Source organism: Pinus tabuliformis, chromosome 4_2 (genome assembly GCF_031772625.1).
Source record: "Pinus tabuliformis cultivar Carrire ecotype Pingquan chromosome 4_2, CPIR1, whole genome shotgun sequence".
Taxonomy (NCBI): Eukaryota; Viridiplantae; Streptophyta; class Pinopsida; order Pinales; family Pinaceae; genus Pinus; species Pinus tabuliformis.
Window position 1 is genome coordinate 1,127,290,078 of NC_142304.1, and position 72,089 is coordinate 1,127,362,166.

At 39.5% G+C, this 72,089-nt stretch overlaps 1 protein-coding gene across 1 annotated transcript; it reads right to left on the minus strand.

The window, feature by feature from the left end:
* Positions 1-21,930: 21,930 nt before the first annotated feature.
* LOC149173625 (subtilisin-like protease SBT5.4) lies at positions 21,931-58,180 on the minus strand. The gene is made up of 4 exons (XM_089426763.1): positions 58,127-58,180; positions 57,825-58,038; positions 55,909-56,438; positions 21,931-22,038 (listed from the first exon to the last, which is right to left on the minus strand). Exons 1-4 carry the CDS (start codon positions 58,178-58,180, stop codon positions 21,931-21,933), a joined length of 906 nt encoding a protein of 301 aa, XP_089282889.1.
* Positions 58,181-72,089: the final 13,909 nt, after the last annotated feature.

Sequence of the window (72,089 nt, forward strand, 5' to 3'; positions counted from 1 at the left end):
AAAATAGGCCGTTACATGACCTCGACAACATGAAAGAGATACCACAAAAGAGATATATGACATAGAGACGAAAGACCAAGATTTATGAAAAGTCATCAGCAGCATCTGATAATCACTATTCAGATCAGCAACCAATTTCGCCTTTGTTCCACTTGAAACCAACAACAAATGTGAACTAGAACCAAAAGCTTTAAGATAATGCCAACAATGCATCATTGGAAGATTATCTGCTCCCCCTGAATCTGTGCCAGATGATCTCTGTCGGACCCATATCAGACTTTCTGCAACCAACATCTGTCCCTGCTGATTTCCTTCAAAACTCCATATACGCGTATTCATCCATATAAATAAGCGTATATACGCGGATAGGCCTTATGAAACTCGCGTACAACCATTTTCATATCAGCAACCTGTAAATGTCCTGTAGCAAGGTATGTCTGAACATAGATGTCAACTCCTCCTTTTAAACATCATCATGAAATCATTCACATTACATGTGAAACCACCATAGCCATTTCATCAACGTCAAGATCTACATGATTCAAGACCTATCATCATATAGACACGAAATCATCATCATGTCTCCAACAAAGTGACTTTGAGGAGTCATCCATGTATCAGCACTATGTATCTTGAGCTCAAACTCTTTTGACAAAGCTTCTTGATATCATCATCAGCAACAATCCTTATCCACATGAGTGCCTGCATCATAACTATATGATCTTTATGCATATGACAACAACAGTATATAAGTGACTCATCATCAAGTGAGGAAGATGTGTATTCAAGCTTTGTACTTCTCCTTGTCCTTATGAAGATCACCATGTAAGCACCATATATGCATCATCAAAGAATCAACCATAAATCTGATCTGAACATCTTCTATGTAACTTCAAGAATCATATGAGAGTTTATCATAGACAAATCACAACATCATATCATAGCAAGATATATCATTTAGCCATATAAGAATCATCACCAAGGATTATTAACCATAATGCCAACAATGAATTACTAAAGGCATATGCTCCCCCTCAACCAGTGCCATCTGTTAGATCTGATCATGCATATATCAGCAATAAGCATCAAAACATCATCATCTTCAAGTTAGGATCAAAACACTTCTAGACATCATACAAGTAACAGAACATTTCCACACATCCTCAGCAGACTGTAACCAATAGAGCAAATAATAGACTGAATCATATCAGATCCTTTTTCTGATCCTGTCCCCACTGCTTTTCCTCAAACTGACATATACGCGACTTTGCAGTGTCTAACTCGCGTATGTACGCGACTTCCCTTTAAGGAAATTGCGTATGAGATTCAGAACGCTGAAGTTTTACACTTTCAGCTCCCCCTGAGTCTGATATGTCTGTGCTGTGTTGTGTCTCAGTACATTGTGCTGACTGTACTTCCTTCTTCCTCCATATCTTCAAGTGTGATGAGGTTTTCTCCTTTTGGTGTGATGTCCATCCTTTGTTCCTGCATTCCTTTGCTATATGTCCAAGCTTGTTACATGCATAACATCTTACATGTTTCATATTCCTCCTGTAGCAATCAGCAGCTTTGTGACCAAACATATTGCAAGCAAAGCAATATCCATTAAAGTACCTTGAGTGTGATGATCTTTCTGCATGATGGTCTTGAACCCTTCTTCTTCTACATCTAGCTGCAACATGTCCAAGATTATGACATACATAACATTCAACATTATTCATAGGAGGAGTAAAAGATTTTCTTTGAAGAATCTCTTTCCTTGGTTGATGATGAGATGGATCTTTCATTTCTTCACTGATCACTTTAGATTTCTCTTTAGAGTTCCTTCCCTCACCTTGTGAACTAGATTCACCTTCAATAGATTCATGGAAACCAAGACCAGTCTTTATAGCAGGAGACCTTTGACTACTAAGAATATCATCCAAGACTTTAGAACTATCTTGAAATCGTAAAAGCTTATCCTTTTCTTCTAGTTTACCTTTCAAGATATTTACCTCAACCTGAAGCTGTTCTTCCTTTTCAAGAGATTTCTTTTTCAAATCTTCTTCACTTTTCCTTCCTTCTTCCATTTGTTCCCTTAGTTTGAGAATCTCCTTTTCTTGTTCTTCATTCAGATCCTGCTGCATTTGACGAACTCGGAAGGCACATTCTAGTTGAGATTTTAAGCTGGTGGCTTCGTTTTCTTGTTTTGCAATAGCTTGGAGTAGATCTGTATTCTGCTTCTTTGATTCTTCAAGATCTCCTTTTAGTGAGAGGATTGTAGCTTCAAGATTTTCATATTAGTTGGATCTATCTTTGAGTTTCTTGATGGTTGTGCTTCTTTCGTTGACTTCTTTTCTTAATGATGTCACTTCATGCTGCAATTTTTGACATTGGTCTTCCTTGTCCTTGAGTAGCTTTCTTACCTTGTTTCCTTCTTCTAGTTGGGCCTTTAGTTTGGTAACTTCTTCTTTGAAAGCACATTCCCTTTTGTTCAATAGATCTTGTTGATCTTTAACTTTGTCTGTAAGCCTTCTAAATACTGCCTCTATTTGATACTTTTCTTGCTCACCCATAAAAGCATGTTCAGTAGTTTCACTATCACTTCCATCACTTTCACAAGGAAATATAGCAGGAACATCAGAGGATAACACATTCATACCTGATAATGATTCTGAATCTGATTCTGAATCTGAAGAACTTCTTATACCTAATCCCCAATCGACTCTCCCACTGTCATAGTCCTTCTGAGATGTCTTCTTCTTCTTATGAGCCTTCTTCTTAAGCTTCTTTCCCATTGTTCCACGGATCTCCTTCAAGCGATCAAGCTTCTACCAAAGGACCTGCTCTGATACCAATTGTTGGAAATAATACTGAGAGGGGGGGGGTGAATCAGTATTATCAGATCAATAAAACTTTTTCAATGCTCAAAAACATATACGCTACTTCAGTTAAGTGAACCCGCATGTACACGCTGCTGTGTCTAAAGCAACTAGCGTATATCCAGAAATCTTATGATTCAGTTAGCTTATCTTCAGTAAATGCATCAGAACATTATTAACCATATTAACAGTAAACAGGTGCAGTATAACAGAACAGATCATCACACAAAAGCCACACACATGAACACAAAGATATAAGGTGGAAACCCAATGTGGGTGAAAACCACCTGCTGCAAGTCATCTCAATCTTCTTCTTAATAAGAAAATACTTTTACAATATTTGTACTGGTGCAGTCTTATACCAGTACGGGAGCTACAACCCCCTTTGCTTTTGTACTAGCCGATCCATTTACTAGTGCACAGGCTGCTACCTGCTACAATGCTCCAAAGATCTCCCTTAGCTTTTGTACTAGCTTAGATACTAGTACGTAGGTGCTTGCCTACAATCTTCTCTCCTCCAGGTACCACGTTTCATCAATTTTCAGACTGGATACACTGAAGCACAACATATAATCTGAAAGGCCACATTTCATCCAATTTTCATACTGGACCCATAACTATCATTGAAGCTCAAAACAATCATCAAACTTTGAATCACTGAAACCCTGTTAACAACAGTCACCAGAACACAGAGCAGACACAGAACTCTGTAATAACCATCAAATCCATCTGCAACTTCAAATATCAAGCTTTACAATGTATACGCTACTTCGATGAATCAAACCCGCGTGTATACGCGCTTTCTCCAAAGACAACCCACGTACAGATCTAAAAATAATTTCTCATAACTTGCAGCTGTACCAGACATCAATCATACTCATAATACTTATAGAACAATACATGCGTCAGTATGTAGATCTAGAATAAGCATCATAAAGATAGTTCATTTCAAACCATTTGATCCCGATCTCTCCTTAGATCTTGCTCTCCATCAACCGATGAGATCTCTCCTTAGCTCAGATCAAGCAATGCATCATCAACCCATAACCTGCATACTGGATCTAATGCTTCATCAGATATTCAAGACATTTCAGCTACACTTGCCTAATGATTTCCTTCCCTTTATATAGCCTTAGGCCTTGTTCAATACCAAGAGCCAAAACCATAGAAATCCAATACCATCAACTTCAAAACTAGGGATCAACACGTCCGCTGAGACGCCAAGGTCCAAAACCATAGGCACAACTTCCAAGGAATAACCGCCCTGGACCAAAGGTACTTTTCCACATACATGCGCTTTTGCTGAAGCCAACCTGCGTGTACACACGACTTAGGCTTAACGAACCTGCGTGTATGAACTTTCTCTTCTTCTTATAGTCTGATCATCAATTCCTTGCTGCTGACCTTCTGCACTATGATTTGTCATCAGTGTGGTTCGCCATCAAGGACAACACTTATCTCATAATGCCAACAGTTTTGTCATCAGGAGATCCTAGGAACATCAATGAAGACCAAGGCTATAGCGCAGGGGACATTTTCCTAGTTTTTAGGACAAATAAAGGAGAAGTTATTAAAGGCCAACAGGAGGGTTATAGACATTACCAAGGTCAAAGTTAAGGAGGAGAAGCTGTCAAGTATCGAATTTAATTCCTAGATTAGGTTGTTGCTATCATAATAAGGAGTTGTACTCCTAATTGTATTAGGACTCTAAGACAGTCAGTTAACTGTTACTTGTAATTAATAGTCTATTTTAGGTATGAATACATGTCAAGCTAGGAAATTCAAATTCACCTCATGTTGGATCAGGGAATCCAAGATTGTATTGATAACTCTATAAAAGACAAGAGGTGGAATGCCTCAGGGTTGGCAATTTTCAAAAGAAATAAGCCTACTATGTTATTGTAGGAGACTGTATGTTTTTATGTTAATACAGAGATTTTGGCTTCACTACTCAGGATTCAGAGAGGGTTTTAATGTTTGATTTTCTCATGGCTTTCTTGATTTACTTATTTGCAGTGGTATGAATGCATGTTACTTAGAATTCATTGATAATGCTCTAACTTCCTTCATGTGTTTATAAAATGTGTTCCTTGCATTATGTCTTTGCTTTGCTGATATATTAAGACTCTTTATGCCCTGAATTCCATGTTAAGATGATCTTGCTGCTGTACTAAAACATATTCTGACTCCATAAGCCCAATAGATGTTTGTTGATTGTGTTTCAACCATTTATACTTTTTTACTTGATTTTTCCATAGAGTTAGCCATCTAATCTTTAAATTAAAATATTTAACCTAGTGAGAGAGCCCTCTCAGGTTAAGGAGGCTAAGCCTCAGCCAAAAGTTTGGTTTGAAATAGTTACTCAAAGTCCTCCTGATCAGCAGCCTATCAGGGGCTGATTTTGTGATAACAGAAGTTGTGATCATATATGATTCATCTATCCATGGTTGTAGGCGCACTTTTTGGACCGCTTCTTTGTGTCAAGTGGCATCCACCTTGTTATCACTCAAGAAAAAATTTTCAAAGCTGAAATTGTCTAGGTGATTTCATAGCGCATAATTCATATTTTGCACTGGCTGCGCTACGAAATTGGGGAATTGTTCGAATCCATAGCCAATATTTCACAGCTGTCTCCTATGGATTCTGTGGGAATATCTGACTCAACATGTCACAGTGCTGGATCTTATCATCAATATACAAATAATACCGCTGTGTTTCATTCTCAAGATTTTTCCTATAATCCCACTACATTGGCCGAAGTTCTGGTATCCAGTGGAGGTCAATATCCTAGCATGCCTATTGTACATAGTTCTGCTTCCCTCTAGAAATCCGCATCTAGTGAGAATCTCACAGGGGAACATACATCACGTTACCTAAATTTTCCGTCATCAGATTGCCAAAGAAGGAGCTATACATGGTAGTATCTTTGATGAAAATCCAGAATACATCGACATTTGGCAGGGTAGTGAGCTATTGAACTTTAGGAAGGATTAACTTTAGGAAGGATGGGACTCCCCTGATGAATAGGTTCCTCTTGACTCCAATTCATGGTGATGATGGGATCATCACACACATTATAGGAATTCAGCTGTTCACTGAAGCAAATATTGACTTGGGTCCTATGCCATTACCCTTTTACAAAGAGGCATCTACTAGATTTGCAGATCGGTCATTGTCCGATCCTTTCTTATACAGGCCAGCTGTAATTGGACAAGGACATTTCTGCCATGAAATCCATGGGATTTTCCAGCTGAGTGACGAGGTTCTAGTACAAAAAATTTTGTCACGATTGACACCCAGAGATGTTGCATTTGTTGGATCAGCTTGCAAGCGTCTTTATCAGTTGACAAAAAATGAGGATCTGTGGCGAATGGTTTGCCAAATGCATGGGGCAGTAAAACAACACGTGTGTTAGAAACAGTTCCAGGTGCTAAAAGGCTAGGATGGGGTCGCCTTGCCAGGGAGCTATCTACAAAAACCAGTTGTCTTGAAGTGTGTAAAATTCCAGAATGTTCGCAGTTTGAGCATCTTTATAGAGGAAAATCAGGGCGGTGCCAACGTTACACAAATTCAGAAGCTTGTCCCATATCGGATGCACCTATGGAATAGCATTTATGTCTTGGGCACTAGTGTTTTGGTATGCAGGAGTATTCATTAGAAATAGGCAAATTATGGAGATGCCACCAGCAAGTGTTGGCGGATCAGACTTCACTGTTGCCATAAGCAACAGAGGCTTTGATATCCAAAAGGCATTGGAGTCCTCTGGCGCAGTTGTCCTGCAGTTCAAAGATGAGCATTTGAAGGCAGAATGGATGAAGGCGTTTGTTCACGCTATATATAAAATATCTGCCCCTCTGTCCATGAGCATACCTGGAAATCTTAGTGGTGCTGAATCTGAAGATGAAAGCTGTCAACCAGTGGTTGTATCAGAGAAGACAAACTTGTCTGTTGTCGGTACTCTGCTTGAAATGAAGCTTCTGATCTATGGGAAGGAAGATGAGGGAAAGGACAGATTTGGTGAAGAAAGAATGCTTTTGGCACTATTTGCTGGTGGAGGCAAGGTGAACCTTATACAGCAGGAGAATGATTTGACTGTGAGGATGACATTGCATTCCCTGAGGATTGAAGATAAACTTCAAGGTCATGTGTCTACAACATGCAAGTATATTGCTTGTTCTGTGCTGGAAAATGATAGTCAAGATCTAGATGAGGAGATCATTAATAAATGTAGCACGGTGTTAGCAGAAAACATTTCAGAGGAGGATGAGTTTTTAAAGATGCATTGCCAGATTTTAGTTGCAATTCTGATTTTTCTTCCATCCCCTAAAGCATCTTAAGTTCTTTCCCCTCGACGCCAAAACAAAATTCATCACATGACTTTGGAACCCCTCTAACAAGTTCCAAATATGAACTTTTTGATTGGAATTTACCCGTAGGAGGAGAAAAAACCAAAGAGGAAGATGTATCTGATTTTGTGAATGTTACATTTGTTACAAGGCAGCCCAATTCTCCTCACTATGATGGAACAGACACTCAGATGAACATTCGCATGACAAAGCTTGATTTCTTCTGCAACAGATGTACTGTTGTTTCTTTGATTGACTTTGGCATGGAACTGAGGGAATTAATGGAAGTCATATCTGAGAAAGCATCTCCACAGAATGATATGGCAGGTATTACAGTGAGGATGGTCACTGGTGACAATATTAACACAGCGAAAGCAATTGCAGCGGAATGTGGCATTTTAACGAATGATGGTGTGGCAATATGTATCACGTGGCTGGCTATAGGTACTTGTTTTGCAATCATGACAGAAATTTATCGAGGGCATCTCCTCCTGGTAAGGTCACTACTCTTTCAAAGGGCTCCCTGGCTGCTTTATGCAAGTTGAGAGCAGAAGTTGATTTGGTGAAGAAAAGAGCAGAGAGAGATGATCCTACTCATGAGCATGATTTGGAAGTTTTCATGAGAGCAAAAAACAGTTCATGGAGCATCTGCAGAGTTGATGGAAGAAACGAACTTTATATGGCCTGACAAAAGCATAAAAAGTCAAGTCATAGTTGAGTCTTATGATAAAACCAAGGACTTTGTTGGTGATAGTGTTGAAGCAGAAGATCATAAACCTTCTGAGGCAGTTATCTCTTGTTCAGGGATAAAAACCCAAGACAATGAACTTCGTTTTAGCCTCTTATGTCAGGCAGCTATTGAAGCTCCAAGGATTCTTAATCTCTCAAGCAGTGAACACTTTAGTGGACCTTATGGGGAGGGTTTTGTCTTCATTGCCAATGATTGGCATACATCTCTTCTTCCTTGTTACTTGAAAACTGTCAGATTTTGGGTTGAAGCTGTGTTTTTGAAATTACACAGCAGTTTCGTAGCGCGCTACGAAACTGCTGTAGCTGCATGTTACAATTGAGTTGATCAATTATGATTGACAAAGCGCCAAATCTTTTTGAAAGATTTTGTCATCACACGGGTAAATGAAAACGGTGGCCAGCACATCATGGACATGGCATTCTATTCTATTTGGGCAATAAAAGATAAAAGGCATGCTTATTTGGATTCGAACATTTTGAGGCAAACCGAGGACCGACAAACAGGGGTAGTTTCCTATGTTTCAGGGAAATGGAAAACATGTGATATTGACAGCAACATGAAGCATTAAAGGTCCATCACAGCCACCGCCAGAAAGGAACCAGATGTCAGAGAACGAAAATGATTATAGACCAAGGCTGTTATAGAATTAGAGTCCCATTTGATTTAGATGTCTAGAAGATATAGTAGAATTTGAATCCTAATTGTTTTAGGATTTTAGAGTTGTCAATTTGTAGTCTGCTGTATTTATTAGTTAGTTTCAAATGTTAGCAGGTGTCATCATAGGCAGAATTGGAGTTCCCCTCACGCTGGAGGAGGAACCTCAATTAGGTAGAAGAGCTCTATATATAGCTGAAACAGCAATGTAAAGAGGGGGGGATATTTTATAAAACAGAGGACTGTTTTGGCTTATGAAAAGACAGAATTCAGTAATATAAGTTGGCTGTTTTTCTTCTCAGGATTCATGAGGGATTTCCATGTTTAGAATGTGTGATTTTATTCTTTCCTTAATGTCTTTTACAGTTGCATATATGTATAATCACTCAGAATTCACTGATCGTGCTCTGACTTCCTGTATACATGTATGAACTGTGGTTTTATATGAGTTGTGTTCTGAACATCTAAATGCTAAATGCCCTGACTTCTATGTAAAGGCAGTATCATTATTTACTGAAGTATGATTGACTCCACAGGCCCAATGGAAATTAGTTTAATATTTGTCCAACCTTCATATTTGTCAATGTTATTCCACAAGAGTTAGCCATCTTATTAATAGTCAAAATCAATAACCCTTTTTGAGAGAGCCCTCTCAGGCTAAGGAGGCTAAGCCTTAGTCAAAAGATTGGTTTGAAATAGTTACTTGAAGTCTTCCTGGTTTGCACCCTTCCAGGGCTTGATTTTGAGATAACACACCTGTTCATTAAGCGCCTTTGCCTCCTACATCCATGCGATCCTTTGTGTAAGGGTGACCATCTGCGCAGTCCCTTGACCTCATCATATTTTTGTTGTAGCTCATGTGCCTCTGTCTCCAAGCGCTCTACATTCGGGTCCTCCTGAAACGTGGTTAGGACCTTGAATGCCTGTTCAAAAAGTTGCGTGCAGTCTGCTACTACACTGTCGACCGCCACTATTGTTGTTGTAACATTGGTAGTACATTGTTCCCTGACTTCCGGTGGAGTTGAAGGTTGAGCCCTCAGTTGCAATTCTGTGATCTGCAGGTTTAGCTCTAGCTAAACCTGGGCCATCTCTATCCGAGCATCACGCACCCTTATGGCCCACTTACGGACGCGCGCCTCAACCCGTTCTTCTGCCTGAATGTCCAATTCCAGTACCTTTTGGTAGGATTCCTCCACTACCTGCATGATCTGCTTGTTCTGTTCTACTGCCTCCTTGCACTACAGGCCCAACTGCTCAATGTTGATGCGCTGCTCGCTCATCACCTATAGAGCGCAACTCTCCCAGGCCCTAACTTCCATGGTGACTCCATCCTGTAAGAGGTAAAGCGTCTCTTGAGGGAGCGTGACCATATTCAGTCCCACCCCTTTCAGAATGCTAACCATGGTCCTGTCAGTCTAATTTTCTGTAGTGAGTGTTAGTGTCAGTCTTTCCAGCCTTCCTCCAGTGATCAAATATGCTCTTACAAAGTGGTCTCAGAGTGTCAAGGTCAAATTTTGTCATTTCAGTGAGTCTTCAAGCAAAATTTGGTCCCTAGGCATTAGGTCTAGGGTTTGCTTTCACTCTTTTCAAAATTGCCCAAATGCCAATCCATGCCATCATTCAACTAAGTCTATCATCATTCATAGTATTTTCCTCATCATGTCATGTTCCATTGGGTCATTTTACACCTTGTTCATGCTTCAGTTGCGCCTAGGCAAGGTCATTTCCCTCTCCTAGGGTTTTGAAGGCAATTTCTCTTGGATGGTCAAATCATTGGCAAAACTTGTATCCTGATGTTCATACACCTTCCCCTATCCTTAAAGTACCTTATCAAATGCTTCCCATCACTGAGATCCCCCAAATTCCTCATTTTCGCACAAACCCTAGTTTCTTGCCACAACTTGGCAATTTTCTAGGTGAGGCCTGTGTTTTGCCCTTTTGGACCCCTTTCCCTCACTCGATCTCTGCGATTCCACTTTCCCCTGGTTCCTAACGTCCCTCCCTACTTCCCAAAATTTCCCCAAGAATTTACAAGCCCCTCATCCCCTTCATTTCGCTTCATTTCCACAAAATTCCTTGTTTCACACATCGGGATAAGTTTCACTCAAAAGATGTTTCAGAGCAATCAAAAATGAATTTGGGAAAACTGAGAGAGGTTTTTGTCCAAAAAATTCCAAGGAGGAAAAACATCCTTCACGTTTTACACAGGTGTCATGTTTTTAGAGAAATGTCAAAAATACCGTTGCCTCAGGAGAAATGAATGCACCTCTGAAGGGACCTTGGGAAAATAAATTTTTCTCCTAGCTTGGTTGGTAAAATGACTTTCTTGATGAGTCAAATGATAACTAGACACAAATATCTTTCCAATGAGCTATCATGAGCTCAATTTGGAGTTGAGGAAGGCATTCAAAAGTTGACTGCAACAACACTCGTCCTTGAGGCAGCCTCATTTGGCACATTTTGAGTAGTCTTGGGAGATTTGACTTTTGGAGGGGCAAATGGGCACCCAATTGAAAAATTCCACTTGGGTTGGAAAGTAGACATCCAGACCTTTCCAAAACGCCCACCGGAGCCTCATTTGGATGCCGGGAAGTGCCCCAAAAGTGGGCTGAAATGCGTGCTACGCGTTGAGAAATGGCGCGCTACGCATCAGGATATTTTCTCAATTTTTCACCTTCAGCTCAGGAAAACGCAGCATTTGACTAGTTTTGACTTTTTGGTGGGATTTTTCATCCTCTTTTATGTAATTGATGTAATTTCATGTTGAAATGACACTTTTTTACCTATTCTAGAAGATTCATTCATAAAATGGCAAAAAATTAATGAATGAATTGGTTTCCTAGCTTATAGAGGCAAGTTGTTTTGATTGCCTGGATTGTAGTGCTCAGTTTAGAATTGGTTGAAACAGCTCCTAAAATGATGAGCTTGACCCCTAGAGACAACGGAATTTGTTAGCTTGCCTATATTATGTATTTTCTCAATCATTTTCAGGGGTTGGAGAGGTTGGACTCTTGAGGGATAAGCTTAGACTGTATTACTCTTTGTATCTCTGCAATTTTTGGCAAAGGAAAGACCAGGGTTTTGCAGCACTATTTGGGATTCCTGTGGTGATTTGTGTTGATGGTGTGTTTCTCTCATGTACTTGTAAGTTTTTTATGTGTATCATTTTCCTACTCTTCTCTTCTACAAGTTAAGTAAATGAAGTGTTAATGTAGAATTCATGGTTTCTATGCTCTGCCTTTAAGTTTGCTTAATATCTATGTTTTCATCTGTTTAAGGAGAAATCCTGATGGTTTCTTGCTCTCCTTAGCTCCTCACCGGTCATATCTATCCATTCACTTACTTCAAAGGAATCAAGACAATCTCCTACCTCGCCCCAAAAAGACCTCTGCAAAAACTGTGTCTCATCCCCGCACCCAAAATTGCCGTGCTCAGTTTTCCAACAAAACCCTAAAAATTTGAAATCAAACTTTCCCTATCAGTTTACTAGCCTAAAATCAGTGTTCTTTATTGGTCATCTCAGCCCTTTGAAGACCTTTTGCCGAGATAGACCCAGAGAGAGCCCTCTCCTGTGCTCGTAGGGCTAGCTACGAGGCTAAGTGGTTTGATGTTGCGTTGGATTTTGTCTTCTTCAGCCTGAGGCCAAATTCGAGCGCTAACATATTGGCGACCATACTGGGGAAGAAAAAATGGTTTGCTTGTTGATGTCATTTGTTTTATAAGCTACAGACGGAGCCTAAAGTTATGCCAGGTAGCCTTCGAAACACTTTTGCTTTGCATTAGCGAAAGTAGATAAACGATGCTTCAGTCAATCTCCGGTCTAGCTTGTAAACGTGACATTTAACTTGTTAATTACCCCAGTACATGTATCAAGTTCAGATCTGATGGTTGATGGTGGACAATGATCAGACACTGGCAAGGCTGAAATCATTCACTTGGTGACTCTAAATCATTTTCGAGATTAGATCCAAAGACTCCACTGGAGGATGATCCTGACCAGCAGAAACATGAAAGGACAATATGGACAAATCAGGTACTCAAGTTGGAATTTCATCCAAGACATTTTGTTCTTTGTCATAAATTATTTCTTCTCTTTTCCCAAGAATGTCAAGAAGGCTTTGCAAAGTATACTATGCTTGAGAAAGATCCTCGGCCTACAGTTGATTCTTTCCCTTTGAAGATTGTGAATACCAAAGATTTGCATACCTTTGGGCTTGATCAAGACCTTTCTTCTAAATTTTGTGAAGACCATCTTCAAATTGATGAACCTCAAAAGACCAAGACTGATTCTATACTTGTTGTACATACCCCTACACCTTGTAAAATTCCAGATCGGTATAAACCTCTTGTTTTACCTTCTGTTCTCCATGCTTTCCCCAAAAACTATGATCTATACTTGCCGAGGTTTGATGGTGAAAGTAAGAATGTCAATGCTGAGCAACATGTGCAGAATGTTGAGAATTTTCTAGATCTTTTTGAAGTTGATAGCGAAGATGTTAGTATAAGGCTTTTTGCTCTTTCTTTGCAAGCCAAAGTGAAGAGTTGGTTCAAAGCCCTGCCTGATGCAAGCATTTCAGATTTCCAACAGTTTGTCAAAGTTTTTCTCGACAGGTGGATGATCGGGCAGAACCTTTTCTTGATTGTAGAAGAGTATAACCAGCTGAAAACATTGCCAAGGGAGACAGTACAATAGCTTTCATCCAGATTTAACCAAGTTTATTATTCGATGCCAGTTGATATAAGGCCTACTCCTAGATCGGCTCTCTTGCACTATCCGGGTGCCTTTGATCCGGAAATGGAGTTTCAGCTGAGAGAAAGGAATATTGCAACACTTCACGAGATGCAAAATAGTGCAGTAAATGTAGAGGCTCATCTGCTGATCCGAAGGGCAAGGTTGAAAGAAGAAGAGATGAAATACATAGATCCGGCCGAATCAACATCTCTAGAGGTAAAGCTTGACATTTTGGTAAGTGCAGTAGAAGAGATGATGCAAAGAGTCACCGCAAGAAATGCTTATGATGTTCAAGCTCATGGCTCGCTGATTGAAGAAGAACAAATGGCCACTCCAAAACATTTTGTTTCTTATCCTAGTTGTCGTAGATCTGATAATGATTGTTTTGTAGATCACCTTGGCGAAGAAAGAACTGTTGATATGACATGTATGCTTGATGATGTCTTTTATACTGATGATTTGCCTCAGTTTGATCAGTATGATGATGATTATGTTCTCCAAACAGAAGTTACTATTGTAGACGAACCAGCAGCTAGTTTGTGGGAGGAGGAAGTTCACTTACAGCAGCTCGAGTACAATGATCAAATGATGCATATCAGCTATGACATTGACAAGGAAAGTGCATCAAAGTTTGAAGTAAGTGAAGGATCTTTGCCTTTTTGTTTTGATTCATTTCAGTTCATCAGAGATAACTACCATGCAATCAGAAATCAAATGTCAACAAGCCTTGATTTGAAGCATCTTGAGAGCAAAGAAAATTTTGTTCAAGACTTCTCATATTCAGATTTGCAACCCCCGAAAGCCATTGATTGTCAAGTTGCAGCTGAAAACTTGGAAATGGACACACATGATTTAATTTTTCAAGGAGACTCCGTACCATTCTGTTTTGAATCATTTCAGTTTTTGAAGGGTAGATTGCATAGTAAATCTTCAAATGAACAGTCTATAACAAATCAGCAATCTCTCAGTGTTAATGTTGAGGATGAGACAGATAACAAAATTCTTGAGCAACCTGTAGCATCAGATTTGTAGCCACCAAATGAAATTGAAGGGCAGATTACAGATGAAGTTGTGGAAGACGAAATACATGATTTGATGATGCAGGAAGATTTTATACCCTTTTGTTTCGAAGCATTTCAGTTTATAAGGCAGAATCTTTGTAAAATCTCTCAAGAAAAAGATGAACAGCTAGAAGGATGTCATGCATTTTCAATGGATACATTACAACAGTCTTTTCAAGTTTTTCATGATCCAATAGCTGATGTTTTGGATGAGGTTTGCAGTCAAAGTCTTTCTCCATTGACTACATGTGAGCTTGAAACATGTGCTGACATGAACTTGATCCGACAGCCAGTTTCTTTGTCATTTTTAGCAGAGGTCTCATCACAAAGCTCAGATCAAAGTTTGCATTCATGGTATGAGGAAACGAGAAGTAATCCATTAGATGAGCTAGGTTCCAGTGTGCTTGAATTTCAAGATCCTTATGCAGTGTTTTTGGAGGTGGAGAGAGAATTCATATCATTCTATGGATCTGTTTCCAAGTTATCATGGGAGTGTCCTTTGAGTAGTTCTCTCTTGTTGTTCATAAGTTTGCACTTGCGGAGAATACGAACAACAGATGGAATACTTACTTGGTTGCATTGGTTGTTTCATTTCACTTGATCAGGTGATGAATGAAACTGTTAGAGTAGGTTTTGATGAATAAGCTCCACTTTGAGCATCATTTTCAGTTGGTCGATTGTGTTTAAGTATCGAGTCAGTTTTTAGTTGAGTCATGAGTCCTTTGTGAGTCAATTTTCAGCCTTGTTGTTAAGTTAGTTTGTGCCGGTTTTTAGTCATGCATTGTAGTTTGAGTTTTTGACTCCATTGCCCAATGGATAAGGCGTTGGTCTGCTATCCCAAAGATCTGTCGTTCTTGGCACCTCCAAGGAGCTACCATCCCCATTGGAGCCAATGTTAGTGTCAGTCTTTCCAGCCTTCCTCCAGTGATCAAATATGCTCTTACAAAGTGGTCTCAGAGTGTCAAGGTCAAATATTGTCATTTCAGTGAGTCTTCAAGCAAAATTTGGTCCCTAGGCATTAGGTCTAGGGTTTGCTTTCACTCTTTTCAAAATTGCCCGAATTCCAATCCATGTCATCATTCAGCTGAGTCTATCATCATTAATAGGGTTGTCCTCATCATGTCATGTTCCATTGGGTCATTTTACACCTTGTTCATGCTTCAGTTGCACCTAGGCAAGGTCATTTCCCTCTCCTAGGGTTTTGAAGGCAATTTCTCTTGGATGGTCAAATCATCGGAAACACTTGTATCCTGATGTTCATACACCTTCCCCTATCCTTAAAGTACCTTATCAAATGATTCCCATCACTGAGATCCCCCAAATTCCTCATTTTCGCACAAACCCTAGTTTCTTGCCACAACTTGGCAATTTTCTAGGTTAGGCCTGTGTTTTTCCCTTTTGGACCCCTTTCCCTCACTTGATCTCCACGATTCCACTTTCCCCTACTTCCTAACATCCCTCCCTACTTCCCAAAATTTCCCCAAGAATTTACAAGCCCCTCATCCCCTCCATTTCACTTCATTTCCACAAAATTCCTTGTTTCACACATCGGGATAAGTTTCACTCAAAAGATTTTTTAGAGCAATAAAAAATGCATTTGGGAAACCTGAGAGAGGTTTTGTCCACAACATGCCAAGGAGGAAAAACCTCTTTCACTTTTTACACTGGTGTCATTTGTTTAGATAAATGTCAAAAATACCGTTGCCTTAGGAGAATCGAATGCACCTCTGAAGTGACCTTGGGAAAATCACGTTTTCTCCCAGTTTGGTTCTTAAAATGACTTTCTTGATGAGTCCAATGATAACTAGACACAAATATCTTTCCAATGGGCTATCATGAGCTCAATTTGGAGTTGAGTAAGGCATTCAAAAGTTGACTGCAACAGCACTCTGCCTTGAGGCAGCCTCATTTGGCACATTTTGAGCAGTGTTGGGAGATTTGATTTTTGGAGGGGCAAATGGGCACCAAATTGAGAAATTCCACTTGGGTTGGAAAGTAGACATCCAGAAATTTCCAAAACGCCCACCCGAGACTCATTTGGATGCCAGGAAGTGCCCCAAAAGTGGGCTGAAAGGCGCGCTACGCTTTGAGAAATGGCGCGCTATGCATCAGGATATTTTCTCAATTTTTCACCTTCAACTCAGGAAAACGCAGCATTTGACTAGTTTTGACTTTTTGGTGGGATTTTTCATCCTCTTTGATGTAATTGATGTAATTTCATGTTGACATGACACTTTTTTACCTATTCTAGAAGATTCATTCATAAAATGGCAAAAAATTAATGAATGAATTGGTTTCCTAACTTATAGAGGCAAATTGTTTTGATTGCCTAGATTGTAGTGCTCAGTTTAGAATTGGTTGAAACAGCTCCTAAAATGATGAGCTCCACCCCTAGAGGCAAGGGAATGTGTTAGCTTGCCTATATTATGTATTTTCTCAATCATTTTCAGGGGTTGGAGAGGTTGGACTCTTGAGGGATAAGCTTAGACTGTATTACTCTTTGTATCTCTGCAATTTTGGCAAAGGAAAGACCAGGGTTTTGCAGCACTATTTGGGATTCCTGTGGTGAGTTGTGTTGATGGTGTGTTTCTCTCATGTACTTGTAAGTTTGTTATGTGTATCATTTTCCTACTCTTCTCTTCTGCAAAATTAAGTAAATGAAGTGTTAAGGTAGAATTCATGGTTTCTATGCTCTGCCTTTAAGTTTGCTTAATATCTATGTTTTCATCTGTTTAAGGAGAAATCCTGATGGTTTCTTGCTCTCCTTAGCTCCTAACCGGTCATATCTATCCATTCACTTACTTCAAATGCATCAAGTCAATCTCCTACCTCGCCCCAAAAAGACCTCTGCAAAAACTGTGTCTCATCCCCGCACCCAAAATTGCCGTGCTCAGTTTTCCAACAAAACCCTAAAAATTTGAAATCAAACTTTCCCTATCAATATACTAGCCTAAAATCATTGTTCTTTATTGGTCATCTCAGCCCTTTGAAGACCTTTTTCCGAGATAGACCCAGAGAGAGCCCTCTCCTGTCCTCGTAGGGCTAGCTACGAGGCTAAGTGGTTTGATGTTGCCTTGGATTTTGTCTTCTTCAACCTGAGGCCAAATTCGAGCGCTAACAGTGAGTACCCCATCAGGTAGTAGTACCACATTGGTCACCCTTGTGCGCAACATCTCCTCGGAAGCTGAAGTTCCGATCGCGAGGCTAGTGGGCACTATGCCAGCTTGTTGAGTGCGAACCTGCAACTCCTATAGCTCTGTCTGGAGATCCCCCAATACCAACTGCTATTGTTCTACGAACTATTGGAGGGCCTCCGCGATCACATCCCTCACCGTTTCTCCGATGTCATGCAAATCTCCCTCAGTGAGGGTGATTGGGTCCAAGGATGTCTTTGAAGCCTTGGTTTAATTCTGTGATGCTTCCCTCTCTTGCGGGTGTTGATGGCTGAGCTAGGTGGACGTTGTTTGCGAGTCCACATCACCTTGTTCTTTCAACTCCTCTGTTTCTGCCTCAACCCTGAGCGAAGGTGGCTTCTGTCCTTCGCTCGCTTCTCCTCCTCTCTTTTGCTGCTCCACCAATTTCGCGGCATCACGTGCTGCCTGCGCCTTAGCCTTTGATTCCTCCTTTCTGCGCTTCTCAGCCAGCTGCGCCATTTGGAGCTTTGTTTCTTCCTTCTTACGCTATGCGGGTGGACTTGTCCGTTCCCACCACGTAGCCTACTGGAGTGCACCACTCTACCAGCCAAGACTCGAGGACTAAAATCTCACATTATAAATTGCTAGATATGGTAAGTTATGCCATGTCTTCACGGGGTCCTTTCGTGCCCTGATAAAAACATGGTGGAAATCTGCTTTGAATTCTACAACACTCTGCAAACTGGTGTTTACTATGGGTGACAATTGTGCCTTGCTATTAATCCCCATCCGGATACTCATCTCCATCAAGATCCAGAAGATCTTACTTTCTTTTATACACTGCGCGTCCTTGGTCACCCATAGCGAAGCATACTTTGCTGCCTCTAGAAGGTCCGACATGACCGAAGGAAATTAGTTGTCTTCTGGCAACTCCCATTCCACCAGTATAATCTAGAGCAAGAGCCACATGTAGTGAAACGTCTTCCCCTGCTCCTGTGCCTCGCGACAGTTTGCAAGGAACTCACTGCATAGATAATTCACCCAATTGAACTGGAATCCTTCAGCGCATTGTGCTACTAGTGCAACCACAAGTGCGGGCACCTCATCTGCGCGACACTTTCGCATCACTTTCCCTACTAGTATTTGCATCGCTACCTTGACTACAAGGTTGTTAATACTGGAGATGGCATATCCTCGCTTCTTCTCCTCCAACTTGAATTTCTTCTTCATAGCTTCCGCGAGGGCCAACTCACCACCTTTTCCTTCTGATATATTGGTTGGATCCTCCCCTAAGTAAGATAGTCGTGTAATCCGATGGATCAAGTGGTCTGTGATGGAAATGTGCTCCTCCATCCATAAACACCCATCATGCACCAAGCAGAGCAGCTGCCTCATGATGAAGACGGTCACTGGGGCATGGTGGTAATGTGACACCGAGAGTAGGTTGAGTAGCCCAGCCTTCTCTAGACCCTTGAGCCAAGTCTGCGGCTCCAATTCAATTGTTCCAGTAGTTGCATCAATTTGTAGATGCTCAATCACTAAAGAAAGGAATTTCTTGTGATCTATGAGGTCCCAATCTTCGAATTGCAGTACAGGAACTCGCCATAAGTGCAGCCCCTAAGAAACAATGTCATCTGGGAACAACAGAGTTTGCAGGGAGCTATTTCTCTCATCTATGTCCTTCGACACCTTGGCTTTGCCCTTGCGTGGAGGAACATATTCTAGTGACCTAGTCATAGGGTCCACACCTTGTGTTTCAACTTCCATTTCCAAATCCTCCTCATCCACCAGGATTTCTTCAGATTCTTCCTCTTCTTCCTCCAGATTAATGGCCTTCCCCTTTCCCTGCAAGGTGATCTTGGTCCTCTGTGGGTTTCCTGGTGAGACGCACACCGGGATCATAGCCTGCTTATCCTTCTTAGGTCTCGATGTTCTCGGTGATTTAGGGACCTCAACTATCACTCTGGCACGCTCTGGAGCTTCTATTACCGCAATTTCTTGCACGACTTCCTCGAGTGTTGACATCATTCTGGTCAGGAGGTCTTGTGTCTCCTTCGACAATCTCTCAAACACTGAACTTGCTCTCAAAGCCTCAAAATTCGCAAGGTCCCTACATAGCTAATAGCGCAACAACTAAATTGTCAAAATGCCAAGTGTTTGTCACTGGAAAGCCACTTGTAATTTATAATTTATAGGGCCTTTTGAATTCAAATTCGACTATTCCCCCCACATTCAGCCCATTAATGCTAGATTAGAGGCAGATTTCCAAGAATCTAATCCATAAAGTTTTCCTTAAATCCCTGCCGCCCACTCCATTTCACCTCAAACTGACCATCAAATCGTGAATAGTGACTTTAACGGTCACTTTCCAACATACTTGCACGCTAGCACAACTGACTTCGCACTGTCGTGGACCCTGTGACACAGTCATAAAATCACACAGCTCCCCAACCCAGGTAGTTTAGTTTATAGTCCCGTGCCTCCTTTCAGCTGCCTAGAGCGCTAAGACTGTGCTACTTTCATTTAGTCATATGGCTGGATCATTGGTGTATGTCTTCAAGCAATTTCCATTCACCTTTCTTGGGAAGGGTTGTCCATTTAACTTGACAAGATGTGCCGCGCCTCTCTCGGTAATCTCCTTAATAGCATACGTCCCTAACCAGTGCATCTTGAATTTTATAGGGAATTTATCAAACTTACTATCATACAACAAAACCAAATCATTTACCTTGAATGTGTGTAGCTTGATGTCTCAATCGTGCCATGCTTTTCCATGCTGCTTTTGGACCTGTTGGTGAAATCTAGCCAAAAATCATTCTTCTTCGAGCTCATCCAGCTATGCAAGCCTCTCTTCGAGGGCTTCACAATCTGTCGTACCTGTGAGCGCTATTATGCGCAGACTAGGCACGATGTATTCCATAGGCATTACGGCTTCCACACCATAGACAAACCTAAAAGGGGTTTGTCTCGTCAGCTTTTCAGATGTTTTCCGACAAGCCCCCAATATTGCAGGTATACATAGGTCCCAATCACTTCGCTTAGAATTGTAAACCTTGATCAGTGCATTTTCAAGCACTTTCTTGAATGCCTCCATTGTCCCATTAGCTTGTGGGTGATAAGGTGCGCTCTTCTGGTGATACACATGAAATTACTCCGTTAGTGCGTTGATCGTCTCATTTAGGGAGTGCGTACCTTGATCACTCATCAAGATATTTGGACATCCACATTGCATGAGTACATGCTCAAATAGAAACTTTGCGACAGTCACGCCCATGCAATCCTTCACTGGCTGCGCTTCTGCCCAATGAGTCAAGTATTCCGTCATAGTGATAATGTACCTCGCGCTTGTCTTTCCTTGGGGCTGAATGGGTCCTACAAAATCTATTGCCCACTTTTCGAAGGGTTGCAATGTCATTTGTGGATTCAAAGGCATTTCATCCCTTCGTGATGGCCTACCTGTTCTTTGACATACATCACACGCCTTGCAATATGCTTTTGAATCTTGATGAAGGGTTGGCCACCACAACCTGACATGTATAATCTTCTGTGCGGTTTCTCTCCCTGCATAATGTCCTCCTGTGGTGCCCCCATGAGCATTCACGAGGATGCTGCTTCGTTCAAACTCAGGTACATACCTTCACAATATCTCATCAGTTCCCATCTTGTATAAATGCCCAACAATGATAGAGAAATCTGTCGCACGCACCACTAATTCCTTCTTTTGCTAGATAGAGTATTCTTTTGGTGCAGATCCTGTTGTTAGGAAGTGTATTATATCCTCGAAATGACCATCTGTGACACACACTGCAAATAGCTGTGCGTCAGGCAAATCCTTCTTCCAAGTTAGTAGGTTCCTCCCCTATTTCAATGCGCGACAGATGGTCTGGTCCCGCGTTCAAGCGTCCAGGCTTCACAACAACTTCATAATCGTATTCTTGGAACAATAAGAGCTATCTACAAATTCACCCCCCCAATGCAGGCTTATTGACTAGGTACTTCAGCGCGGAGTGGTCTGTATACATCATAAAGTGGCCTCCTAGCAAGTAGTGTTGATACTTCTAGAGCACATACACCATAGCTAGCCCTTCACATTTAGTGGTAGAATAGTTCTTCTCCTTTTTAGATAATCTGTAACTTGCGAATGCGATAGGGTGGTCCAAGCCTTCTCCACCATCCTACGTTAGTATTTCCCCAGCACTATACACGACGCGTCGACATGTACATGAAACTCTTTCTTCCAGTTCGGGAAGACTCGAATTGGCGCGGTGACCATATTTTCTTTCAATATATCCAAGCTTTTCTTACAGTCATCATTCTAGCAGAATGTGACATCCTTCTTCAACAATTTTTCCATCAGCACGGTTATCTGGGCATAGCCTTTGATAAACTTCCTATAATATCCTGTATGTCCCATAGTAACGCGCAGCTGTTTCACACTCCTCAATGCTTCCAAGTTTAGAGTCACCACGATCTTCACGGGCTCTTCCATCAGCCCTTGTCTGCAAACCACATTCCCCAATAGGTTCCCAAAAGGAACGCAAAACAGACACTTCTTGAGATTGAGCGTGATCTAGTATCTTCGACAAGTATCCAGCATCAACCGCAAGCTCGCTACATGGCACTTAACTAGCCCAAATACAGTTCAGTCTCAAAATAGACCTCCAGGAACTTATGAATAAATTCTTTGAATGTCGTGACAACCACGTGTGAAAAGATAACAAGCACACTCTTCAACCCAAACAGCATCACGGTGTATTGAAAGCAACCCCACTCAGTCGCGAAGGTTGTCTTGCTCCTATGTTCCGGTGAAATTTTGATTTCGTGGTACCCATAGAACCCATCAGTGAAGGAGTATGCCTCCTATCCACCTACATTGTCCAACACTTCATCCGTGAATGGAGTTGGGAAAGGATCATGCACACAACTGTCAGTTAATTTTATGAGATTCACGCATATCCTTATCTCATACTTCTGCTTCTTCTCTTGCACCACCATTGGTCTTACCCAATCAGATTCTTCCATAGGCTCAATGATACCTGCTGCTAGCATTTTGTCTAGCTCTAAGCAGACTTTCTCCTTGTATTTCAGATTTAGGCGGTAAGGCCTCTGCTTAACTGGCTTTGCGTCAGGCTTCAACGTGATCTTCATCACTCCTAGAGATCTGATTATTACTCTCAGATCCGTAAGCTTGGTAGGGAATAAGCCCTGGTATTCGTGGAGCAATTCAGTGACCTTATCCACCGTCACATCATCCCAGTAGTCTGCAATCTTCGCAAATTTGGGTTCTGCCTCCGTACCAATGTTCACCTGTTTAGTTTTCAACGGCGCGGTTATATCAGGGTTCTCAATCTGTGGTCCTTAAACCTTACGGTGGCCTTCTATTTTTGGAATGTTAATCTTTTGTGGATCTTCATACTCCTCTTCAATAGTTACATTATAACATTCTAGCACGCGACTCTGCTGTGTAGCCCATTCAGGGTGAATCAGATCTAGAGGATCCTGTGGTGTCCTAAGGATGGTTGCTTTCACCTCTTGTAGCGCTTCATCAATACTGTCAAACCCATCCTCAAAATTGAATGTCATCATGAATCCTTCACACAGGATATCCCATTCACCTGTCCCATGGCAAAGTTCTATTTCTATATACCAATTCATTGGGATAACATCTAGGGTATGACGGAACAGGTGCACCCGCTCAAGTTGTGGATTTTCTCCATAGGCCTATGTCCATTTGGCCAGATTCGAGCATGGATCATCCTATCCATCGTACTTGTCTATCAATCACATCTTAGGCTTCCCAAACCGTGCTCTCATCATCCTCCTACATCTGCGCCAATCATCAAAGCTTCCCTTGTGCGTACCTCACCATCTTGTGGGCGTAGCACACAGCGCCCAGTCCAAGGCTTGGAAGCATTGTTTTTCTGGCACCTCTCTTTCAAATGCATCCAAAAAGGAATCTACCTCATTTATACCATCATAAGTAGGAATATTTCTTACTTTTGACAACACGCAGCACAACGATCGGGTCATCATGTTGCAATTCAACGTAGTTACTTCATGTAACCGATTCTGCTAGCATTCTATTTCTTTGTCGGAGTCTGAAGTGAAGGAACTCTCGCGCTCGCATGCAATCCATCCATCCATGGTAGGATTCACCCAGTGTTGGTCTCGGGCTATTATCTTATAGATGCAGGCTAGATCATCATCACTCTTATAATCGCGGATTGGTTCTGTATAGCACGATCCTTCAGTAAGATCTAGGGGTATTATTACGCGCAGTGATTTATTCTCAAAGATCATCTTTCACTTCTTCAGATTGATTACCCCATTCATATCAGTAGCCTAGTCAATTCCCAAGACCACAGGGTAGGGATTGCTATCATCCACAATCTCTATTACTTCAAAATCTGCCAGCATGCTCGCTCCCTCAATATCGACAGTCACTCCCTGCAGTCACCCCATGGGTATGATTTTCTGCTAATTCACCATCCTTAGCTAAATTGGATACCACTGCAGTTCAGGTCTCCCCATTCGCTCCCAAGTCTATTTCAGCAAAACATTCTCATCTGACCCTAGGTCCAAAATGGCCTGATCCATTTCATACTCTCCTATTTGCGTGGTCAGTCTCATCTCCCATCCCTTCCTTGTCTTATGGTTGCCAATATTTTGTACTACGTGCGGCTCACCTGGCGCAGTGCCAGCGCATCTATTGATGAGTTCTTGTAGCCCTTTTACAACCTTACTGTCGTGCAGCAACTTCATACAGGTTTCTAGGAAATTTGTTAGCATAAAAGGGGCCATCTCTGGCTCAGTCTTATCCTTTCTTCCTGAGGTGGAGGCTTCAATGAAGCTCTTCTTAGCTTCCATGAATGCTTCACGCGTGTGCTCCAAATCAAACTTAGCCTCTTTCATTGGGGCTTTGCGAACCCAGGTATTGTCTTCCGGTTGTTTCCCCTTGGCATCTCCTGTCGTGATTCCACTCCAAAGCACTATATTTATGTTCAAAACTTCCTCACGTGGCTCAAACCTCATCATCTGCAGGTTCTGAGTCAGGGGAGGTGGTAGTGCTCCTTTGTCACATATCCTAGCTATCAACATAGGACAATCTTCTATTTCATGATCAAACAGCGTGCAATACTTGCACGATGGATGCATTGGATTAGTGCAATAGTGGGCAAAGTGTCCCGGTCCTTGGCAATTGTAGCAAATCAATTGTCCTTGACCTCTACTAGGTCCTCCTCCACGTCGGCCTTGTTTGCGCCCCTGAAATCCTGTTCACGCCATCCCTGCATTCTGGTCAAGGGGCCGCATTTTGGCTTGAACCCTGTAGGCAGGAGTTCTGTCCATCATTAATTCATAGCTCTTGCAAGTATGCTCATCATGTCCTATCAACCTACAAAAGTTGCAGAGCAACTATTGCGGTGCTTCACATACTTTTGTAGCAAGTGACAGTAATCCATGGCATGTTTTCTGGCTACCTGACAGATAGCGCACCATAAAGTAGGTGTTGCGCTAGTTCCTACTTGAGCTTCCAGCCTTAAAGGCATTGGTCCTCCTCCTGCAAGTTAATTTGTAAAGACTGGGCAGTGGTCTTTGTCATGACCCTGACTTTTGCATTTCAAACACCATACCTCTTCGTGGACCTCTGGCCGAACCATCCTGTCCTGCTTCAAACTTTGCATCTCAAGGCACAAATTCTTCAGTTGTGCATGGATCTGCTGGACTCCTAGATTAGGATCCTACATCAGAGTCTCATGTAGTCTCATGGAAATCTCCAAGGCCTCTACCTGAGTTTTTATCTTTTGCTGCGATAGTGCACTCCTTAAGTGTGGAAGTAGTGAATCCACAAACCACTCGCTATGCTGCCCATCTGTCAAATTCATGTTGGCTTCACAATCGTACATTTTAGCCTCTGATCCATTTCCCACGGCATCTCACCTGGTTACATCGTGATCTCTTTGAATCCCACTGTTATCACTCAAAACTTTTCCCTATAAGTTCTTAGAAGAAGGAAAGGACCGAGGTAACCACAAACCAATCTTTTAAGTATAGGCTCTAGCCAACCTATGAATCAGAGAGGGCTCTCTCTACATGATTTAGCTTTGTTTGCTAGGATTTTAGGCTAGTTCTAAAGGTTCAGGGGGTTTTGATTTGTATTGAAGGTTGGATGGTGGAATCCTTAAAACAGATGGATAGATAGATGTCTTTGGACCATTGGGCTATGGAGTCAAAGGAGGAAAGCAGAACTGGAATTAACTCCCTAAAGGGAGTGTTCAAAGGGCAAGCTAGCAGAGTAAAGTGTAGGTTTTTGGGTCAAATGGGTGAAATGATCTTAACCAGGGTGAGAGAGCACTTAAGAATTCTCAGATCAAGATTAAAATGAGGAACAAAGGATCATCATGAACAAAGGGCAATTAAGAATCCTTTTCTATAGACCACAGGGAGACTACCTAGACTAAAGAGCAATCGAGAATTCCTTAATTTAGATAATTAGCAGAAAACATTAAAATACATAATAGTTAAAATAGAGTGCAATGAAGAAAATTCTGAGATATCATTCTATATTATGGCATTCAGATTTCAGATACATTAAAGATTGTGGAAAAACTTTTAAAGAAAAATAACAACATAAGAGAAAATACATGTCTGCACTTCGCTCTACACATGAATCCAGTGAAATGTCTTATCTTTATCCATTAATCCATCTTGCTGGTCCAAACAATGATACAATAGCTTACAACCTTTTATCAAAAAGGTCTATAGAAATTTCTAAGAATCCACCCTACATACTTCGAATGGTGAAGTATTTATACAAGAATTATTACAAAATATGTCAAAACAAACTTGATATTTATTCTAGGAAATACAAATATCTTCTTGCAAGAAGATAGAGACAGCTATTCAACTGTTTCATGATGTCCCTTTTATTGTGGTACTATTGGCTTTTATGGTTGGATTTGTAGCCCTTTATGCTGGCTTGCTACTATGGTCTTTTACGCTGGAATCTTCTTCAACTTTTATCTTTCACCAAATACTCTTTGACCCTAATACTCTTTGACCCTATTGTCCTATTTTCATCTATTTACTTAGCTACTCTATTTTTATTGTGCAGTAACTTTTTACTATAAATTTCTTACAGTAAATCAGTGATGCTTTCCCACCATTCTGCATCAAGTAATTTGACATTCATCATCCTTTGGTATACCTCATTAGCCTCAGTATACTTTGTTGTTGGGAAAAGTATCCAATACGGAATGACCCTATCCCACTCTAAGGGTGATAGTACCTCAGCAACAATCAAAGCAAATCTATTCAAGATTACTTCTTTATGAGATGTAAGGGAGAGGAGAAAGAGATACACTAACCGTTATCTTCTGCTAATGATTGATCCAATCTTCCCTCTTTGCTGCTTGCTCCCAGCTCCTTGCTCTTTCACTGGCCCAGCTACACAAAGATCCTGCAAAAGCACAAGAAAGGGAAACTACAAGAAGCATACATCCATAATTGATTCAAGGATTAGAATGAATCAAATATACAAGCATCAATACGCCATTGAGGCACATGCATATAGAAGAACCTCAAATGCTTTATTAATGGAAGAAGTAAAGTTCTGAGAGTGTTACAACCATAAGAGGCCCAATCCAGCAACACCTCCCAGCAGAAAGAAATCTCCTCTTCACCTCCTTCAAGAAAATCACCCAATAGTTCTATACTCAAACCAACAGCACTTCCTTACATTCACAAGATTCCCACCCCCCTAGACCTCATGAGAGAGCTCTATATATAGGAGATTTGGAGAAAGGATGAGTCAGCTTGAGGCTGGCATGAAGCTGACTAGTGTCCTCTCCCACTTCAGTTATTCTTCAGTTCTTGAGTCCACTTGGAGTTTCTTGCTTCCACTTGGAGATCTAGATCCTCTTACTCATCACAAGGCGAATTCCCTGATCCAAGTGTCATTTTGGAAGCTTCCTGGGCATTTGACACCTTGAGGAATGACTGTGCCACTTGGCCAATCTCGCCCAGCGCAGGTAGCCTTCATTGCTTTTGACATTCAGTGCAGGTACAGAGTGGAGCTGTTGACATTCAGCGCAGATGCTCAGTGGAGCAGTTGACATTCAGCGCAGATGCTCAGTGGAGTAGTTGACATGATCCAGAATTAGCTTGTTTTTGAGTGTTTTCAGGTGGAGAACTGATATTTAGTGCTGTGGTTTGTTGACCTTGTTCCTCTAGGGGTAGGAACAACATGTTTAGGGACTTTGGATCCCTTAGATTATTGACATTTCATGCTTCATGCTGTAAGGCACAAAAATGTCTATAACAGTTGCCCCCTAAAGTATGAGGTCGTTTACCGGGTGAAATGCTTTATCAGGAGGATCCGAAGTTCATTCAATCGCTGAGAGGTGACCTGTAATAAAATATAATACAATACATTATTTTTCATTCTGCTTTCATGATCTAGCTGAGGCAGGCATTCCCATGCTCAGCTTTTATAAATTCATTTTAGTACATAGAACAGACGACCGTCTGATGGTAGACTGATAATTCTCTGCTGAAATTATCATCCTTTGAATAGGATGATCATCTGCTGCAATGATGTACATATCAAATATCTTTATTTTTCCTGAATATATATCGCAACCCGGATGGATGAAACTAGACCCGGGGTCTTCAAACTCGTTCGATCTTCACTCTAAGTACAAGTCGATCCATGTGAGAATTGCGCTGAAGTCAAACATGGAAAGACATCGCTTGATTACCGGTCAATAATGTAAACCGTTAACAAGCGCGAGAGGAATCACCGATAATGATAATGACCCTCAAGGTACTGCAGTACAATTCACGTGGTGTGAATATAGGACTTGGCGTCGAACACCGCGCAAAATCTTCTGGTCGAAGGTCATTGATGTATACCTGTCGCCGGAAGTGAGAAACTTGCCATTGAGGCATGCAAGCTTCAAAGTACTGGGGGGTTTGTCCCTAAATCAACTTCTTGGATAATGAGCTGAAGTCGACAAGAAGCGATCCGTCAAAGGAGGGCCTTAATGAATCCCACATCAGTGACACGTAACGGAGCTAATGATTTTAGTGGAGGTGAAAACAATCTGTGAAATATGATTCAGGGTGGCGATCATGGGTGGATGAAGGATAATGTATGGCAGTGGATGGGACACGGTTGACTCTTTCTGAACAACATCTCTTGAACATATAACGACACTGATGTGATGGATCGGTAGCATTACCCCAAATGTGGATGGTTTGGCGAAGATCATGGTGATGAGACCGGTGAATGAAACAACCCAACCCGATGTGATACGGAGGACAAAGTGTCATGTTCAAGAGCGACTTGCTACCATTAAAGCTTTGAGGTTCTCCCAATTTTTCCCCAGTCATTTCTGACCAGTACCTCTTTATTTTTGTCAAGCTTGAGGAGGATAACATATGCTTGTTCTATAACTTGCCCTTCGGGCAAGCCCATCGCTATGTTTTAACGAGCTTAGCGATAGGGAAACTCGTTCTCGTCTAAAGACAAGTTTGTCGCTATTTAATCATTTTAACGAGTCTAACGACAAGGAAAGCTCGGTCCTTTTCATTTTTAGAGAGTCTGAAAATGTACAAAAAGTTAACTCCAAAATTCCTTTTTCGTCATCTAATCCCTTAAGTCCGAAAAAGTATAAAACAATACAGAAGGGATGAGTTTTCGATAACTTTAACGAGCCGAATAAAACAAGCGCTCGACCTTTTTGTGTAATAATCCCTCAGGTCCAAAAAGATTAAAATCTAGAGGAGGGATAGCTCTTCCGGTCACTTTAACGAGCTGGAAGGCCAAAACTCGGCAAACTTTTCATATTTTACGAGTCAGTTGAAAAGAGCTTAAAGAAGACTCGTCTTTTGAGGAACGAGTGCTGAACAGGGATAGCAACTGATTCCAGGTACAGGTTGGAATTTTCCAATCACGGCAGTGTCACAAGGATGGCTAGGTGAAATCACTCTTCGCAGCTGTTCCTCAAAATGGGTAAACAATCATATCGAGGTGAACGATCGGCCAAATGAAAGTGGAGGTGGCAGGTGCAAACACGACCAAGGCTTTTATGGCTGATAAATTTACGATCACAGCGGTTATTTACCGGGATGGGTTCATTTTTTAGTTAAAAATGAGCTTAAACTCTGGAGGAAACATTTCTCACTGCTTATATTTATTTTTTAACGAGCATGAAGACCGCGTTAAAACTGCTCAGATCTTGCGTTTATTTTTTAACGAGCATGAACTTTATGCTAAAACTGCTCGATGATAAGTTTGCATGCCCCCAGCATAACAACGCAAATCGAGGTGCATGCCCCCCAAGCTTCATTGCATTCAACTTGGTGGTTGGAATGAAGGTTTACCTTTGAGATTTGGAAAGGGGATTGTTTTCATTTTTTAATGAGGTTGACATAGTAAATGAACTATCCTCATGACTCCTTGTTTCATTTTTTAACGAGGTTGACACGAGATAAGAACCGTCCTCGGAGCCCACTGTATTTACAGTATTTCTATTAGGGTGATGATCCACGCTGACAAAATGTTTAGGAATCTTCCGAATCCATTAGATATAGAAGATTTCATATTGTAGGTTTCCACTGTGGCCACTTCCGTCAGATTACTTGCAGGCGGTAGGGCAAAAGTACCCATTAAGGCAGGGTCTTTTAGGAGGCCTACTCCAATATTTTGAAGCGAATGATTGCTTCCATGGATCATTGGAATGCTTCCCGCAACTTGTGAACTATCGGGGAGGAAAGTTTGTTGGTCGACGACTGTAATTCCTCCTTGAAAGGGAAATGCAATCTTCCTGAAGTAGGTCGACACAACTGCGGCCATGGCATATATCCAGGGCCTTCCCAGTAGGATGTTGTAATCGAGGTTTCCGTCGATTACTTCAACATCAACTTCTATTGTTTTGCCCCCAAGCTCAACTTGCAAGTTACTTAAAATCCCGTATGGAGTGTATGATCGTCCATCAAATGCTTTTAACATCGTCGACGATTTCGACAAGGGTGGTGAGCCTAAATTTTTCCAGCAACTCATCGACATAATACATGTAGATGCCCCCTCATCAATAATTGTCCGATGAACAGTTTTGTTGAGGGCTTTCACTTGAATAAGGAAAGCTAGTTGAGCTGGTAACTGAGGGTCATATCCTTTATGATCAAAGGCCACGAGATTGGAATCCATTGGGCCAATCCCACCTATTGCTGATAATAAAGCTTGCTCTTGGGAGGGGTAATTTTGCGGTACCTCGAGTGTCGACATAGGGGACGAAGATTGAGCCAGGTCCTCTATTATATTATAATTCCGTGTTATTTTTGCACGAGGATTAAGTGTCGATTTGGGTACTACTCCCTTTGGCGACTTTATCATCTGTTCAGGAATGATGGGTGGCACAACTTTGGTCAAAGTTGTCGTCGAACTACTAGGTTGTTCATCAGCCTTGTTATTCGACCGCTGTGGATTCCCATAATCTTTATTCCTTGTCAAAGCATCATTCTGCTGCTTTGAGGTAGACAAGATAAGCACTTGGGATCGGGAAGTATTTTGATTAGCAACCAGATTTTGACCTCGATTAGGAAACGGATCAGTCAATACTGCTGGGGTTTTTGAACTCTTAAAGAGTTTCTTAACTTCAGCTATATGTGGACAATCTTTCGTCCAATGATCCTCATCGCATATATGACACCCTGCTGGGGGTTTCCTTTTTCTCCCTTTCTTTTTCTTCTTGCCCCCTGGTTGCTTCAGTTGTTTGCCCTTTTCGATCGACATGGCATTTACTTCCGAGGCAAGAAGTTCCTCATTTGCATTTTTACTAGAAATTTGGTGTTGTTTGCCAAACACACCATCGTTGGCGCGAGAGTCATTGTTTGATTTAGGAGGAGGAGGAATTGAGAATTCCGGTCTAGGGGTGTCAGGTATTTTATCATAGAGCGTGCCGGACTGAGTATATACTAAGTCTAGATATTGTGCACGAGCAATAACTTGCTCCTCCGTTACGACTCCCCCCTTGGCCACATCTTCCATTATGGCAGGAAGTAACGACTTTATAGACCATTCAGCTAACAGCTGATCTGGAACGTAAGTCTTTACCATCCTGCGACGACGATGCCACTCATGTATATGATCGGATATATGTGTGGCTGTCGTCTGCTTAAAGTTGGTTAAGATTTTCGTTCCAGTTTCATACCTTATCGGTAATTGAAAATGGGTTAAGAAAGTCGTGGCTAGGGAGCTAAAATTGTCGAACGAGGCTCTAGGTAATTCAATATACCATTTAGCCGCTGGACCTGTCAATGTCCTCTGAAAAAGGCGAAGCCTTATCAAATCATCGTTCAGGGTGTTCGACGAGCACCACAGATGAAAAGTCATCACGTGATTCGACGGGTCTTCACCTGGATTTCCATTGAATTTAGGAATGTCTGATGGAAGTTTATGCGGAATCGCTGGCCACCAAGGGGCATAAGCAATTGGATCATTCGTCAGCCGGTTTAGATCTGGTAATTCTAGAGTTGCTACAAAGGGCAACTGTTGACTCAGGTTAGGCGGAGCATACCCAGGATAAGATGGAATCGCCTGAGCATTAGGTCTTTGCATACCAGCATAATGTATTTGATGCTGGCAACTTTGACAAGTTTGATGGGCACAACCGTTATTATGCGGTTGCCCATTACTTACAAAGACTTGTTGCTCGGGTCCTTGATATGATTGCTGGAATTGCGGTTGTTGGGTTTGAACCAGCTCCGGTTGTTGGACCATTTGCTGTTGTCCAATACTGGATGATTGACCAAGATGAGGAGTCCTAGTACTTGTTTGAGCCTGAGTCGCTCCAGATAAGGAGGCACTAACCGGAGGTTGTGATTGAGTTGTCGAGACAAGAGGCTGTTGTATGGCAACCTGAGAAACTTGGGGTTGACATACAACAGGTAGCGCTTGTACTTGCGACGCAATTAACATACCAGGTATAGTGGCGACATTCGACACAGGGTGGACTGGTTGCATTGAATATGCAACCCTTGGTTGCTGAGGCAATATCGGTACCCATCCCCTGGATGTAATTCCAGTTTGACCTGAACTTTGTTGTAAACTCCCATATGGTTGTTCTCCGAGGGGGAACAATGAAAAGACATACTGCCCCCCATATGGTGGCAATCTAGTGCTTAAAGGGTAGATTGGCCTTTGAAGACACATTGGATCAAGTTGTTGAGTTTCAACATAAGAAATACCAGATGATAATTCGGATGAAGAAATAGGAACTAACCATGTCGTCGAAACAATCTCTGATTGGACTCCAGCTTGTTGTTGACAATTTGCCGGGACAGATGGTATAACGGCGAACATTGTTGGAGTAGCAGCAGGAGGCTCTGCCGCTGCTTTGTCGGATGACACGGTCCTGGATGTCGACGGTTGTTCAGACATATTTAGTCTATCCAAAAGATTTCCTAGCGATTCTACAAGAACTTTGTGATGAAGGTAGACTAAATTCGAGGATCAACGCAGGAATAAAGGGTGATTGTTCCGTTTAAAATAAATTGTTAACGACGCTTTAGACACAACTTGCTTTTTCAGTTTTAAAGAGTCGAGAAAAAGCTAAAGATGACTCTAGTCTCCTTCGATGTTTTAACGAGCCCGAAGTGACAAATGCTCGGATGGACTTTTTCAGTTACAGAGTTTGAAAAAGGCCAAAAGAAACTGCTCTGGAGATCTAGGCAGACGGTGTGCCAAACCTTTCGCAAAACCACAGAATATGTTTTACGGTACGAGTGGTCGATCTTCGTGAATGTTGTGTTCACTGCATTGCGATCAGTAGGGCGGCCGACGCGGCTTCCTAAGGATAAAAGATATATGCCTATAGGGGTCTCCCAATATATACGCGACGGTACGTGGGAGCACAAGTCCGTATTAGTGCCACCGAATCTCAGGAGGAATCACCCACCTTCTTCGAGATCGACAGTCACTACGTTTAACGACGCCGGAACACGTCTCTAGCTTATACCTCTATGTGTTTGCGTTATGTTTCAATGCGTTGTTATGTAAATTCAATTTATTTTAAGGTTGATCTTGTTTAGCAGTTTGCCTTTATGGATCACCACGGGATGTATAGTAACACTCCTAAATGCAGTCTAAGATGATAAGCAAGCTTTTCAATCTTTCAACTTTGAAAATCTTAACTACTGAGGGAAAAGAAAGACATCATCTTTTCACACAGATCATAGAGCACACACTAATGCACTTTTCCCTAAACCAACATGCAATCTGTCAAAATGTACATGCACAATGCAGGTATTTCTTTTCTCTTTCTTAATGTTGGTGTAATACAAAAAGAAAGCTGTCGTATAATTTCGAATTCAATTTCAAGTGAAAGCAAACAAGCTTGTCCAAAATCAAAAGACACCTTAAGATTTACTTGTTTCGACACTAGAAATATATAAATTCAAACCATATGATGAAAGCAAAAGCTCAATCAGCTATGAACAGCAAACAAACTAACTCTTAAGATCAAAACGACACTTATCACAGGTCTAGATCTAAGAGGCCACAGCAAGACTAGTTCACTTTCGTTACGGGAAACTATAAATGATATAAGAAATACAGAAAGAACAAACACAGTTTCTTTATACAACCGAGGCGGAATAGTGGCAAGGAAAGTTGGTTTCAGATAGGTACATTGACTGACAATAGGCTGCAAAAACAAAGATGAAAACAGCGCAATAAACGGCAGGGAACCCCAGTAGCACTAGGCAAGACTGGTCCAGCGCAGGTGGTACACAGGCAGTTTGACCTTCAGCGCAGGTAGCCCCTTTGGGAACTGCGCTGAAATGCAGACAGCCTTCACACAGCCTGCACTGAAGAACGAAACTTTCGTTTCTCTTGGTTTCTGGGTCACAGATTGCTCAAAAATTCACAGTTTTTGGCCAAATCAGAAGCTATCAGTCAAGGACACACTAAGGGATGACAAGGAGGATGAAAAGCTATCACTAAGAGCTTATTAGATTCCTTGTGGATCAGCTCTTCAAATCATAAACTTGCCTAGAAACTGAGCTAGAGTAGCTGCCCTCTACTTTGCATTTGAAAGATCCAAATGCAGTTCGATTCGGTACTCCCTGTGTTTATGAAATGAATAGCAAAAACACAAACAACCAACAAGATACGTTCCCCAGCGGAGTCGCCAATTTGTTGTTGGGAAAAGTATCCAATACGGAATGACCCTATCCCACTCTAAGGGTGATAGTACCTCAACAACAATCAAAGCAAAGCTATTCAAGATTACTTCTTTATGAGATGTAAGGGAGAGGAGAAAGAGATCCACTAACCGTTATCTTCCGCTAATGATTGATCCAATCTTCCCTCTTTGCTGCTTGCTCCCAGCTCCTTGCTCTTTCACTGGCCTAGCTACACAAAGATCCTGCAAAAGCACAAGAAAGGGAAACTACAAGAAGTATACATCCATAATTGATTCAAGGATTAGAATGAATCAAATATACAAGCATCAATACGCCATTGAGACACATGCATATAGAAGAACCTCAAATGCTTTATTAATGGAAGAAGTAAAGTTCTGAGAGTGTTACAACCATAAGAGGCCCAATCCAGCAACACCTCCCAGCAGAAAGAAATCTCCTCTTCACCTCCTTCAAGCAAATCACCCAATAGTTCTATACTCAAACCAATAGAACTTCCTTACATTCACAAGATTCCCGCCCCCCTAGACCTCATGAGAGAGCTATATATATAGGAGATTTGGAGAAAGGATGAGTCAGCTTGAGGCTGGCATGAAGTTGACTAGTGTCCTTTCCCACTTCAGTTATTCTTCAGTTCTTGAGTCCACTTGGAGTTTCTTGCTTCCACTTGGAGATCTAGATCCTCTTACTCATCACAAGGCGAATTCCCTGATCCAAGTGTCATTTTGGAAGCTTCCTGGGCATTTGACACCTTGAGGAATGACTGTGCCACTTGGCCAATCTCGCCCAGTGCAGGTAGCATTCATTGCTTTTGACATTCAGCGCAGGTACAAAGTGGAGCAGTTGACATTCAGCGCAGATGCTTAGTGGAGCAGTTGACATGATCCAGAATTAGCTTGTTTTTGAGTGTTTTCAGGTGGAGAACTGATATTTAGTGCTGTGGTTTGCTGACCTTGTTCCTCTAGGGGTAGGAACAACATGTTTAGGGACTTTGGATCCCTTAGATTATTGACATTTCATGCTTCATGCTGTAAGGCAAAAAAATGTCTATAACATACTTGGAAAAATTAAGCTTGGTGATGAGTAAGTGTTTTACCTCATGTTGGAGGAAAAACAGGTTCTCAAATGTGTTATATAAGACTTTGCCTTTTGGTAGGGCTTTAATAGATGAAGTGCTAGCTTATTCCTTAGCCAACTTCCTAAGTCTATTATCATAGTCCTGTTGTGTCATAAGTCTGTCATTGATGACTAATGGACTGGGCAATCCTTTTTCCCTCAAAATTTGGAATTTGGCCATGAATCTATCAATGGCCACCTGCATGTTCTTGCACTTTTCCTCCAAGTTTAGCATTAGGTTCCTCTTGGAAAGAACCTTTCTTATTTTCCAAATAGTTTTAGTTATATCTTCTATATTTAGCTCCTAAAGTTCATATATGTTTTTGTTGTTAAGGAAATGGATGAGTCTATTAGCATCCTCTGGCATGTCACCTAATTCCTCCTTGACTTTTTGAATAACTACTGTAGCTATCTTTATCAATTATGTCTGTTCAAAAATAACTTGAATAGATGGCCAAACATGCTTGACGGAGTCAATGATATTGGCCCATAATAGTTCCTTGGCCTGTCCAAGGGGTTTCTCTAATGTCAAGTCTTTCTCCATTGCTTTGACTCTTTCACTCATTCTGTTGGCCTTTTGCGCCTCTTCCTTTTGCATAATTTGGGCAAGTTTGTAATCAGTTTCTAAATTTGCCACCTTTTCCTTGAGTCTGATCATTTCTATAGTCTGAATTGATATCTCTTCCATGGCTCTGATTAATTCTGCTGCTTTTTCTCCTGATGTACCTACTGCTGATGTAGACTTTGTTGTGACTGGTAGTGTTGTAGCAGGTGGAGCTGTAGGTGCTAGTGAAGTGGCCAGCGTGGAAGGGATTGTTGTAGACACTATAGGGATGAAGTTTGCAGAAGTTGATGCAATGTCAGTTTGTTTCATTTGGATTAAATTATCCAATTATTTCTCTGTTTCCTTTAGCTGATCATTGAGTTTTAGGACCAAGTCCATCAACTCTTCATCTCTGGTTTGGATCTCCAAAACTTCCAGCTTTTGAGGATGTTGCAGCTGGGGAATTTTCAATTGCTTCTTTAGTGCAACAATATCATCATTCTTCTTCTTTATCAGCTACTCAGTAGCTTTTATATCTTTGGGATCATGTCCCAACTCAATAACCAAGTCTTCCAAAGACTTGATCCTCATATCCTTGGCCTGTAAGGAGGCCTTCTCCAATTAAAACTGTGCTGAGATGTTGTTTACTGAGTTTTGTAGCCGATGGGCAGCTATGGATTTGCTTGTTAGGGTGGAGTATATCATCTCTCCAGCCTGTTTGTGCAGTTCTATTTGGTATATGGGATGAATATGCCTTGCCAACACTTCAAAGTCAACCCTCTTGTAATCTGATGATGTCTTGGGCTGTTGTGTTGTAGGTTTGATAAAGGACATCTGTAACTTTCCCTCCTTGATGTTAAAGGTTAAAATTAGCCTTGTTTGATTTGTGGGAGTGAGCTTTATGTAGTGAGCATAAGTCTAAGCTTTGAGTTTCTCATTCCTCATTTTAATCTCTTTATACCTATCCTTTATTTCTTGGTCTTTGTTAGCAGGCCTACTGAAGGAAGACGCTTCCACACTAAGCTGCCTTTCCAACACTTGAGTCTGCGGTGTGGAAGGCTCTTGTATGTCTTCAGATGGAGTTGTGGGCCTACTTTTGTCTACCTCTGTGTTGGTTACCTATACTGATCCTTCTGTATATTCCTATTCAGAGGTTGGATTTAGCCTTTGCCTCTTGTTGTGACTCGTTTCCTGTTGCAGATTAGAGGTATCGATTCCTGAAGTGGAAGCTCCCTCTTTGTTTCTTTTTGGATTTTTCTCCTCATTCTGAGGACTCTGTGTGACTAGAAGGGTTCTCATGGCTCTTTCTTGATCTTCTGGTACCTGCAGAAAAGAGCTCTGATCAAGCTGCTTTTCCAAATCAATCAAAGCATTTTCTACATCTAGCTTTGTGTTGTCACTATCTACTAAGGTATTTTCCACCCACTCTATCTGATTGGAATATGCTTCTATTTCTGGTATGAGGTGGTGGACAAAAGGTCCTAGCTCGAACTTTTGCCATTTCTTGGTAATGAATTCTAAAGGGTCATATCTCTATACAAAACTCCTTTGGAATTTCAAGCTTTGCAGGATCAGGTCTGCCTCTTTCCTTACCTCTGTGGAATTGCATATGAAGGGACCTAACTAGTATTTGATTTTGAAATTGGCCTTCTTCTTGGCATTGACAAAGTTGACCTCATCTGCATTGATGATCTGTCTATAATATTCTAAGACAAACAACCTCATGGGGAGGTATCTTGGCAACCTATATGGTGCAAGCAGGCAACCATATATTCTGATTTCTTTGTGGTTTTGGTAAAGGTACCAATCTCCCACTTTGGTTTACTTTGAAAGCTCGAGGACTCTTTTTAACTTTGCACTTATCCTAGATGGAGGATTTCCAGTGAGCATAGTCATGATTGGATACACAAAAGAATCTATGAAGTTAGAGTATGTATAAGGCGATCTATACTCATGGAAAAGTGGGGTCCAAAAAATGACATATCTGGGCTGGCCCCTCGCGTCAAGCTTCTAGAGAGTAAAATGAAACTTATCTGACTGATAATACAAAAATAGATGGTACAATACAGAGGAGTATTTGAATACTCTCTCATTGCCCATTCTTGTGAACTGCTCATGCATCCTATCAGCTATGAATTTGGAAAAGTCATATGTGATTGCAGGAGGCTGCCCTGGGGTATAAATGGACATGAAAGCAAGAATAAGTTCATCAATGTATTCACTGGTAGAGTAACCCAAAACACATGATATCATGGTTACAATGTACTGGCCCCATTGAGAGAAAATAGCTGATACATATGGAGGGGAGTCCTTAGGGATGTGTTTTTCCTCTCTAATGAAGGTTTGGAACAACTGGGCCAATCTTGATGGGCTTAGCTTGGGATACTGGTCCAACAGGTCTCCAATTGAGAGTGGGGTTAGGTTTGGCCCTAGTTGGAACTACAACATTTCATTAATTGACTCAACTGTGATAGTGAATAGAACCTTCTGGTCATGAGACATTATGGCTCTATGGCTGGGGACGTAGCATGCATAGCACATATGAACAATTTCTAGAAAGATATGAACTTGGGGGAACTGGTATCTGGGTAAATTGGACTCCTAGAGGCCAATATCATCTGTATGGTTCAGGTATCTATCTTTGCTTAAGCAATGGATTTTTAACAGGAGCTCTCTTGAAGTTGCATCTTTGATTTGGAAATCCCTGTCATCCAGGGGAAGGTGTTCTAGGTCTAAATGTGGAGTAATAATGGGTCTAATGTCCATGGTGATAGGGGCAGCCATAATTCAGTTCTTATGGATTTGAATTAGGCTCTGGGGGGTTCACTCTGAGGTTTTGAACAGAAATTGGAAACTTCAAAAGGTTCTAGCCAGAGGTATTTGTGATTTTAAGTAATTTTTCAATTAATTGGACTTAACGAGAATCTTAAACAGGCTGAATGTTTTCAATTTTGCATAGGGAATGGTATTATATGGTGAAATACCTAGAAATTGGGCAAATTGGCTTCAAATTGATGGTTCTCGGTAGGTGCAAAGCTTTGTATGGTTCTGGTACGGACTGAAAGGTCAGCTGGGTTGTCTACAACGTCTTCTGGAGCGGACTTGGAAGTCTGGTGGTAAATTTGGTGTTTGCAGGGATTGCAATGGTTTACAGAATTTACATAGAGAACGCGTGGAAAAAGGGCGAAAGAGGGCTTCGCAGCCTTTTATAGAAAAAATGATTAATTTTGGCGGGTTCACTTTTGGATGAACAGTTAACAGTTTTTTTAGTTAAGTGGGGGAAGCGGTTTTGGAGGCCCATCGCACCGCTTTTGTGGTGTGGGTGGTATTTGGGAGGGGTCACCCGATGCGATACAACGTTTGACCCATAGCATCCACGATGTCAGGGAAAACCACATTATCGGGTGGTTAACATTCAGCCATCGGGCGCGACTGATATGGTTGTGTGCCGTTGGATGGGGGGGGGTTGATGATCAACGATAGTCAGGCGGAAGAGCTGCACATGGGAAAATAACGGGAGTTGATGGGGGGCCCAGGGATTTAATCACAGTGGTTGGGGATTAGTATAGGGATAAATCCGAGGTTTAAAATGATCGAGCCAGGCTTAATGAAGGATTAGGGAGTTGGGTGAGGTTAATACCGGGACTAACTTAAGTTTAGCGAGATTAGGTAAACTAAGTAAAGTTATATCGGGGTATGGGGAATTTCTATTACTTTTTATGAAAACTAAGGGTTGGGGTATTTTATATAGGGATTTAATTTAATACGGGATAATGGGAACTTCGGGTAATTTATATAATAAAGTTAGTGATTAATATGAAAATGTGATGGCGGAGTAGGTTTTCCTTAGTAGAAGGGTAAAGTTAAACATTCGCGCACTTGGCTTTATACTTAGGGAAAAGGCTTTTTCCGGGTTTTTTGTGCATTTTTTATTGAAAAGGGATTTACATGGGGGTTTCCACCTTTCCTAGGTAAATGGTGTCAACCATAGGAAAGTACGGTTTTATTAGGGAAATGAGGGGAAATGAAGGGAGATGAATTTTTTATTAAGGGGATTCTAGCACTGATGCCCATAAGTCATCATGCCGAGGGTCCATTCCCTCCAAAAGTCAGAGAAATGCTCTGAGCCCCTTTGACTTGTAGGATTTGAGCACTAAGAAGTTATTTGTGGGAAATTAGTAAGTAAAGGGGTGAAATGAATGAGGGGATGTCAAATAAACCAAGTTGTGAACCATTGTCTTTGCTTTGTTTACTGCTTATGAACATTTGAAGAATGCATTTAAACATGACATAAGTGATTTTGTGTAATCACTTGATATTTCTGCAACCTTTCTACTACTTACCCATTTACTCATCCTACCATTTTTTCTTCATTTTATTTGGGTGCATTTAGGCTAGAAAACACTTATCAATCTTTTTCTTTTCTTTTACAAAGTAAACAATCTAATTCTAACCTTATATCATCCAAGGGCTTAGATTAAATTGATGAGCTCCTTTTATTTACTCTACCTATCTAATGATCTACCAAGATTACTCTGTTTGGTCAAATTTTATTACCTAACTATAACCATAAAATTCAAAGCATTGTACAATCAAGATTAAACAGTTTGATTACCATGGATTGTGGCATAGGTAACAAGCTGCACACAATCATTATTATGCATAAAAGTAAATAGCAGTGGAATTTTGACTTGCACACTTTCATGGTCTCTTTTTGTTTTTTGGGGTTCATATATTTTCATTTTTTTGGACATTTTCTTATTCTTTTTTCCTTTGATTATTCTTTTAGGACATACCCTCTTTACATTTTTTAATTTTTTTAATATGGAAAACATTTGCAAAAAGCAAAGGTATGTACAATATTACAAAGCTTAACCTTAGTCATTCAAAATTATGACTCCTATTGGTATAGGAACCTAACACCCACAATCGAGTACGCTTCATATTTAGGCCTGCTAAATTCCCTATTTAGCGATGCTTGGATGTTTGCTACTCTAACATTTGGGTTATCGTTGAAGTACTTAATATACCAGGTTAGTGCGCGATCTTGGAGAGTATTCGTGACCTCAATATGAAGTCATTTTGTTAGAATTCGCGACTCTAACGAATGACAAGTTAAGCATGGAGTTCCAAGAATTTATACGACAAAGATGCCCAAGATGTGAACTATGAAAAGATGGGATAAAGGAGCAGCAACAATGTTTATGGTGGACAACAAAGTAGATGTTTGTTTGAGTTAGTGTGGTCTGTGGAATAGACTCCCTAGCATGTTATAAACAAGTCCAGTTGTTTTAATGGTCATTGTATGTACCCAGAAACTCCAAAATGTGGAATGAAATGTAAGTTTTTAAAGGCATCTGAAAGTTCGTGGTGATCTTAAAACCACTTTGTAATGGTTTATGGTCAGCCTGAAACCATCTTTTGTCATTGTAAAGTGAGGGTTGGTGGTGAGCCAGAAACCATCTATAGAGTCTTTGTGGCTGAAGTGCTTGCCTTTGTGGCAGAATCGCCTCTGTGGCTTGAGGTGCCTTTGTGGCCGGGTGTACACGAGAGCTTTGTGCTCAATTGAGCAGGTGGACTACAGAACACCTGGCACGGACTCAGATGATTTTTAATTTTCTAAGTAGAAGGGGATTGGTGTGCTTTTCACGCTGACAGTCATGCCAGGATGCGCAACTGGCGCGTCTGTTAGGCCATTAATAGTGCCACCGCGCCAAAATACCAGATTGGTGCTGAATTTTACGGAAAGATCACGCCAATTCACCTTCAAGGGGATCCGCGGGAATCCTCATATTCATTTGACGATTTACGAGAGGAGGCAGATCGAAAAAGTTGTGGATTTGTCTGAGGGAGGCAGATTGTGTTTTGGAGGTTTTGTACATGCAATTCGCCTGATGGTGGTGGATTTGACTATCATGAAAAGTAGTCATTAGGGGGGGAGTTAGAAATAATTAATTCCTACTTGTCTATGGTTGTAATTCTCCATTTGAGGAGTTTGTTCCTACATAATAGGAATTTAGTTTCTCCTAGTTTAGTGTGTGGTTGAGAGAATCTCTCAACCACACTACTGTACGTCTAAGATAGAATTCCTATCTTGAGACTATTGATTGTATAAATATGTGTGTAATTTCCTCATTCAATATAACAGAATATATTTTTGAGTGTCTGCAATTTTATCTAGTGGGAAGCAAGAAGATGGACTTTTCAAAAGTCAAGTGTTTTCACTGTCACGAGCATCGACACTATGCCATGAATTTCCCATAGAATAAAGCAACCAAGAAGGAGCCTACAGTGGCTGCAACAAGTGAAGCTCTAGCTTCACAATTCGAACTTGATTTCACTCTCATTTCATGCATGGCCAACATTGTCATGGGAGGTGTGTGGTATCTTGACAACAGTGCCTCGTGCCATATGAAAGGGAACAAAGATCTCTTTAGTGATTTTGAGGAGAAAGACCTCAAGTAGAGCATAGAGTTTGGAGATGGCGGGAGGTATAGAGTTATCGGGATTGATATGGTTACCTTTCAGAGGGAGTCTGGCTCCCTTCTCAGGATCACAGATGTGATGTATGTTCTAGGACTAAAGAAGAATCTAGTTTCAGTCACGGTATTGGAAGACCATGGCTATGATGTGATTTTTAGTAAGGGAAATGTTTTCCTTAGACACATCGCCATGGAACAGGTGAAACAGATCGATGCACGGGTGAAGAACCTGTATGCTCTTGAGGTACAAGATGCATGAAAATCCTTGAGGAGAAAGGAAAAAGTTAAAGACTTGGTAGTTGAGAGGGAGAGTGAATTACCTCTCAAAATGCAACCCTTGAAGTAGCCTCAAAAGCAGTCTCATACAATTGTTGATTAGCCACAATTGGAGAAGAAGAGAGGAGACTGAGTGGAGGCATCCACTCATTCACAGACCTCTAGTAGGGGGAAATTTCGAGCCAAGTGGGCAGAGGGAGCACATGCAACCATACTTCCAGGTGGGAGGTGGGGCAATGTGAAGTGGTAATCCCAAGAGGGATGAAATTGGGCAGGGTCCATTGAGTAGTTTTATCTCATGGATCGTACCTTGCTACGGGAGCCTAAAGTACATAGTAATGGGAGGAATTAGTGGTGATTGATGCAGTCAGAGATCAGAGTGGCAGAGGCTAGAGTAGTCAAATACTGAAGAGCATAGAGAAGGGTTGACAATAATTCATAAAGGAAGATTCAACAGAAGCACGGAGTGTTCATTCGATAGAGACAGTAGCAGTGAGAGAATTTGATGACAGATGCATCATATTGATTCAGGTTGGATGTTTTTTTAGTTGCAGGAGTTGTTGTAGAAACAACACTAGAGAGAAGTGTTGCGTGTAGAACATTCCAAAGGTTGAGGATCAGGATAGAGTTGAATTCCTTTCATGTTGAGAGGGAGTGCTAGAAATAGGAACAAGAAATGTTAAAAATAGAATCCAAAAATTCCAATTTAATTTGTCCTTGAATTAAATTGTGAATTAAAATTGTAATTCTTTTCTCATAGCAACATGTAATAGTTTACTAGGCTAAGTTGAATTAGTTAACCTAGGAATTTCGAGTTGGAAGTCTTTTGGAAGTCATGTAAGTGTTCTCCCTACATTTTAGGGGTCCAGGATGAGTTTAATTGTGAGTTGTAATTAGATAACTTAGTTTACTAATGTAGGAATTTACAGGGTAACTTCCTCAAAAAGAACACCAAAAGGACACCGCTCACAACCAGATCACAGATCGATACACCAGTATTTTTGACGTGGTTAAAAGCCTCAAAGAGGGAAACAGTCCACGGCCTGAGCCAACGCGGCCACTTCAGGAAATTTATTAATCAAAGAATGAAAATTTACATAAGCTTCTCTCATTCACGGATTACCCTACAAATGACCCTCCATGCACTTTAAATAGAATTCATGGACCAATCGGGTGTCAAGCCACGGATCAAGTGTCGGTAATACTGAGGAGAGAGTGAACCGTCGGATCACTACATATCGTGACCGTCGGATTGTAAGTTACAAAATGTACAACGGTAAAGAAACACACTTTACCTAACTCTATACCTAACTCTATACTAGACCAAGTTGTACTTAACTATTTCCTATGTGTCGGAATATCCTAACATCCCCCCTTAAGAACAACTTGGGATAGGATTGAAGGATTTACAAATATGACACAATAGGAGAAGGAAGGAGGCACTAGAGCCTATCCCCCCTTAGTGACAACTTCCTGAACTCCAACCATAAATCGAAGTTTAGTGAACTTCGCCTCTGTGAGAGCCTTTGTGAAGATGTCTGCAACTTGATCATCTGTTGAACAATATTGCACTTCAAGAACATGGTCGTGAATGAGCTTTCTGATGAAGTGCATGTGCAGTTCAATGTGTTTGTTGCGCTGATGTTGAACTGGATCTTTGCATAGCTGAATGGCACTTTGATTATCACACCAAAGTGTAGTCGGATGCTGCTGCTGAAAGCCAAATTTTGACAGGATCTGACGAAGCCACAAGGCTTCCTTACTAGCTTCTACGGCACCACGATACTTTGCTTCTGCTGATGAAAGCGAAATGGCACCCTGTTTCTTGCAAGCCCATGTAATAGGTCCTGAACCAAGGGTGAACACATAACCGGCAGTAGACTTCCGATCATCAGGGTCACCAGCCCAATCAGAATCAGTGAAACCAACCAATAGAGGAGATGCTTTGGCACTGTAATGAATCCCAAACTGAACTGTACCTCGAACATAACGAAGTATTCTTTTAGCTGCTTTCCAATGACTTTCACGGGGTTTTGCATGAACCGAGCAATAAGGCCAACAGCAAAGGAAAGGTCAGGACGAGTATGGGTTAGATACAAAAGTTTTCCTACAAGTTGACGGTATAAGGTAGCATCAACTTCAGGAGAAGTACAAGTGACTGAGAGTTTGACTCCAGACTGAAAGGGAGAAGGGGCTGGCTTACAGTCTTCCATGTGAAAATGACGTAGAATATCACAAGCATACTTGGACTGGGAAAGGGAAATACCCTCCTTGGATTGCAAGACTTGAAGACCGAGAAAATAGTGTAAGTGTCCTAACTCTGGCATTTCAAATTTCCTTTTGAGGCTAGACTTCACATCGTTTATAAGGTTGGGATCACTACCAGTAAGGATAAGATCATCAACATAAAGAACAAGGATGATAAGAGAGTTGCCCACTTTCTTGGTGTAGACAGTATTGTCAGAATGACACCTAGAAAAGCCAGATTCTAAAAGAAAGCTATCCATTTTGGCATACCAAGCCCGAGGAGCTTGCTTGAGACCATAAAGGGATTTCTTAGGTCGACAAACAAGGCTGGAGTCTGTTTGTATGAAGCCAATGGGTTGTTCCATATAGATTTCTTCATGCAAGTCCCCATGCAAGAAGGCAGATTTAACATCCATCTGATGGACTTCCCATTTGAAAGAGGCAGCAAGGGAAAGAACAAGGCAGATAGAGTTCATTTTGGCAACAGGGGAGAAGGTTTCAGTGTAGTCAATGCCTTCAACCTGTGAAAATCCCTTAGCAACAAGACGAGCTTTATGTTTATCAACTTTCCCATCTGGTCCATACTTGGTTCTGTAAACCCATTTGCATCTAACAAGTTTTCGTCCCTTTCGTAAAGGAACAAGATCCCATGTATCATTTGCCAACAATGAATGATATTCTTCATTCATAGTTGCTTCCCAATATGGATGGCCTGAATCTTCTGCAAAGGTGTCAGGATCATAATTTACTGGAGCTTGAGCCAGTAAAGAAGAGGCTCTCTCGAACTGAGAACGTGTGCGTCGCTGATCTGTAGGATCACCGGCAAGATCACCTGTTGCATCTCGAGTAGCACGAACCCATTTTGGAAGATCAGGAGCTGAAGGAGGATCCTGAGATGGTGGGGGAGGATTGCCATCCTCACTTTCATCATCTGAAGAAGAAATGTTTTCAAAGGTAGAAGAGATAGGGAGAGGTGGCACATCCGCCGGACTAGGCTCGCAGGCCGATATATTTTCATCAAATTTTACATCTCTTCTAATGATAACATTTTTGGACTTAAATGGAATAAGTCTATAGCCTTTGACATCTTCAGAATATCCAAAAAAAGTACATTTTTCACTCTTAGATTCTAAAGCTTTATGTTTTTCATCTGGAATATGGACCCACGCTTCACATCCAAAAACACGAAAGTGACTTACATCTGGTTTGATTGAGCTCCATGCCTCTTCTGGAGTGATATTCTTTAAAGCCTTAGTAGGAGTGCGATTTATTATGTAATTTGCACAGTTAATTGCTTCTGCCCAAAAACTAAGACCAAGTCCTTTAGATTGTAGCATACAATTAGCCATTTCCTTTAAGGTGCGATTCTTCCTTTCAGCTACACCATTTTGTTGTGGAGTATATGGAATAGTATGTTGCATTTGAATTCCATTCTCAGTGCAATAGTTGATGAATTTGTTTTTAGCATATTCTCCGCCATTATTAGATCTTAACTTAAGAATTTGATGTCTAGATTATTTTTCAACAAAGGCCTTGAAGGCCAAAAAAGTGTTAAATACTTCACTCTTGAGTTTTAAGAAGTATACCCAAGTGCGTCTAGAGAAATCATCAATGAAAGTTAAGAAATACTTCCAACCAGAGAATGACACAACTGGAAGTGGACCACATAAATCACTATGCACAAGCTGTAAAGGGGCTGAGGCGTGCCAAGAGGCACGTTTTTCAAAACTGTCCCGATGATGTTTTCCGAGTACACATCCGGAACAAACACCATCTCTGCAAGATACCATAGGAAGACCTGTCACCATATTTTCTTTACATAGATGCTGAAGGGAGCGATAGTTTAAGTGACCAAATCGCTCATGCCAAAGTTTGCTCACTTCATCGTTATGAGCAACAAATACTGAGGGAAGATTTGATGACCCAAAGTTGTGAAACTTATACAACCTTGTAGAATCATCAGCAATGCCAGTAGCCAAAATCTGTTTAGGATCTTTTAAGCCCTTGATTACAACATCATGAGGTGAAAATTCAACGATTTTACCTTCACCTGAATGAGTTATCTGATATACAGATAGAAGGTTGCAGGATAAGGTTGGAACACATAATACATCATTGAACTGACCATTGTCTAGATGAACAGTTCCAGTCCCTACAACATTAAGAGATCTATCATCACCAACATATATATTTTTGGTGTTACAATCATTTAAAGAAGAAAACATGGCTTTGTTTTTGGCCATGTGATAAGAAGCTCCAGAATCAATGAGCCACTCATGAGAATGAGAAGAAGAAGATACATTTAATGCATAGCCAGACCGAGATGCTTGACAACCACATGCAGAAAGTGCCATTCCTGAAGATGAAGTTGAAGTTGAAGATTGCCCCAAATGGATGTTATGCTTCTTCATTGCTGCTTCCAAGGCTTCCATCTTCTTAAAGCATTTTGATTCTAAGTGCCCATCTCGATTACAAAAATTGCAATGTCTATCAGTCTTCTTCCCTTTGTTTTTATTTGTCTTATCATTTTGTTGAAATGATTTTTCATTTTGGGGCTGAAATTGCTTAGGACCCTTGTTTGGTTTAGGACCATTCTTTTTAGGATATGACTTTTTAGGATTCTTTGAATTTGGTTGCTGTTAGGTGGCTAACGCTTTCTTGGAAGAGTTTCTAAGATTAAGAAGACCAAGGTGTAAGAGTTTTTCTTGTTCTCTTATTAAAGAATCACAAAAAGAGTCAAAGGAAGGGGGCTTGTAGTCTTTTCCTTGAGAAATGAAGGCTTCTCTTGTAAAATGGAAGGTGGAAACAAATACAGAGTAGGCTGGTCCCAACTTAGTAAGGATGGAATAAATAAGGTTACTATCTTCTTTCTTAACCTTAACACCTTCCAAAAGATATCTAAGGGTCTTGAACTTAGACAAGAAATCTTCAATGCAAGAAAAATTATTAGGGTCCAATGTAAGCAACTCATTTTCAAGTTGATGGGCTCTAATTTCATTTTTAATCCCAAAAACTTTATTGATTTGTTCCATTGCTTCATGAGGAGTTTCAAGTTCTGCAATATGGAATCTAAGATCTGGAAAAATAGACATCTCTATCAAACCACGTGCTTGATCTTGTCTATTTTCCCATTTAGCAGCCTTGTCTTCATCTTTCGGTTTCTTTTCTTGGCCTGTGGCTATTCGGTAGAGACCTTTACTTCTAAGTAAATCCTCCATGTAGGACAACCATTGGAAGTAGTTGGTGCTGTCAAGGGTAACTTGGTATTGACTTTCCATTTCAGCAGAAACTGAAGCTAAAGATGCTGAAAGTAAGTGTTCCAATGGATAGATCTCGAAAAATTAGGCTGGTTTAAAAAAAACGGCTATGAAAAAGGCTTCCGGATGAAGAAGTTATGGCTTTTTGAAAAAAAGTTGTTGAAGTTGCCGACGAAGTGCGGGAATGTGCGGAAATGAAAAAGTCCGCCCCCACAAAATGGAGACTTGAACCCAAGACCTTTACTCTCTTAAAATAGCTTTGAACCAATTGATCTATACAAAAAATTTGAGAGAGAGAGAGAGAGAGAGGGGGGGGGGGCCTTGGGTTGTGTGCTTGCTTTGAGAAAACTCTTTTTCCCTACAAAACAAAAAACACAAAACCCAACACGGACATGCAAAGAAAATGAACCTTATGGCTCGAAGTTAGCTTTACCCAAAAAACTAAATATTTTCAAAAATTGAACCTTGCGGCTCAAAGTTAGCTTTAGCCGAAAAACTAAATATTTTTCTCAATGTTTCTGATTTTCCGAGATCACACTAAGGTGCAGGGAAAAGAGCATACGCATGAGAAAAATCCTTCCTTTCTGTTTCTAATTTGCCCAGATCGCACAGAGTCGCAGGGCAAAGAGCATACGCAGAAATGAAAGGTATAGATCTGGTTAAAAAAAAGCTAAATAAACCGAAACCGAAATAAGCAGAGAGAAAATAACAGTAAACTGCAAATAACACTGTATACCTCCAGATCTTAAAAATGACGCAGCTAGGGCTACCGGAAACCTTTTCGCGTGAAACGAAAGGGGTTCCTCACTGGAACAGATGATCTGAACACAACAGAGCAATCCTCTTGGCCCGAAAGCAGTCAGAAACAGCAGATCTAGGAAACGGCAGTCGGATGCAGTTCTACCGGCTTCAGATTTGGATCACCAACGGACGCGGCCCTCAAACAGCTCTGATACCATGTAGGAATTTACAGGGTAAGTTCCTCAGAAAGAACACCAAAAGGACACCGCTCACAACCAGATCACAGATCAATACACCAGTATTTTTGACGTGGTTAAAACCCTCAAAGAGGGAAACAGTCCACGGCCTGAGCCAACGCGGCCACTTCAGGCAATTTATTAATCAAAGAATGAAAATTTACATAAGCTTCTCTCATGCACGGATTACCCTACAAATGACCCTCCATGCGCTTTAAATAGAATTCATGGACCAATCAGGTGTCAAGCCACGGATCAAGTGTCGGTAATACCGAGGAGAGAATGAACCGCCGGATCACTACATATCGTGACCGTCGGATTGTAAGTTACAAAATGTACAACGGTAAAGAAACACACTTTACCTAACTCTATACTAGACCAAGTTGTACTTAACTATTTCCTATGTGTCGGAATATCCTAACAACTAAGTTATGTTTAGTTAAATTAGTTCCAAACTGTTTGTGGAACTAATAGAGAGTTAACAGTCAGCTGGTGCACTAGTGCATCCACAAGTGTCACTCTAGTTAACTGAAGATTCCCTCATCAGAAACTCATGCATGTCGATTCTAAGAAAGACCTAGTTGAGACTAGAGTGTAGGGACATTGTACTATCAGTTGTATGATTTACTGAGTTGTATAGATCATGCATGCAATCAGGAAGTCAACCTAGATTGGATTGCGCATTTTTGGAAACACTGGATTCCCATTAATATGGGCTATTTAGCCATAGGAATTGCGTAAGGAAATAAGGGCTTGGAGAGCAGAAGAATAGGCTAAGGTTTGGCTTGAACTAGCTTGTGAGCAGAGAGTTGATCATACTTGTGGAGGAATTGTTCTAATAAGAACATGCTTTGTATTTTAACTCAGATTTATGATTAATGCAATATAGATAGTAGGGGTTTTGAGCAGTGGGTTTCCCCGGATAAATATTGTGTTATGTGCCATTGATTTATATTCTTCTTGTTCATATTTATTTCATCGATCTATTGGCTTCTGCTGGTTGAAAGTAGAAGTAGATTCTTGTCCTCTGGTTTAGTACATTGCATGAGCTTGTGAATCTACAAGATTTTCTACATCGGCCTCCCCTTGTAGAGGGAGCACATGCAATCATACCTCCAGGTGTGAGGTGGGGTGATGTGAAATGATAGTCCCAAGAGGGTTGAAATTGGGAAGGGTCCATTGAGAAGTTTTATCTCATGGATCGTACCTTGCTACGAGAGCCCAAAGTACATAGTAGCGAGAGGAATCAATGGTGATTGATGCAGTCGAAGATCGGAGTGGAAGAGGCTAGAGTAACCAAATACTGAAGAGCACAAATAAGGGTTGACAACAATGCAAAAAGGCAGAGTCAACAGAAGCGCAGAGTTTTTAGTCGACAGAGGAAGTAGTAGTAAGAGAATTTGATGATAGATGCATCATACTAGTTTAGGTTGGATGCTTTTTTTTAGTTTTAGGAGTTGTTGTAGAAACAACACTAGAGAGAAGTGTTGCATGAAGAACATTCCAAAGGTTCAGGATTGGGATAGATTTGAATTCCTTTCTTGTTGAGAGGGAGTGTTGGAAATAGCAACAAGAAATGTTAAAAATAGAATCTAGAAATTCCAATTTAATTTGTCCTTGAATTAAATTGTGAATTAAAATTTTAATTCCTTTCTCATAGAAACTTGTAATAGTTAACTGTGTTAAGTTTACTTAGTTAACTTAGGAATTTCGAATTGGAAGTCTTTTGGAAGTCATGTAAGTGTTCTCCCTAAATTTTAGGGGTCTAGGATGAGTTTAATTGTGAGTTGTAATTAGATAACTCAGTTTACCGAGTTATGTTCAGTTAAATTAGTTCAACACTATTTGTGGAACTAATAGAGAGTTAACAGTCAGTTGATGCACTAGTGCATCCACAAGTGTCACTCTAGTTAACTAAAGATTCCCTCATCAGAAACTCATGCATGTCGATTTTGAAAAAATACTAAGTTGAGACTAGAGTATAAGGACAATGTACTATCAATTGTATGATTTACTGAGTTGTATATATCATGCATGCAATCAGGAAGTCGACCTAGATTTGATTGTGCATTTTTGGAAGCACTGGATTCCCATTAATATGGGTTATTCAGCCATAGGAATTGCGCAAGGAAATAGGGGCTTGGAGAGCAGCAGAATAGGCTAAGGTTTGGCTTGAAATAGATTGTGAGCAGAGAGTTGATCATACGTGTGCAGGAATTGTTCTAGTAAGAACAAGATTTGTATTTTCACTCAGATTTCTGATTAATGTAATATAGATAGTAGGGGTTTTGAGCAGTGGCTTTCCCCAGATAAATATTGTGTTAGGTGCCATTGATTTATCTTCTTCTTGTTCATATTGTTTTCATCGATGTATTGGCTTCCGCTAGTTGAAAGTAGAAGTAGATTCTTTTCGTATGCTTTAGTACATTGCATAAGCTTGTGAATCTACAAGATTTTCTACATCGGCCTCTCCCTTGCAGAGGGAGGACATGAAACCATACCTCGAGGTGTGAGGTTGGGTGTTGTGAAGTGATAGTCCCAAGAGGGATGAAATTGGGCAGGGTCCATTGAGAGGTTTTATCTCATGGATCGTACCTTGCTACGTGCGCCCAAAGTACATAGTAATAGGAGGAACCAGTGGCGATTGATGCAGTCAGAGATCAAAGTGGTAGAGGCTAGAGTAGTCATATACTGAAGAATGCATAGAAGGCTTGACAACAATTCAGAAAGGTAGAGTCAGCAAAAGCATATAGTTTTCAATTGACAGAGGCAGTAGCAGTTAGAAAATTTGATGACAGACGCATCATACTGGTTCAGGTTGGATGCTTTTTTTAGTTTCAGGAGTTGCTGTAGAAAAAAAAACTAGAGAGAAGTGTTGCGTGTAGAAAATTCCAAAGGTTTAGGATCGGGATAGAGTTGAATTCCTTTCTTGTTCAGAGGAAGTGTTGGAAATAGCAACAAGAAATGTTAAAAATAGAATCCAGAAATTCCAATTCAATTTGTCCATGAATTAAATTGTGAATTAAAATTGTAATTCTTTTCTCATAGCCACTTGTAATAGTTAATTAAGTTAAGTTGACTTAGTTAACTTAGGAATTTTGAGTTGGAAGTATTTTGGAAGTCATGTAAGTGTTCTACCTAAATTTTAGGGGTCTAGGATGGGTTTATTTTTTAGTTGTAATTAGATAACTCAGTTTACTAAGTTATGTTCAGTTAAATTAGTTCCAAACTATTTGTGGAACTAATAGACAGTTAACAACCAATTGGTGCACTAGTGCATCCACAGGTGGAACTCTAGTTAACTGAAGATTCCCTTATCAGAAACTCGTGCATTTCAATTATGAGAAAGGCCTATTTGAGACTAGAGTGGAGGGACAATGTACTCTCAGTTGTATGATTTACTGAGTTGTATAGATCATGCATGCAATCAGGAAGTCAACCTAGATTGGATTGTGCATTTTTTGAAGCACTGAATTCCCATTAATATGGGCTATTCAGCCATAGGAATTGTGCAAGGAAATAGGGGCTTGCAGAGTAGCATAATAGGCTAAGGTTTGGCTTGAAATAGCTTTTGAGAAGAAATTTGATCATACTTTTGCAGGAATTGTTCTAGTGAAAACAAGCTTTGTATTTTCACTCATATTTCTGATTAATGCAATACAAATAGTAGGGGTTTTGAGCAGTGTCTTTCCTTGGATAAATATTGTTTTATGTGCCATTGATTTATCTCCTTCTTGTTCATATTGTTTTAATTGATCTATTGGCTTCCGTTGGTTGAAAGTAGAAGTAGATTCTTGTCTTGCGCTTTAGTACATTGCATGAGCTTGTGAATCTACAAGATTTCCTACATCGACCTCTCTGAAACTCGACCTCTAGTTCTCCACGACCTCTAGGCTTAAGGCCATGGCACAAATAAATCGTGGCACAAATAATTTGATGGATAGGCTCTTCATCAGTAAGAACAACCTTCAATGCTTACACACACAATCTCCTGATGCCTCCATGGGCTTCACGAGGTGACACTTCACTACACTCTTTTAGAATATTGAATCGGCGGCTTTACAGGTCTTGTAGCAACTCAATACAATACTGACAGCAACCTCATGCAATAGAAACCTTAGCGGAACAATAGCCTTCAGTGACTACCTTTTGCATTTTCATAATTTATATGTTGCCCCCATGCTAGTACTCACAACCAAAAACTCTCACAGCCTATGTTGTGAACGAACAATCAAGGATCGAATTTGGATCAAATTTGGATCGAACATCTATCTCAACAATCTATTTCGATGAGTGTTAACACAAATACATAGACTCCTCTACAAGCAGCCCGACTTACTCTTCACGCTCACAACAAGTAGTCAAAACACAACTTTATCCCCTGATGCTCTGATACCAACTAAAAATAATAGGAATACAAATCGAAATTGAAAATGAAACCCACCACACTTAGGTGAGGAACACCTGAGGCTACCACAATGTTGCGTTCATTAATTGGAGCAATAACATATACACAAATATAATGGTTACATTCTGTTTGGGAGATCACAACAATCTCCTACAAAATAGGATCTAAATCTAAACTTAGAAAACAATCAAAACAACCTTTCTCCATTATTTCTATGTATCAAGTGTGGTTATGTTGGGTGCGGAGCATGATTATCATCCTAATTTAGAGGTCTTTGTTTCACCTGGATGTATACCCCAAGAAGATTGTACACCCCTCTGTGTGGGGGGGTGCGGGGGAGACTTGTCCCCCCTGGGAGGGTTCGAGGGGGGGGGCATCACCCTTGGCTGGGGGGTCTGGGGGCCAGCGGTCCCCCGACGGGGGTTTTGGGGGCAACTCCCCTGAAGCTAAAAATAGTTGTAAAAATTTCCTTGTAAAAGTATAGTAATTTCTAGTCAATTTGGGTCGTTCATTAGGCAGATGATCTGACGGTAGAATTCATGTTTAGTTTAGGGTTTTTTTCCCTAGAAGGCAACCCCTCTCTTTGTATGAGGGTATTGTATTGAGGCTATGGAATATATGTGTATTCTTAGAACGAGAAACAGAGAGGTGAGACTATGAGAGAAAACAAAGGATATTACAGTGGATTTGCTGTAGGTTGTATCTCTTCATTTTGTTGGATAATAGAAAGGAAGGACTGGTTGTTCGGGGTGGACATAGCCCAAACTGGGTGAACCACGTATATTTGTGTCTCTCTGGTTTTATGTGCTTGTGTTTTTCCGCATATTATGTGTCTTGCATTTCTCTGTCATACATAATATTTTTCTAAGTTAAAAGCTCAACATGGATGGTTGTCGATTTATTTTGGCGGATGTGGATCTAGGGAAGGATCCCTCATTTTTTGAAGACCCGAGAGTTGTCTTCTAGTGAAGTTATGCAACAGCTTGGGATGTGTTCAGTAATTGAATTTGGGAGATTCGAGATTTGGGAGTTCAAGAGTGGAACTCGGGAAGCCAACTTGCCAATTGTTCAGTATTTGAATTTGGGAGATCCCAGATTTTGGAGTTCAAGAGTGGAACTCGGGAAGCCAACTTGCCAACTACACCTTTATGAGGCCTAAGAGACAACTTGATGGAGTTAGTAATCTAGAATATTTCGAAATTATTAAGGCAAGTTGATGAAGACATTACTTGATTGAGATCAAGAGAAGTACTTGTTAAGGGAGAGACTTGGATATTAACTCTTACTTGTCTTGTGCATCTTGAGTGATATTCCTCGTCCTTAAATGTTATTGTTGTGTGAGTTGTGTAAGTGTTAATTAGTTAGACTTGAGAAATTTAGTGTTTGGTTGAGATATTTTCGCAACTTATTGATTGTATGGTTAAGATAGAATTTCTATTTTCAACCAATGACTGGTGTATTTATAGCATGATTAATCTAATGTAATATAAATTTTGATGTGCAATCTGTTTTACCAATCTTGGAGAATCTATACTTTTAGGTTTTATTCCATGCAAGAGTAATTAAGAAATGTAATTATCAAAAACTAATGTAATAACCTTTCATAAAAAAAAATTGGAATCAAGAAAGATTTGTAGCATTTACATATTTTAATGACAGTCAATATGACATTGTATACTTCAAAAACAAAAACAAATTTAATTAATATAAATCATGCTTGAAATTTTATTAGGTTGCAGGGCCTACCAATTCTACAAAAGAGAAACATTCAATGACCCTTTTACAAAATTTCCGTCAATAAATGAAAAGCAATAACTTGTCAGTGAGATATTCACTATCTTAATTCACACTGCTTACCTTCACAACAATGGGACTTGCAACCCAATACTTGGCATTTCTCCATGTAAGGTACCCAAAAACGTACTGACCCCTAGAACTCTTCACGGCTTTCGGTGACACATTAAATGTTTCCCTTTCCCCACTGGTAAAAAAGTGAAGCTCTGCAGGCTCAACTAACACTGAAACTCCAACAGGAGACTGCACTTTTGCTTTATAAGTCATCGGTCCCTCTGCTACATTTGTCACAGTTCTTCTCACAGTTGCTGACCCTTTCAGGGCTGAGACAGTGATGGAGGGATAGTTGAGGTTATAGATATTAGGGGGTCGTGCTGGACAAGTGAATGCCCTTCCTGTTATGGCCTTGAGCTGGGTTGAATTATAATGCAAGCTGCAAAAAAGAATGTTGTAGTCTCTAATTGATAGATCATATACTAGGCCAGGATCTCCAGCCTTATTTGGATACACATGACCTGCACCATACTCGAAAGGACCTGTTGTTTGCAGTGAGTCGTCTTTAATTGTCGTTTTGGTGTTGTCCAATTTTTGAGCTGTCATTTAAAAATATTAAAACATATTAAAATGGAAAAAAGGTTAGCAAATATATAGAATATAGCAAAATAAAATATCTTTTATTTAATGGAAAATTTTATAAAACTTATCATGCTAAAATTTATAGTATTTAGATTAAGTATTATTTGTATTTAAGTATCCAAGTTTTAACATTTTCAAAATTATAGTGTGTATAAGGTTTTCTTAAAACATATTAAAATGGAAAGAAGGTTAGCAAATATATAAAATATAGCAAAATAAAACATTTTTTATTTATTGGAAAATTTTATAAAAGTCATCATGTTATAGTATTTAGATTAAGCATTATTGGTATTTGAGTATCCAAGTTTTAACATTTTCAAAATTATACTGTGTACAAGGTTTTTTAAACATCCAGTTTTTAAATTCTCATTAAAAACAAGTTTTAGTTAATTTTAATAGAGGAATAAAATGTCCATTAAAAATAAAAATAAAAACAAAAACAATTATAATTATAATTTTAGTTATTCTTGATTTTGGATATTTATTTGAAAGATTAGAGGTTTTGAAAGAATTTAATTCAAAAAGTGGTCAACTTAATTTCAAAACAATTTAAGTGCATAAGTGAATCATTGATATTATTCTCCAAAATTTTAAAGAGAAATGTAGTTTGAAGTTTAGAAATTTTGGGTATTTTTATGAGTTTTTATTATGTAAATTATAAAATGTTTGATAATATTTTTGTAAAACACTAAATTTAATTTTAATAATTTTATATAATATTTGTAAAATTTTGAAAATTTTAAGTAATAATATGTAGGGAAAATTTTAAGGATAGAAGTTTATCTTGAAGTTTAGAAGTTTTGGTGAATCTTATTAATCCTTAATATACAAAGTGTGAAATGTTTGGTGATATTTTTGTAGAAATATTTAGATTTCCAATGATTTTATATTAATAGATGTAAAATTTTGACAATTTTTAAGATAAAATAATTTTATACTATAAAATTTGAGAAATCGTTTTTAGAAAAAATGGAAACTAGTGTAAAATTAACCCTTTAAAATTTCCCTCATAATTCTTTATAAAATATTTGAAAATACTTTTATAAAAGAAAATCAAATTTCTAAAAAAAAAAATAAAAAAAATTCAAATTTATAAATTTTTTATATGATATTTATAAAAATTTTAATTTTAAAGATATAATAATTTTATAAATTTGGGCAATATAACATAATAATTTTACACTAAAAATCATTTGTTAAAAATAGAGTGCAAATTGGCAAAAAAATATTTATAGAAAACATGAAAAAATAGCACCTCTACCACGGCAGATTGGAATATATGCCGCTCAAAATGAAAAATCTTTCAAAACTTTGTATGTACACGCATAAATAGATACAGATACCTGTAGTCATAATGGCAGACCGAATGGCTGCTGAGCTCCAATCAGGATGTGCACTCTTCAATAAAGCTGCAACACCAGCAATATGCGGGCACGCCATAGACGTGCCAGAATCTAGAGCGAAAGGTACAGCTCTATTATCAAAGTTCAAATCAGTTAATGATGCTGCTTCTGAAAATGCCGCAAGGATGCTCACCCCTGGAGCTGTAATATCAGGCTGCACTGGAGAAACAGTTAACAACTTTCTTTTCAAAATATTAAGGAAGATATCATACCAATGGAGTTGTGGGGATTGAATTATAAACCTTGAGTATGTCTGGAGTAAGAGAATTCGGACCCCGAGAGGAAAAGTTTGCCATAGTCGGAGCTGGCTTTACATCTAATTGAGTTCTTGAATAAAAGGAAGCGACAGGGGACCTGAATGAGCATAATTTGACTGGGCATTAGGGTTTGTCATGCAATAACCAGGTTTTACTACAATTTGAAAATCTTTATATCTAATTGTGTTCTTGAATAAATGGAAGCGACAGGGGACCAGGATGAGCATAATTTAATTGGGCATTAGGGTTTTTCATGCAATAACCAGGTTTTACTACAAGTTGAAAAGTTGCATCGAAATCCTACGCTGTTGATTTGATGTATTGAAAAACTGCCGCTCCATCAGTTGCATTCAAATGTGCAGCAGGAAGAAAATGAAAGTCTTCATCAACGTCAGTGTCGCCTCCGGGTGCATTGGCGAGAATCATGCCTACTCCACCTGCTAATCGAACGGTTAAACCTTTCTCAATTCTTTCACTGATACCACGAAGGCAGGCTACGATTTTTCCTTTAACTTTGCTGGGATCTAATGATCCCGGGAAACAGAGTTGTCTGAAAATATTAGCGATTGAAACTGTTAAAACACAATATGACATAGAAGTCTGACTTTGATGGATTGAAATACTATTCCTGTCCAAGTTTTTTCTTTGGTAATTGTGTAGTAGTATGTATGTAGCATCATACCCAGCTGTCGTATTCACATGTGGGGCTTTCACTCTTGCTGATGATACCAGTGGATACAACTTTCCCTTTGGTAATTGGAACTGGGCTAGGCTTCGTCCCTGCCCTCAAACAAAAAGACACACAGTAACATAATCAACTTTTCTAGCAAACTTCAAGGATCTGATTTATTGATTTCATTGGAAAAACAATTAAATATTAAATTTTCGATTTTATAGACCGAAACAAAGAGAAAATGTCAATATGCTTTATTGCCCTCTTGAAATTTTGTATGAAAAGATACCTCTACAGCACTCGTTATTATCCTGATAATCAAGAAACCGTTAAATCTTACAATGCTTTCCAAAAAACATGCAACATAAACATAATGAAATATGTATAAGCCTCACGGCCTATTTAGCGGTTCCATGTTCCAGGGATTAATGTCCACCATTAAGCCTTACGGTAATACTGGTAAATCGAATTTCATAATATGAATTCAGCGCTCTTCAATACTTAACTAGAGAAGAGGTTAGAGAGCGCCAATAAGCCGGTAGTAGTGTAACTGTTCTACGTTTTGAGGTATTTTTTGGTATATTTTTTGGGTCAAATTTATTGGAAAATTGATAGATATTTGTTGAAGTGACATGATTGAGTTGTGAATTTTTTTTTGAAAAAAATAAGTGTCAGGTTTTTTCCAGGACACTGAATGTTGGGTTTACCTGCAGGTTTTGGTAAATTTTAGAACCCTTATCATTATCTTGAATGAATGATTAGTTTCATGTTCCAGAACATTAAGTATTGGGGTTTATCAGCGGGCTTTAGTAAATTTCTAAACCCTTATTATTACTTTGAGTGAGTGGTTAATCCCATGTTTCAAGGTGATTGTTATTGATGTATTGGGATCACAGATTTATGCTGTGAACTTTGGAAAATATGAGTGTTATAGGGTTTTTCAAAGACGAGCCGGGAATGTTTTCAAGGCAGTTAGTCCCATGGTCCTGGGACAGTCCCACTCTGCCATGACAAGATGGAATCTCACTTTCAGCCAAGGCTATAATATCATGTTGGAGTTTGTCATTAAACCAAAAATTGCAGGTCATAGTAAATTTCCAAACATTTACTTTGAGTGGGCAGTTAATCTCATGTTCCGGAAGTGGCAGTTAATCCACCGCATCAATTCCTAAATATAATACAGTTATTCCAACATTAAATCAATTTTGATAAAGAACAAAAATATATAATCTGAACCCAAAAAAATAATTTAACCATATTTCTAAATATAATACAGTTATTCCAACATTAAATCAATTTTGATAAAGAACAAAAATATATAATCTGAACCCAAAAAAATAATTTAACCATATTAAAAAAATTAAATAAGTAATTGTTAGAAGATGCCAATAAGCCGTACTTACTATATATATATGTTATGTTGTTTCCGAGATGAACACTCGAAGAGTATACTCTGTCGATGCTGCTTGCTCCCACCGTTATGACCCAAGGTGCCACATTTGCAACCGTTGCCGGAAGTGGACCAGAATTTGAGGCGGAACAGACGACAACCCTCCCTCTTTGAACTGCATGGAACGATCCAATTGAAATTGCATCTTGAAAATAATCCCGAAGAGGAGGCTCACCTCCAAGAGAAACTGAGAACACATCAACTCCGTCATGTATCCCTGCATCGAATGCTGCAAGAATATCTGCATCATAGCAACCATGGTACACTAAATCTATAGGCCAGCAAATTTTATAACTTGCAACTCTAGCATGAGGGGCTCCTCCTTTTGCAACCCCTTCCGCATGTCCATATATACTTGCTTTTTTCACGAAATTTCCCCCCGCTGTAGACAGAGTATGAGTTCCATGTCCAACTTTGTCTCAAGCAGAGAGAAATTCCCCTGTTTCAGAGAGATTCAAAGGCTTAAGTTCAGCATCACGCCCCTTGATGAAATACCTTCCTCCAATCAATTTCCTGTTGCAAACAGCAATTTGGAGGGTGAAACTTTGCTTCCATTGTGAACGGCTTGCTCTCCAATCAACTTGTTACTACAAAACACTCCAGAGTGAACCATGATTCCAAGAATTGAATACTAACTGTTCCACTTTTCGGGCAGGGATATCTTACAATGCCGTTGGCTTCTATTATACACCAACAAAGAAAGAAACAAATACAGAGATTGAGCATTCTCCAACAAGCAAGTTCAAAGTGTTTTTCTTCCAAGCAATGTAATGCAAGAAATAATAACTGCAATAGACTGCAAGCATTACAACAATATCAAATAAGAATGCAGGGGCACTTTACAAGCAAACATGTATTATTGCAAGGTAAATATTTAGTATTTCTGACAATTATGATTCAAAATTGTGTTTGTATTAGTAAACTTCCAAATCATTACCATTATTTTAAGTGGGAAATTAATCTCAATTTACCAAGGTGGATACCAGGGTGGCCATTAATCCACGTGATCGATTCTCAATGAAGTGTATGTGAGAATCACTCCAACATCTGGCCAAAGCTCTTATTCCATGTTGAGGTTTTGGGTTACACTAAAATCTCCAAACAATGTTAAGCTACTAAACCCTTACCGTTATCTTAAGTGGGCAATTAATCTCATGTTCCCAAATAGATCTCAGAATCATATGATCTATTCCCAATGAGATGAGTGTGAGAATTACTCCAACATTACTTACCTCAAAAACATGCTTAAACATCAAAGTGCCAGATTACTTTAAATATAGCATATTTACAAAGATCTACCGTTACTGTTCCAGGATTTCTGGCCTAAGAGCTTAAAACTGGCCATCAATAAACACTTACAAACCATACTACTCCAAAAGAATACAAAACTCAAACATACTTCTGGGAAACTATAATGTTTTATAAAGAATTTGAATTACAAAACTCAAACATACTTCTGGGAAACTGTAATCTTTTATAAAGAATTTGAAATTCTTATTGTTCCAGGATTTCTGGCCTAAGTGCTTGAAACTGGCCATCAATAAACACTTACAAACCATGCTAGTCCAAAAGAATACAAAACTCAAACATACTTCTGGAAACTGTAATCTTTTATAAAGAATTTGAAATTCTTCATCTTCTGTGGCCTTGTGTTTAACCTAGAGAGGTCATCCTTATTTAAATGGTAAATGCCAAAATATTCTTGAAATTTGATGTGTTTAACCTAGAGAGGTCATCCTTATTTAAATGGTAAATGCCAAAATATTCTTGAAATTTGATGTACATGAGAAACTGTTTGAATTCATTAATGTCTATCATATTATTGGAGAATCTACAATTTAATTACATAAAAACAAACTTCATGTCTCAGTCTCTAGATGGATATAGATAGAATCCTTTATCACCAACTAGAAAAACTTTGAGCTAAATATCTTAATTGAATGTTATCCGATATGCAAATATCATTTAACAAACTAAAGGCTACTCTAACCCCTCATCAGCACACTTGTTGCAGTGTTTTGAACCAAATTTTGTTCCCTTTTGGCAGAACCCCTTCCATCGAGAAGGAATAGGCCCTATATATGTGTCATCAAAACTTGCAGATTCTAGCCATACCCCTGAATGCAGAAGAAAAATAGTATCAGAATCAAATAACATATAAAATGAACTCACCTAAAGGAACACACAGAAACCTATTTTGAAGGCTACTGAGGTGGCTTGCTACCTGTACTATTAAACTAAGATAATTACTCCTGCACCTGGAGTTGGCTAAACATGGAGAGTCAGTTAATTGAGTGATTGAGTGGTTGAGTGTTTGACTGTTGAGTCGAGTTAAGTGATAGATGACTTTGAGTGGGTGATTGCATGTGGTTGCATGTCAAGATATTTTAGGCAAATAGCTAGTTGGAAAAGGTTTAAATACCTTTCACCGGGTTCATTGTAATCACCAAGTTTCGTGTAATCAATAGAAAAGTAGCAACTCGTGTTTTGTGTGAATTCATGCTTTTTCTCCTCCGCCTTTCCAACAAATTGGTATCAGAGCAAGGTTTAAGACAGAGAGATTCTACGACTGCACCATGCATGTGCAAGTAATAAGATAGTCGGAAGTTTCTCAGCCGTTGTAGCAAAACTCGTTTGGTTTGTAAACAACATAGATAGAGTTTCTTGAAAAAGTAGCCGCTGCTGTCGTGGACACCCGTCGCCTGGGAAATTGATTAGTCAACGAGCAAGCCGCCGTTAGCAGAAAAAATAGCGTTTGCCACAACTCAATACACAGTCAACTTATTTGAAAGTCGAAAGGCATAATGACGTAGGCTTTAAAAGTCACGTGATCTTTTAAAGTGAAGTGGAGAAATTTTTGGAGAAAGATGGCTTTTTCAAATTTCCAGCCCCAGTTCCCATTGTTTACAGGGAAAAATTATGATGTGTGGGCCATTAAAATGGCTACCACGTTGCAGGCACATGATGTTTGGGATTATGTCAAGTTTGGGTTTTCAGAACCTAAGAACAAAGAAGAAGAACAAGCTCTCAGTAATACAGAGAGGGAATAATGGAATAAAGGCAAGAAGAAGAATGCACATGTGTTGCAGCTTATTCAGCAGGGAGTGGGACGAGTAGTGTTCCAGAAGATTATGATCACATCTTCAACAAAAGTAGCATGGGAAACTGTGGTGACAAACTATAAAGGTATGGCCAAAATCAATATTGTTAAGTTGCACAATACTATGAGAGATTTTGAAAGTCTATAGATGAAGGAGACAGAGGACATCGATTCTTTCATGAATCACGTCATAACTGTCGTAAATCAATTAAAGATTTATGGTGAAGATATAAAAGATCAAAGAGTGGTTGAGAAGGTCCTCTGATCTTTGTCTACCAAATTTGATGTTGTGGTAGCAGCCATAGAAGAAGCCAAGGATTTGGCATCATTGACAGTTGATGAGCTAATGGGATCACTTCTATTGCATGAGGCAAGGATAGACAGAAATAAGGATTCCACTTTAGAGACCGCTTTAAAAAGTCAGGTTTTTATTTCAAGACACAGAGGTCGAGACAAAAGTAGATTGAGAGGCACAGGATGAAGTGGAAGATATGGTGGTCAGAAAGATGGCCGAGAAGAGCATGAACGTCCAAGTGGAAGCAACTACAGAAGCTTCAACAAAAATCAAGGAGTTGACAAATCAAAGGTGAGATGCTATTAAAGCAATAAATTTGGTCACTATGCTCGTGATTACAGGAAGAAGATAGTTGATCAAGGGAACCAAAGAGCTAATGTCACTATAGAGAGTTCTAACTCCATGTTCTTAGCTTGCCATACCATGCATGAACCTTCTACTAGTGTGTGGTTGTTAGACAATGGTTGCAGTAACCACATGACAAGCAACAAGGATTTGGTTGCAAATTTCGATCAATCTGTGAAAATAGAGGTAAAGTTGGGGACTGACAAGACTGTGGAAGTAGATGGCAAAGGAGTGGTCAACATTCTAACCAAGCAGGGGGAGCCGAAGACAATCTCAGAGGTATATTATGTTCCTAGTCTCAAACATAATTTGTTAAGTGTTGGTCAATTGACACAGAAAGGATACAGAGTTATCTTTCAAGGTCAAGAATGTGTTATATATGACAAGCCCCCAAGAAAGAAGCTGATAGCAAAGGTGTAGATGACAAGGAACATACTCTTTCCTCTAATTTTGAATTACAATGGTCAGGTGAGTTCTTTTACAGTTGCATGTTCTGATGATTATTGGTTATGGCACTTTCGATTTGGACACTTGCACTTTTCTGGTTTAAGATTGTTGCAGCAGAAATAGATGGTCAGAGGATTACCTCCCATCAAAGAACCTACTAGTACTTGTGAGTGTTGCATCTTGGGAAAACAACACCGTGAAAGTTTTCCAAAGGGAGTTGCATATAGAGCAAAGAAACCTCTTGAGCTAGTGCATACAAACTTGTGTGGACCTATGAGGACACAGTCGATTGGTGGAAGTTGTTACTTCCTCACTTTCATTGATGACTATAGCAGAAAGACTTGGGTTTACTTCTTGAAGCAGAAGTCTGAAAATTTTGCAAAGTTCAAAGAATTCAAAGCCTTAGCAAAGAACCAAAGTGATCGACAAATCAAGGTATTGAGGTCAGATCGTGGTGGAGAATATGACTCAAAGGCATTCCATGATTATTGCAAACAACATGGGATCAGAAGACAATTTACAACCAGGTACACACCATAGCAGAATGGTGTAGCAAAGAGAAAGAACAGGACAATTATGAACATGGTAAGAAGCATGTTGAAAGGAAGAAACTTGTCTAATGAGTATTGGGCAAAAGCAGTTGCATGTGCTATTTATGTGATCAACATATCTCCTACAAAGAGTGTGATGAACAGAGTACCAGAACAAGCATGGTCAGGTATGTATTGCAGCGTATCTCATCTTAGAGTATTTGGATGTGTAGCTTATGCACATGTGCCTAAGGAGCGAAGAGGCAAATTGGATGATAAAAGTGAAAAATTCATATTCACTGGTTATAGTGAGAAATCAAAAGCTTACAAATTGTATAACCCTGTCACAAAGAAGACCATAATTAGCAGAGATGTTGTGTTCAAGGAACAAGAGTCATGGAATGGAACTGTAGACAAAACAGTTGATGCACAAGTGCCACTGATGGAAGAAGATGATGTAGCAGAAAAGGAGCAACAAGAATCACAGGTGAAGACACCAAACAGAGACACACCAACAAGGACTCCAAGATTTTCAGAGAAGCATGGATCCTCAAGCAGATCAACAAATCAAGATTTTCCTAGCAAGCAATCAGGTGATGAATCAAGCAATGGTAAGAGAAAGATGAGAAGTTTGAAAGATATTTATGATGATTTGGATGTTAGTTCAAATTTTTCATTATTGTCATTCCAACCTTCTTCTTTTGAAGAAGAAATCAAAGATGAAAACTGGGTGCAAGCCATGGATTAAGAAATTGAAGCTATTGAAAAGAATGACACATGGGATTTAGTTGATTTGCGAAAGGACAAAAATCTAATTGGTGTGAAGTGGGTGTACAAGACAAAGTTGAATGAGAAAGTTGAAATTGATAGATTCAAAGCTAGACTTGTAGCAAAAAGATTCTCGTAGCAACCAGGAATAGACTTTGGAGAAAAATTTTCTCCAGTAGCCAGATTGGATACTGTAAGAGTAGTGCTAGCCACAACAACTCAAAACAAGTGGAAAGTATATCAGATGATGTGAAATCAGTCTTCTTCTAGAAGAATAAATTTATGTGCAGTAGCTTCCAGGATATGAAGTTGAAAGTAATGAAGAGAAAGTTTACAAGTTGAAGAAAGCGCTCTATGGACTAAAGCAAGCGCCTAGAGCTTGGTATAGCAGAATTAACAGCTACATGATCAAGAATGGATTTTGCAGAAGCAACATTGAGCCTACCTTGTACACAAATGTAAATGAGCATGGACAAATTTTGATTGTTTTCTTATATGTTGATGACATGATTTTGTAGGTGATTTTGAGATAGGTGAATTTAAAGTAGCCATGATGAAAGAATTTGAGATGACAGATCTTGGTCTCATGAAATATTTTCTTGGCATAGAAGTTGAGCAATCTGAAAAAAGGAATTTTTATTTGTCAAAATAAATATTCCAGAGATTTGTTGAAAAGATTCAGGATGGAAAATTGCAAACATGTCCCTACACCAGTTGCAATAGGTACAAAGTTAAGCAAGGCTGATGAAGGATCAGATGTCAATCCAACTTTATTCAAAAGATTGGTTGGTAGCCTCATGTATCTCTCAGCTACAAAACCGGATATCATGCAAGGAGTGAGTTTGATTTCCATATTTATGGTGACTCCAAAAGACACACATTGGAGTATAGGAAAAATAATTCTGAGATACATAGCACGAACTAGAGATTGTGGCATTATGTATGTAAGCATAGAAAAGAAGGATTTGATTGAATACACAGATAGCGATTTTGTAGGCAAATTGGATGATAGGAAGAGCACTTCTGGTTTTGTGTTTCACCTTGGTTCAGTTGCAGGGAAAATTTTAAGAACCCCCCCAAATTTATAAATATAATAATTGGGCGAATCTCCATGGTATATAGGAAAAATGGAAGGCGATTTTATCAATAATATAATATGTATATATAATTTTCTGGCGAATCTCTCACCAGGCATGGCGAATATTTTACTCAATTATAAAATCTTGTAAGAACTTGGCAAGTCTTTCACTAAATAATAAAACTTTGTAAAGTCCTAGTGAATTTTAGCATTGTGAACTCTTAGAGAATTTTTTGAAGAAGTATAAAACCATATATGATAAGAGCCACATGGTGGCAATATCACTATCTTTTTTCACATTTCCACGACATGGAACTTGTCTATAAAATTATAAAAAAGCCAACCAGGAACAGGAACAACTCAAATGCTTTGTGAGAGCTAGTCTAGAAAAAAGCAACAAATAACATGTCGGCAGAATTGTTCATCGGTGAGCCGCTATTTCGTGGGCAATCTGTAAAGGAGTAGTTGGATATCATATTTCCAAATCCGGGAAAGCCTTTCCCATCCCTCACAAGATTTGTTAAAAATGTTGGGTGTCTAGAAGGTGTGGATTTGCTGAAACAAATGTTACAAGTGGATGGAAACAAAAGAATAACAGCTAATGAAGCTTTGAAACATCCATACGTTCAATCCTACAGGACTATAAACAGATGCCATAAAGATTAAAAATGGAAATCAGCTACAAATATCTTGATGACAACACTATCAAGATAGAGGTCGATGCTCTCTTAAAGACAGAGCTGCTGGAAATGGAAGCAGGTGCTATGAAGCTGACACTAGTAAAAGATGGGACAGCACAGCTTCCCATAGTGCATCCCACTCTGGGACAATCAGTTTTTTGATGTTTTGCAGATTGGGTTACAGTCTTGCAACTTGTTTTGGATTTGTCACCAACCTGATGTTTTGCTTCTAATTTATTTTCATCTGGTGATAAACAAAGTGTCAATCTTTTCTTAGGATAAAATAGTATTCTTTACAGACATATTAACTTGGCTAAAAAGTCCAGGACAATATGAACAGGACAGCTTCCAGGTTTTTTTGAAGATTTATCCTATCAATTTACTGCCGGAGGGTTTTCTGTGATTTCTTGCACTTTTGAAATTTAATCAAATTTCTACTTGAAATAAAAGTTCAGAAGAGACTATATCACTAATGCTAAACACACATAATTGAGAAGCCGATATGAAGCATTGTTTTTTTGGGTGTGTTACAACTTTGGTGACCATGCAGCTCAGTCATTGCATGTTCAGTTTGTAACTCCACCTTGAAAGAGTGAAATGTGTGGTGTAGGATAAGAAGCTCTCTGTTAAGGCACAATTGTTTTTCCCCAAAATTCTAATATCTAGATTCTATCTTGTTCATGTCTGTGTCAGGTGATGTTTCTTTTCACGTGCATGTGTTTAGTCAGATATAAAATACTCAAGTTCTCACCAACCTGGGCTACAGTGGCCATTCTGATGATCTATTTCATACTCATTGCATTTTTCTAATAAAATGACATTATATTCATTTAAATTATGTGATTGAAATAGGGATACAAGAGCTTATTTGTATTTGAAGGTCTATAAGGCAGAGTATAAGCTCACACCAATCCTTGTTATTCTCTGCAAGAGAAAATCAGTTTCTATTTCGCTCCTCAATAACACTGACTAAATCTCAGTTTGAAAATCAGTTAAATTAAGAAGACTAAATCCCAGTTTGAAAATCAGTTAAATTTAGATGAAATTACTCATTCAAAATCATTTGGATGAGGAAATTGTCAAATAATTGTAAGTTGTCGTCTTAGAGAACATGAAGGGAGCACATTCGTCATATTCTACCAACTGCAACATACCTACCTTCAATGCACTCTCTGTAAGGACCATAACGGGAGCAAATGTGGACCCATGTACAAATTTTTACTGCCTCAGGGTTTGTTTCGTCCTGTGACTACTAGGTTCGTTACTCCTTCACATAACTCTCGAACAAAATGAATCCAAGAGTGGAATATAGACTCTTTACACACAATTTATTTTCTAGAAAGTCTATACAGAGAAATGAAAGTTGCAAGTATAAGAATTATGCTTCAAAAATGAATTTTCTTGTGTAGTGAGCTATACCAAGGGTATGCTTTTGCAAAGTTTTATAACAGAAAAATTTGTCAAGAGGAATTTATTAAGGAAATCTCTTGTTAGAAATGAAATCCAGTTGAGTTGAGATAAAGTCCATAGTTACAAAGAAGTATTGTTGTGGAAAGCAATTCCACTATGACATTCCTGTACATTTTAATACAATATAAAAGGAAATTGATGTGATTTCCAAGCTACTTGAATCCATTGAACACAGAGAGAATCAGTTGAGAACTGATGAATGAACATGGAAATCGATGTAATTCCTAAGCTACTTGAATCCATTTTGAACACAGAGAGAATCAATTGAGAACTGATGAATGAACATGAGCTGAAGCAAAAGGACACTATCATTAAGCTAGTCGACCCTGAAATTGAAGAAAATGATCATGTCAAACAAATCTACTAGCAGTGTACTAATAACGGTAAAATCGACTTGCAAGAAGAAAGTAACTTAAATACCACATTTGTTGGAAAATGAAATCAATCAACATCTAATCTTCTTCTGGAAAAAAACTAAAAGAGCTTTATTTCACTTTGAATTTCAAATGCTTGTTAAATGATCAAGTGGTAGTTGCAAAGAACAACTCAAACTGGGTGATACCAAAACAAAATAATTTAGTATTTCCAAGACAAAATAACATTACTGATGTATCTTTGGATTCCATGAAAACAAAGCAATTTGATGTATTGAAATGATATTAGGAGATTAGTAAAGAGGATCAAATTAAGTGATGTTATGGCCATACCATTGTATCCATTTACCTCAAAGAAAGTTATCTCAGGAATGTTCTCAACTATGATCAAAAGTCTAAAGACCTACCTGTTTTTACTGACATCTAAGTGACAGCAATTTTCTCATGTAATTCTTCTTAAAGCCGAATTTTTCAAGGGGTTGTGCTCCAAGTGGGCTATTAGAGCCTGCCAACCCACAACTTCAATGACCAAAATATTCTAGGCAATACAGTTAGTACAGAAGAAATATATTTTATAGATATAGTATCATCGTTCAATACCTGCCAACAAAAAAATTTAAGCCTGACCAACTTGTAGGATGCTGCAAGTCAAGACTCAGATTGAAAGGTTGTCCTGCCTTTATTACAAAGTTCTATCTAATTTTGTAGCATAAGATATAAGGCTGAGAAACAATGTAGATAAGGCAAGATAATTTTATTTAAGTCTAAATAAAGCCTGACAGATAGGTAAATGGGACTACAAAGTACAACTAGTGATGCTAATATGTAGGGGAACCCTTATATGGTCTGGTTAAGAATTTAGAAAAATATTCAAATTCTACCTGGACTGTGGTAGGTATCCTAGGTTTATATCCTCAGTTAAATTTCAATATCTTTTTTCTAAACAACTTAGTTTTGACTTCGTCTTTGATTTTCCATATGCTTCTCTACCAGCATACTGGCTCCCCTTGTGTTTTCTCTGTGAGCACTGCTTTGTAACCAAGCTTTGCTGTGTAGCCGACTGAATCAAGGTTGTTAGACCAATTTAATTCATCCTCCTTATCTCTAATTTTGATTGTACTTAGTTGCAACAATGCAATATGTTAAGTTGTTAACATAGCCAACTCGATTGTCAAACGAATATCCTTCCAAACCTGTTGACCTTGCTGATATCTAGTGTTGTTTCTGCATGGTGGTCAAATTAGGATCCACAATATCAGCTTGATTGTGTGCCATTGTTATGCAGGGTCTCAATAGTTTCTTCATTAATCTCCTGGAGCCTTTTAAACCTCACCTAGGGATCTTCACCTATTCTCACTTTCTCTCCATTTCCTATTCTCCACATTGTACTTAGTTGTAATATATAGACTGTTGTATAGACACTCTATATAACAGTGCAATTTGTCTTATAGCTTTACTAATTCTTTAGCAACAGTGCAATTTGTCTTCTTACCCTCCACAAGTCTTAACAATCAATTCTTCAATTATATGTTTAGCACCCTTCACTTGAAGATAGGATAATTCTTCCCATCAATCTTAACGTTGGGTAGAGGGATGCTTTAAGATGAAGCTATCCTCCCCCTTGCTCAACAATTCTCTACAGATCTCAGAACAGAACCAAAGGTAAGCTCAGGAACAGCGTACTATACTACTATGACAAAGAACCACAATTCTGAAAGAAACATCAGTTTGGTTAGGATCTTCAAACAGCTACCAAGGAATCAAGCAAATGCTGCTCTACAATTCCAAGACTTCAAGTATCCAGATGCATTGCATTGCTCTATGGCACATCAATGCAATTAATTAAGCATAGAAATAACATCTCTATGTAGCGGCACTTAAAATATTACAAAAGAGGGTTCTAAGATGTTTGCAGGTGATCACCAGTTCAGGGCTTTGCAAGATGAAGTCTGCAGACTGCTGCTAATTGTGAGGTAGAAGGTGTGCCTCTTTTGAGAGGATTTGCTACTGCCTTTTTGTAAACCTCGCTGTTAAAGCCTTTGGCTATTGATGAATAGGGTGTTGTGATTATGAGGGATTTATCATTTATTACTGTCCGCTGAGAAGGTGGGTGCTGCTACTTATGGATATAGAGCTGTTGGTATTAATAAAATAAAGGGATGTTGTTTCTAATAGTAACCTGCTGTTTTGATTTGGAGAGCAAGACACTACATTTATGGTGTTATTTACTGATATTTTTGAGAAGAAGTCACTGCTTATTTTAGAAAAGCAAATCTACTATTTTCAGTAAACAATTGTGAATATTTTTAGACAAGCAGACTGCTACTATTTTTAGCAGATGATTGCTATTCTTTATAGAGAACACATTAAATTTGGAACATTCTTCTTTAGAAAAACACAAAGTTTTCAGATTTGGAACAGAATTTTGATTATAAAATATAGGAGCAAGAGGAGGAGCAGACATCAGTGCATCCTTCACTCTTCTTCTGCAAATATTCGTCTCTTCTTCGTTCTTTGTCCAATTTCTGAGTCCAAAGGCTACAGTCTGATGTCTTTCATACATCAGTAAACTCTCAACTGATTATTATTCTAAGTCCCCTTAGGTTCCTTAGGGCAAGTTTGTATCTAAAATTGTGTCAGGAATATGTACTCTCATCATCTCTGATTAATTGAAGTCTAGTCTGGTTAAATGAAAGATGCTTTACTGTGAGAGTTCAATAGTGGATCACTGTCATTGC

What these genes read in the sequence shown, in the direction of transcription:
- LOC149173625 (XM_089426763.1), bottom strand. Translation starts at nt 58,180, where the DNA reads ATGGCAAACTTTTCCTCTCGGGGTCCGAATTCTCTTACTCCAGACATA. An exon ending in TTACTCCAGACATACTCAAG is followed by an intron (nt 58,039 to 58,126) that starts GTTTATAATTCA and finishes TCTCCAGTGCAG; the next exon opens with CCTGATATTACAGCTCCAGG. An exon ending in GTCTGCCATTATGACTACAG is followed by an intron (nt 56,439 to 57,824) that starts GTATCTGTATCT and finishes TTTAAATGACAG; the next exon opens with CTCAAAAATTGGACAACACC.